At 40.0% G+C, this 72,089-nt stretch overlaps 2 protein-coding genes across 3 annotated transcripts in view; one reads left to right on the forward strand and one right to left on the reverse strand.

Annotated features, from left to right (window-relative positions):
• The window catches only part of ankrd28b (ankyrin repeat domain 28b), a 20,893-nt gene extending 20,718 nt beyond the window's left edge, over positions 1 to 175 (reverse strand). The window contains exon 1 of the mRNA XM_008432484.3: positions 1 to 175. This exon is cut by the window's left edge and continues 105 nt beyond it. The gene's annotated coding sequence lies outside the window, so the exon portion shown is untranslated.
• Positions 176 to 23,699: 23,524 nt separating this feature from the next.
• Positions 23,700 to 48,598, forward strand: hdac9b (histone deacetylase 9b). 2 transcript variants are annotated; one of them, XM_008432479.3, is made up of 11 exons: positions 23,700 to 24,246; positions 32,574 to 32,815; positions 33,131 to 33,320; positions 34,593 to 34,716; positions 34,806 to 34,927; positions 40,838 to 40,969; positions 41,142 to 41,257; positions 42,638 to 42,760; positions 43,262 to 43,439; positions 44,388 to 44,602; positions 46,612 to 48,598. In XM_008432479.3, exons 1-11 carry the CDS (start codon positions 24,138 to 24,140, stop codon positions 46,945 to 46,947), a joined length of 1,887 nt encoding a protein of 628 aa, XP_008430701.1. In that variant the 5' UTR covers positions 23,700 to 24,137; the 3' UTR covers positions 46,948 to 48,598. The 2 variants fall into 2 exon arrangements, with proteins under 2 accessions (XP_008430701.1, XP_081453754.1); XM_081597628.1 differs by lacking the exon at positions 23,700 to 24,246 and adding an exon at positions 24,253 to 24,492.
• The last annotated feature ends 23,491 nt before the right edge of the window (positions 48,599 to 72,089 follow it).

Genomic DNA, 72,089 nt, shown 5'->3' on the forward strand with positions numbered 1-72,089 from the left:
CCTAACTGGACTCTAGCTTAGCTCCTGCGTTAGCGTCCTGTCCTGATGGCATGAAAGCAGAGAGGCAGCGGAAACTCCATAACATTGCCGCCACCGTATTTCACCCCCTCAAAAAGACAGCGTACAATTGGCTAACTGACCGCAACGTATTAGTAAGAGACTTCCTGGTTGGTTGTTGCTAACACTAGCGTTTGACAGACGCAACATTTTATTTGCGTTTCTAGGAACTCTCTCACGGGTGTTCTATAAGAAAGCATTTTAAATAATTTAAAACAGAGTGAAATCTATTTTGTTTCATAGTGTTATGTAACAAGAGCCCATTTTAGCTTCATGTAAAATGCTTTTTTGGGCAGTGAAGTCGTATTTCTTATGTTACTCACATAAGCGTGACTCATCCTTCAGCTTCTATGAAACATAAATACTAGAAAATTATGGACGACTGGAATAGTTTACCTCTTAAATAATAATAATAAAAAAAACATTTCAAGCTAAACAAGACGAGAGATAAGTTAGGTATACATTACATATTGAATATGCAGGGAAAGTGGATTGTTCTGCAAATAAGCACTAAGTGGGGTGTATGCGATTTCCCAATTGAGGAAATCTCGCCCTCTAGTGGCCTACTCTTCAACTACAATCAAGATTTTAATGTACAATATCCATGTCTACAATTATTTTTCAGTCCAGTGGACATTTTGAGAACTTTTCAGAGTTAATCCTGTCATAAATGATAATAAAATGAACTGACCTAAAACAAACTAATAGACTAATATGTTCTCTGTGTGTTGCGATGGATTCTCATTTTGAGAACAGCATAATGTTGCGCAATGATCCCGGATGTCACCATGTGTAATTCAGTACTTAAATCGTTTTTGGATTGTTGCAGCTACAGCAGCAGTAAATAGTTTGTGATTTCCTGTACCCAGTGGAAACAGTGCAGATAGAAAGAACAGGAGGTATGGAAGGGAGCCAAAAAAGCCTGGATACAAATCTCTTTATGGTGCCGTCTGTGACTAAATGTTTCTGTGGCAGGCACACAGTCACAATTCCCAGAAAACTCAATTGCAAACAATGGTATGTGAACATCTGTAGTGACTTAATGAAGACAACTCAAAAAAACTCCTAAGGGTTAATTTAGAAATGATCCCTTAGGTGTAACTGTTACTAATTTTATGCAGAACTTTGCATCTTTCAGTCCAAGTGCCTTGCAGATGTATTCATATTCCTCAATTTTTTTCCCACAACTTTTCAAATTAGAACCATTTCAAATTTCATCATTTTTCAGTACATCTCTTTCTCTTTCTTACTGTTTATTCAATGTCACATGCTGTTTTTATTTTATTTTTTTAATTATGTAAAGCACCTTGAAATGCCTTGCTGCTGAAATGTGCTATACAAATAAAATTTGATTGATTGACTGATTGATTGACTGATTGATTGATTGATTGATTGATTGATTGATTGATTGATTGATTGATTGATTTTTAATGGGACTTTGTGAGCTAGATTAACACAAAGTATTGAACTAATGCAATCCATTGCAACCAACCGGCGTCAGCAGTAACCCCGCTTATTAAATTACTTCTATATGCATGTATTTAATGTCACTATAAATGCAAATGTTCTGTGAAGGCCTCAGAGTTGCAAAGCATCATCACAAGAACAAGAAACACACCAGAAAAATCAGAGATGAGGTAGGTGAAGTGTTTAACGTATGCTTAAGTTTAAAAAAAAAAAAATCTCACAAAGCACAATCCAAGCCATCATCCAAAAATAGAAAGATTGTGGCACAACTGGAATCTTACAAAGATATGACCATTCACCTAAGCTGACAAGCCAGGCAAGGGAGAGCATTATTTACAGAAGCTGCCAAGGGCTCCTTGTTGACTCTAGAGATGCTGCAGAGATTCACCGGACAGGTGAGATAATTGGTTAAAAGAACGACTATAAGTTCTGCACTCCATCAGTGTGGCCTTACTGGCAAAACGTAAACTATGGTTTAAAGAAAGAAATACAAAGTCCTGTTCATAGGTCAACACAAGCCATGTAGGGAACACAACAAGCATCTACAAAAGTTTGATCTGGTCAGATTAGACTAAAATTGACCTTTCTGGCCAAATTTAGGAAGCTGACAGTATTGACCATCCTCACCGTAAAACACGATGAGGACAATGGCGTGCCATTTGAATTCTATTCTACTGCAGCAACAGGAAACCTGGTCAAAGTGGATAGAAACATGAATGGAGCTCAATCGTTGGAACAATGTTCTATTTTGAAAACTGCTTTTGCAGGGTGCTGAGCTTTAAAGTACATCAACAGCTAATTCCCATTTAATAGATGTGGAATTTGGAAATAAAGAATGTTCGCGAAGAAAGGCAGCAGTTAGTGATTATTAAGAGTCAGAAAGAATGTGATAAATGTTCGCCAGCTTCTTTGTGTGGTCTCACGTTTTGTTGTGGTGGATATAACAAAAAAGAAAAGAGGAGGGAAAAGTGTTGCTGGAGTTTTGTGGATAACGTTGATCACACTGATCACCTTTGCTGTAGGTAATCCCCTGGATATGTCACTAAACCCCACAAAAGCCGCGGCAACCCTAGCAGAAATACATCTCACCAGGGGTGGCTGGGATGGAGCTGCGTTCCCGCAAATTAAATTAGGAGGTGGAGGAACAGCGGAGCAAAGGCACAAATGAAGAAAACAGATGCCTAAGTGCATGCCTTTAGTCTTCCCACTCTGGCCCTCTGTTTTCACCAAACTCCAGTTTACAGCTCTAAAAGTGTGAAAGAGGGAGGCAATAGGAGAGAGTAAAAGAGCAAAATGAGCACAGATGAGGACAGAAGTAATGTTCCCAGGTTTTACTAAACAGCAAAACACTGAGAGTCGGATGGCCACAGATTTATCAGGACTAAAACTGCTCGCAGCTTTCTTACCAAAGCAAACACCCTGCTGAAAAATGATACGATCCTTTGTTTCCTGATAACAGCTGTGAAGTCTTGAAGAGACAGCCTCCACAGATGTGCATGAAGGACAGTGCCGTGTGACGCTCTGATGTTTGGCTCTCGCAGACGTCTGTCAGGATGAGAGATAGAACACAGCTGGACAGTCGGGATCCTGGGATGAAAGTGATGTCGCTTTGCCATGTCAGTGCCAGCTGCCGCGGGACGGAGCAAATTTTGAGTTGGCGGTTTCCCATTGCTCTTCCATGAAAATGATGCACAGCCAGATATCACATAATTACCAAGTCCCTGTCGACTTAAGGGTTTGTTGAATATACAGGTGTTATGAAAAAACAACAACAAAAGTATTTGGACAAATTGTTTATCCTCTCTTCTCGTCAGTTCATTTCACACGTTTTCTCGTAATTAGGTCTGGGGCCATTAAAATAAGGTGAGTTTGTGTTTGGTGACGCATTTTCTGTGTTGATTTGCTAATGTGTTTTGTAACAGTAGAGTTGTGACATTAGTTTCTGACAGAGTTCACCAGATTTTTGTATATCATATCTTCTGGTATTTCAAAGAGATGTGTGTTGTCATATTCTACAACAAGGTTTCCACTGCCTTTTGAAGATGAGCATTCCTACAACGTCACAGTACTTTCACCGTACAGTGAATAAAAGGTGCTTTTCCACTTTCATCCTGTGTATCATGTGAAACCCAGCTGGAGTCTTTGTTTTGTAACAGCTCAACCTGAGACTCATCTGATTCAAGCACACAATTTTGATTAAAGACTACATCGTGCAGCAAATTTCACATCTTTACATTTGATATGGTAAAACCCAATATGCTTTTTTCATGAAGCTCCTCCCCAACAAGTAGTTGGTATAGCATATGACCTATGCTTAATTTACATTTATTTTAATTAAGGGATTGTTTGAGGGGGTGCAAAACATTGTGCCACCAGTTCTTGTATTTATAAAAAAAATAATTCTCCAGACCATTTTTCCATCCCACTTGTTAGATTAAAGGTTAGATTTTTCAGAAAATATTTTGGGTGAGGTTATACTACTGGAATAAAAAATGAATTCATCGAGAGGCACTGACACAAAACATTCTATTTTAGTTGACCTTGGTCTCTTGCAGGTTAGTACATTGTCCCTAACCTTGGAGGAAGATGGATGTACCCTTAATAAATACATGGATAAAAGAGACAGCATCTTGTGTTGGGCTGCAGAGGCTAACCTATATAACTAGGGTACAAGAAGAACAATTTGAGGAGATTTAGAAGAACTTGGTGAACTTTCTTGAACATCAGAGCCCAATACTGTGATATTGTGTTGCTGTTTTCGTATGGTTTCAGTTGATTGTTTTGACAAGATTTTAAATTTACAAAAAAACTAACAAATAGTTTCTAATGGATCCGCTTGCGTTAAATATATATTTTTCATTTTATACTGAGACAGTCTGTGTAAAGACTACTAAAAATCAAAGACTGTACTGTATTTCACTGATGAACAGGACAAGCAAATCAGCTTCTCCCATGTGACAATTGCCAGTACAACCATTAGATGGCACTGTTCCCGTTTTAATAGTCTTTTGGAGATGACGTTATTTTTAGAAGGTGCGTCACTGCAGCTGTTCACATTTTGAACTTCAGGTTATGCAACAAAATCAAACAATAGCTTTTTAACCATTAGAACAGTACCGTTTTCATAAACCTAAATCTTCTCATGCAGCAATTTCATATAGCTATGGTGAATCTATCACAGAAAAAGTTTGGAATATAATTTATAGTTCCACTTTAATTATTTAATACGTTTACACACAGTAGAACAATATAGCACTAGTAAAACTTATTGTCATATCTAGTTCAATGTGCTGGACGGGAGAACATAGATTATTCGGGGACCTCGAAGTGAAGAAGACAACACTTTTGTCTGTCAGTGTCTCAACAAGCCTGGGATTTTATAACTGAAGACCAAGGGATGCTATTTATAGCTGCGTCCTCCTCATCCCACTTCAGACAATCATCACATCCAGCCCTCCTCAAGGTACACCGTCAACACTCCACTCGCAGTCCTTTCATTTTTAATGTGACGACAAATTCAACGCGACAGGTGTGCTAAAAGTGTGTTCACAAAAAGACTGGTATGTTTTCTATTGTTAAAGATTGATATGACCTGTAGCTTTTATTGTGCTCGTTCCTCTTATGTTACTAAAGGTAGCGAGATAGACTACTACTATTATCTCTGTTATTATTTTTTTTATCAGAGAATTAGTTGATTCTGCGGACAAACAGGTGGTCGTTTCACTCTGCAGTGTGAGTCCGCCAGAGAAAGTGGACCGGAACAGTCTCTATTTGACTCTCACTGTTCGTGACATCCCTCCCACACCCGCAACACAGGAAATGTCTTTTCTCTCCGATTACTTATTTGCTTCATCATCTCTGCTTTTACAGACTGCTAATGGATGGGGGCTATTGTAGTGCGGGCGCTCGGATCTATAAATAGACCTGCTTGCGAAGTATGATCTCATCACTGGGGAAGTGAGGCGTGAGAGTGCTTATTGGAAAGATTGTCAATTAGCTTGGATGCATCACACAGTTGTCATAAAACTGCAATGACTTTTAGAAAACCATTTATAGTGGTGTGAATCAGTTTGTATCTTTCTTTCTTACAATATGGTTATGGTTATTTACATTTTGTTGGATCCATAAAGTTTTATTGATGAGATAGAACTACACAAAGTGGTGCGTAATTCCACATCGTGTTCCCTCACACCATAAATCTCTTATTTGTTCTTCCTCTAGCTCTCCTGCCTGGTAGGTCCATCATCAGCATCCTTTTTAAATTGAAATCCACTTTAAATTCAGTTGTTTGAGAAGGATTCAGTATCTGAAGAAACTAAACAAGAGCAGCTGTTGTTGGAAAAGTCCTATAGGGAACACAATAAACATGGAAGAAGATGCATTGATTAAATGACGATAAAATTTGGAAGTCTGTGCAAAAGGACATATCTCCTCCATTTGATTCAGGCGCATTGGACCAGAGACACCGCCAAAAGTTAGTGGAGGTGTTAGTGGCCAGTTGCTTTTCCATCAAATCTGAGTGAGCTTTTGTTAAAAATGTTATTCTGTAGGTGTGCAGAACTTTTAATACAACAAAAACAATGAATGTTATGTAGGCATGAGATCATTTTAAAACAACAAAAAAAATATTGAGAGGAGAAACAGCTTTATAAGTAAAATTGTAATGGCAAAGTATTAAGTCAAGAGGGCAGAATACAAATTTACCACACTTTTAGAATACTAAAAAATATGTATCTCTTTATTTCCTCCTCTTCACAGTTATGCAACAGTTTGTGTCGATCTATTACATAAAACAAGATAAAAAAAAAAATCATAAGGGGGTCCTATAACTTGTGAGATTTACTCTGTCCCCTCAAACGTGAGACACACGTTCTCCAGAAGCAAGCAAAAATATTTCCAATCCAGTAGGAATGAGAGGGAGGAGCAATCTTTAATTTTATAGAGATCTTGATCAATATTATTTCTAAAAATTATAAATAATATCTTTTTAGATCACTTATATCACATGTATTAGAGATCACCTTATTGTGCTAAAATGCCATTTAATGTGTTTTAAATTATGTTACTGTTAGGGTCTGGGGTGTTCATTTGGGTTTTGGTGTTATTTATTTCTGTTTCTTTGTTCCTCTTTTATTTAACTCAATCTTGCTTCTGTTTAGCTTTAGTTCAGTTCTTAATGTTTCTAATTATGTTTATTTCTGTTTCTAGTTATTTTTAGTTACTCTAGTTTAATATGTTTCTTTAGTATAGTTATATTCTTTAGAGTTGGACTTATTTCCTCTTCCCCTGTGTACTCTCTCTCGCCCCTGTGCCACTCTCTTTCTCTCCCTCTCCTCAGTCTGCCTCCTGCTCCCTTCACTCTCACCTGCAACCCTCTAACTCATCACCCTAGGTCCTTTGTCTCAGCATGCAACCTCCCAGTATAGCTTCTCATTTTCAGCCACTCCTTGCTGGATCCTCTCGTTTACCTCTGTCACTTTCCCTAGTTCTCCTTGTATCTCCATGCTGGTTTCTTTACTTGGATTTTCTTTTACTCCTGACCTGGTTACCTGTTAGCTTTTTAAGTTTGTTTTCATTAAACCTTTTAATTCATTTGCCACCTCTGTATCTCTGTGTTTGGGTCCAACTTCAACCGACAAAACCTCATGGCGTTATTCTTAGATTTTTTAAAGGTAACCCTGAACAAACGAGAATAAGTGATATCTTTCTTAGAGTTAAATAGTCCTCTGAAAATGGTTTGCTTCTCCACTGAATATCAGTAATGCATTAAAAATTAATCAATATTTTTTTAAAACATCACAAGATGATCTGACTAATTCAAAGAAAAACATAAAGAAGTGAACACTTACCAAACATTCACATCCACAAAACTATAAATATTGTTCTAAACAAAAATAAAAAATGTATTTCATTCTGGATCTAAATAAATTAAATTAAGGGTTGTAGCTGTTGTGATGAATTATGCAGTACAGTGTTTTGACATCTTCCAATTTTGATGGACACTTTGTGATGTCAACAAAAATGTTCCTCACAAATGCAACTCGTTTTCAAATGGCAGCTGGATATTGGCGTCTGGTAACAAGCGCTCTTTCCACAGGTTTTTGCCTTGACAGCTTTTCAGAGCTGCTTCCCAGAGCAGTCATAGAAAAACCCATAAATTCGAGACCTGGCAGTGTACATTTTCATTTAGACAGGGACAGAGGAAAAAAACACAACTCATTCTTGACATGAAGGCTTTTCACTGCAGTTTGTCCAAATGACCCTGCAGCCGTCTTTCCATTTCAGAATATTTTTTGATATTTTTACATTAGGCTTGTTCTTGGCAGGTTGCAGCTCACAGATGTCTACACTGCTCAGATGGCTTGAGGGGGCAGGTACCATCTGAGCTGTGTCATGGAGAGAAAGTCATTTTATCAGCACCTTACACTCAGCCTGACACATAATTTCATAGTACCAAGGAATGTGTTAATGAGACAAAATGTTTTCGAAAGAACAAATTTTGGCAGGCATCTGTGAATTATTCAGGGGACCTGATAAGTCTATTGAACTGGTGAGAAGTGTTCACAGAGCCAGCATGCTGCATGATATCCCTGCTGTCTCATACATGCCAGCTATGGGGCAGGCTGATATTGTTGTCTTAAACTTGGTGTTTGCCATATTCCTAATGATATTACGAAGACCCTGCAGGAAAAAAAATCTGTCCCCTACAGAGATGAGATAAAAAGTGGGACAGAGTAAAGACAGTTAATTTTCTCACAATGTCAGTAATGAAAATGGTAAGCAACACCTCTGTTCCTGTTTTTGACTATAAAGACAGCCTACAACCTAATTATGTCAGAAATCATACTTCCAACAAAAGCTGCTAAATACAAGGAATAATGCAACTGTGCATTATTGTTAATATGTGTTCATATCGGTTTTTCTTTACCTATAATGTTCTCCATGACATTTATTGTCTGAGCCCCTAAAATCAAAGAGGGTATAGTAGCATCAGTAGCAGTGAAAGTCTATCCAATTTAGCAAATGTATTATTTGCATGCTACATGACATACAAAATAAATAAATTAATGAAACATTCTGAACCTCCATATGTTTATAGCAACTTCCATAGTAAATATGTGTGTTAAAGCCTTAAGAAGTCTTGTTTTAATGCACAGGCGTAATCTCCCGCATTATTTAGAAAATGTAGCATTTAATTTGAGTGCACTAATTCAGTTGGGAAAACAATTCAGCATTAGGAAACGATTGTACAAAAAGCAACAGTTCTGCCTTTCTTGGCACCCCTACTGATCATATTTTATGCAACTCGTTTCTTTCCAATTGGACATTTTGGGTTTTCAAATTTTGCAATGATTCACCGGATCCCAACAGAAATGATTCACATCTTCTTGGCCAGAGGCAACTTGTGTATTTCTGTAATATCTAAACAAGTCAGTGAGCTTTGATAAATTGTGCCTTGCACCCTTTTTTAAAAATAAACTCTCTTTTTGTGCCTCATCTCATATTGATAAATGAGTAGCAGTAATCATTTCTTCAGTGGTTCCAGTTTTAGAACTACTAAAATTTTCTTTCTTAAATGTGCATTTCTCCCAGTCCGCTTCTCTGCTTTATATCGGCCATCATTGTTGACACCCTCGAATTGCTTCCATTTTATTCTTTATGTGCTCCATGATCTATTATTGGCTTGGCCTGTAAGTGTTTTCTGTTTCAAAACAAGATGAATCCCTAACATGGCATTAGGTTTCCAGGCAACAGTGCATACTCTGCCGCTTGGGTATAATTTTCTTTGTATAGTTATGATGTTTAATAGTAAGTGACTGCATGGCACTTTTCCAAATTTAACCACAGCGCACAGAGCCTGTAGAGCTTGATGTATGTCAGGAGGCGTGGAGGCTACGAGCTATATTTGGCTGCTGTGTTCCCTTCAAAGCGATGACTTCTAGGTCTGGACTTGACATTTCTCTTAGACTGGAAAAAATGGGTTTGGGTCAGTGAGTTTTTTTGTGGAAGGTGAAGCAGGCCTGGAGGGGGAGGGGCTGATGTTGATGCCCAGAGGACAGACCTGGTCTATGTTTGGCTGTGTCTCACTCTTTGATCCTTACTCTTTGCTGCACTAAAGGTGTCTGAGGGTTTGTTTTAGGTGACTTATGTAGATTCCCATAGCATCGGAGATTACAAAGATGTTGCACGCTGGAGGGAATATTATCATGATTACAAGAAGTTTTGGAACAGGTTTAAGGTTCAAGCAGTACGTTTTCTGGAATGGATAAATGAGAAAATATAAAAAAAGAAATACTGGATTGCAAAGGTATTGACGTCTCTTGAACTTTTTCACATTTTGTCTTTTTACAACCCAAACTTCATTGTGTTTCATTGGCAATTTATTAGCAAAGTAGTGCACAATTGTGAAAGTATAAGGAAAATAACATTGTTTCCAGTTTATTTTACAAATAAATATCTGAAAGTGGGGAGTGCATTTGTATTCAGAATCCTTTACTGTAGAACCTGGAGGCTAAACTTATACTTTTGTCTTAGTATAAGTTAAGCATTAACTAGAAAAGCAGCCAAGAGTCTCAGAAACTCTAGAGGAGCTGGACAACTTGAGTGGGAGAATCTGTTAACAGAGCAACTGTTAGTTTTTTCACTCCACGATTTTAGTCTTTGTGAAGAGACACAAGAATAAGCTATTGTGGACTGAAAGCCATATGAAGTTCCATTATTGGTTCACTACAAACAGTGCGGGGGGCACAACAAACTGTTAACAAAACAATTGTTAAGACAACAATATTTGTTCTGACCAAAAAAGACTAAACCTCTTTTGACCTACATGTAAAAAGAATGTATGGATGCCCCAAAATGAAGTATGGACATTAATCTGAAGAGACCATTGCCCATGGTAAAATGGTAAAAGTACAGTGGCAGCATCATGCTGATTTTCTTCAGCATGGCCTGAAAAGTTGGTTAGAGTTGATAGGAAGATGGATGGAGCCAAATTCACAACAATAATGGAAGAAAAAATGTCAGAGGATGTAAAAGACACTGTAGCCAACCTTGCAGAGGAAAACTTTAAACACACATAGCCAGACTTATCATGTAATGTTTCAAAAAAAAAAAAAAAAAAAAAAAAAAAAAAAAAAAAAATATATATATATATATATATATATATATATATATATATATATATATATATATATATATATATATATATATATGTGTGTGAATGTGTAATTTAGTAAACCATTCTCTCTATTTCACTACGTTGTGGGGTTCTGTTCCATAAAATCATAATACATAACACTTAAGTTTATGGTTGCAAAATCTAACTATCTTTAAGAACATTAATGCATTTGACATGCATTGCACTAGCCTGGTATAAACATGCTCCTTATTCTACGTTATGCACGCAAAGGGGGTCTGAACTGTTGGCTATTGAGAAACAAATGGTTCCTGCCTGCAGGGTCTCTGTAGAAATTTAAAATTGTACCTGATTGCTAATGTTTAGCATTGACATATGTTTGACGCTATGAAGCGTACCGGAAAACAACCATCCCCCACAATGAAGAGAGAAGTGTCGAGCTGAACGGGACGGCTGTTAATGTTAATTAAGTATTTGGAAGCGTGACCTCTCGTTCACTTTCTCTGCTGCCATTGTCAAACTGCAACCATGCCAGAATATAATTATAAACATCTCTTAAAATTGACATAATTATTCAGAACTCCTAATCTGTTCGCTTTCAACTGGAGAAGTTAAACCAAATGGGAGAAATTCCAGATGGGACACTGAAAATAGATGGGAATTGAGCAGAATTGTGTAGGAAGACAATAACCAGGCTAGCGTTGCGCAAAATTGTTATCATAAGGCAGAGTAGCTCCAAATCTCCTACATTGTGCAGTTTTCACAGTTATGTGAAACTCACAAATCCTTTGCCTTTTTTATAACAATACTTCTTCCCTCACATTTTAAAGAATAGCATTTATGCATCACATTTCCCAAAGTCCTGGTTTCTATTAGGCTTCTCTGTGTGCGCTGTATCTTTTTGAGGTTAAACAGAATCACAGAGAGTAGTTCTGGGCTTCATTTTGCAGTCTTAAAAATGAAACAGAGTCTTGTTCACACCTTTATTTATTTTGCTGCTCTTGGCTTGAGCTCCTGCTAAACGCCATGAGTGTTGCTGTACAGCAGACACTGTGCAGACAAACTGCATGTAGCCAAGGTGCAGCAAATCTAACGTAGATGTGTTTTTCCTCTCTTTGTGGTTTCAATCTTATTTGCATTTACCAAATATATTCAGTGCAGCTGCACTGCAGGACATTCAGCTCTCATGAACAGCAAGAAAGAGCTTGATCTTGGATTGGTGGTGAATTGTGTGGGTAGGTAGGTGTATGTGTGAGGAATATTTTAGATAGTGAAAGGGAGAATTGTGGCTTAAGGGGAAGCATCTGGCTGCTTTTGCAGCTGAGACACAGAAACCTTAGTGGGTTTTTATCCTGGTGTTCTCACTGTTGTTCATCCAACCTCACTGTAGACCTCTGGTCTCTCTAGGGGGACCCCACTCGCATTTGTTTTCACTCCCTGTCCAAACTGAGTTGGGAGGATGAATCATTCAAGTCTTTGTGAAGACTCTTGTGTGAATAAAAAAAAGGGGATTTTATGGCTCCAGCCTCGAGTAGATTATAGGAATTTTCTCAGTGTGGTGCTTTTTCCTTTTAGATTCATACATTTGTATTCTTTGTACCAAGTCAGTTATTATTTGGGCTTGCTGCTCCTTCTACTTTATTTTTGGCTTGATCTCATCTTTGCGTGTGTTGGAGCAGTAAGCCTACGCACAGGCACATCTGCTTTGTTTAGATCCGATTCTGTAAAATCTGCAAGGTGAAATCAGTGAAAGCGATATATGTAATGTTGATATGTCAACTGCCTTCTAACTGGGAAAGGGTTTTTTTTTTCTTTTTTTTTTACTTTGATGGCAAAACCAGATAAACCTCAGTCTTCACAAACCCATTAGTTGTCACGCCTCACCCAGACAACCCTGCTGCAGATCTTGCTAAACTCTTTGTTGTTGCCTTTCATCTGAGGGTGTTCGCCTCTCCTCTCGACTCATCTTTTAACTTATGGGACAGCAGGGGGTCATGGCTGCAGCCCCGTCCCGCGCAGCGTGAAATGTGCAGAACAAACGGATCCAGAGACTACACAGAGATTGGACACACTAACTGTATTTCCAAAGGTGGAGTCCACATTAGCCAGATAGGTGTGTAAGGGTTTTACCAGCCAATTTGCTGTCAAAACAGAAAGGAATTTCCATCTGAGGCAAAAGTCTTGGAATTTACTTCAAAAGTTTTTCATCAGAAACAAAAAGATAAAAGGAGTTCTTGTAAAAGATTATTGAGTGAAGTGTTTAATCTTTTTACAAGGGAAAACATGACAGGTACCTTGAAAAGGAAGCTGTATCCACATCCTTTAGATGTATTTTAAAGCACACAATGATGTGAATGAATGTGTTCAGAAGGAGGCCAAAGAAGCAATACAGCATATGGGTATTTTGTCCTTTCTCTCTCTCTTACTCACTATTTTTAAGCTTAAAATGCTGATATAATAGTGGGAATCCCAAAACCTTGTTCAACATCTTTGAGTTTTACACTCATATTCTTGGAGGTCAGACGGTAGTAACAGTTTTAGTTTTTGTGCTGGTGCTTTCCACACCTTTTTAATAAAAAGAGAGAAGAAAGCTCGGTAAGCCCTGTGCAACTGACACTGCAATTAGCTGGGTCTAAACTCGGTTTTATGTGAGAGATCAACAAACTGGTGCATAATTGTTAAGTGGAATGAAAATTATGCATGGTTTTCATTGTGTTTTTAAAAATATATATAGAAACCTACCGTGCATTTGTATTTAATTCCCATGACTAATACTCCTAATTAAAGCTCAATACAATCAGTTTTCATCAAAAGTAACTTAATTAGTAAATACTGACCAACTGTGCACATATTAATCTCAGTATAAATCCATTTTTTTCTGTGAAGGTCTCAAATGTTTGTTAGTGCTCACTAACGAAGAAACAGCATCATGAAAATCAAAGTACACAACAGACAGATTAAGGATTTTTTGGAGGTTGAGGAGAAATTTAAAGCAGGGTTAGGTTATAAAACACTATCATAAGATTTGAATGTCTCACAGAGCATCCAACCCATTATCACCAAGACATTGGGTTTGTCTAAACTCTCAGGCTGGGCAAAGATAGCATTGGTTAGAGAAGTGGCCAAGAACCCCATGGTAACTCTAGAGGACCCGCAGAGACCAGCAGCTAAAATTAGATAATCTCTCAACAGGCTGTTAGCAATGTACTTCATGAATCTGCCGTTTATGTAACAATGCAAGAAGAAAGCCACTGTTGAAAGTAAGCCAACGAATGGAGGCATTTGCAGTTTTCCACAAGCCATGTAGTGGAGACAGCAAACATGTTGATGAAGGTTGAGAGTCTGGTCTGACTAAATTCAAACTTTTGTCCTACATGAAGAGCACTTCAAGCCTGATCTTGAAAGATTCCAAACAAGGAGCACCAAATTATGTGGGCACAAAAAAATTGCAATACTTTTTGTGTCCAAAAGTGGTGCAGATCACCCTGATTTAAGGTATATGTAATCCTCATGTGATAGCATAATCCCACTCTTGGCAGGTTCTGAAAAATGATGTGATATTAATTCCTGACCCAAACACTGCAAGCCACAGTAAGTCTATAATAATTTATTACAACATGAATTTTCTTCATACAAGCCCAAAAGGGAACTTTGACTCCAGGATGGTTTTCTGATCTCTAAACTGAACATATTAAATATTCAGTTTTGTTTATTAAGTAACATGGCACAGTATTTAAGTTTGGTCATGATGTTTTTCGTTTTGGTCTTTTTGGACACATGGTATCAAATTTGCAGTTGTTTTTATTTACGCAAACTTTTTAAGAACAAGCTGTTAGTATAATGGGAAACTGAACACACCATCCCCAGTAGAAAACCTGGTGGTGGTAGCATCATGTTGTGGGGATGTTTTTCTTTAGCAGAGATACAGGAAATGATGAAAGTTGATGGAAAAAGCCCATCAAAGCCCTGGAAGAAAATCTGGTATAGACTACAAGACATTTTGAAGGGTTCCTCTTCTAGATAAACAACAAAACTGACCATACAGTCAGAGTTACAATAAAAGGATCTGGATCAAAGCATAATTGTCTTTGGATGGCCTAATCAAAGTCCAGGGTTAAAAGCAATCAAAAATTGATGCACACAAATGCTCTCTGTCCTATCTGTCCATGATTCAATTTTCTTTCACTTCACAATATTTGTCTACTTTGTGCTAGTCTATTACCTAAAATAAAAATACCAACAAGATATATTTATGTTTGAGGTTCACAAAGTATGAAAGGCATTGTAAATATTTGTGTGTGTAATATTGTAACATCAATGCGTGCTTGCTAAGTGTTCTGCTTTGACTCTACTCCTCTGTGTCATGAGTACCTTTGCAGCATCTTCTCTTGTTTGGATCTTTACACAAAGCTTGCTATTTGCCACGCTATTTGTCTTCCCATGTCTTCCAGCGTGCCAAGCTCTAATCAACCTGTAGGGTGCACTGTTACTTTAAGGGAGCAGTTGGACACCACTTGGACAATGTGCCACAAATCCGTTTTATTTACAGGAACATTTTTCTGGCACATTTGAGCCGATGAAACTCACAGAGCGACAGAACTGATAGTTCGAGCAAGATTTATTATTATAACCCTGTTAATGATACAACCCTCCGTATAGATGTGCCAGCATTCTATTCAGAAAGTAGCAGTAAAATGTGGGAACAAGCAGGACATTTAAAACAGAGGGAGAGTAGGATAGAAATAATTCAGTTATTGAAGCAACTGTAGCGCTACGCTTATTTTCCTTCTAAAAGGGTGAGATGACCCCTGAACTATTTATAGGCAGGAAATGGGGGCTTATGTGGATTAGTTAAAAATAGAACATGTCTTAGCGGTGCATTTCTCAGACTGTGCCTAAGCGCTTAAATATGCTTGTTATAGTGAATTTGTCTCTATCTGCTGGGAAAACATGTCGGGGGTATGATGCCATAAAAAGATCCAGAAAATCAAGGTCACCCCAGCGAAGGGTTTAAAAATACCCTCCAGCTTGTATGCATATGGAGCTGTTCAGACATTAACATTGCAACAGAGGTGGCCAGAGCACTGTGGGACATTTCCCGGCATGCATGAGGCTGCCTTAATAATCAGAGGAAGAGCTATTTTTCAGAAGTATTGTTGCTTCAGAGACCTTTGAGGCACCACAGGAGGAGATCAGTGTTGCTGTTCTGCGGTCGTGGCGTAGGTGGAAGTGGCTCGGACAATAAGCGTCAGTCCGCCCTTCCCATAGCAAACTCGATTTCCTGTCACTCTGCTATTTTCCGAGGTCCGTTTGAATCCATGAATGAAGTTTTGTTTGCATCTTTAAATGTCAATGATGAAGTCAAGAGTAGCTGTAATGTTAGCTGCTTATTTAACAGCATTATTTTTCTTGATAGAAAGTAGTATAACTGCTTAAAATGAACGTTCAAAAAATTTTTTGCTAAAGAAATAAGAAACCCAATCCCTCTATCTTGATAACAAAAATATTTATTCAGTTCTGATTAGTCAGACGGTAGCTTTGAGGCAAGACGATGCTTTATCAACTCATAGTCAAGCTAACTAGCAGAATGTATCAGGAAAATGCCTCTGAACAGAAAACCTTTGTTTATTATTCAATCCATGTGGTATTTTTAAGGTCAGCTAAGTCTGAATTACACTAAAAGTCACATGTGTCTGCTTGGCCTTGTGTTTGTTTGACGCAGTTTCTTCTTTTCGTTTCTTGAGGCTTTTCAGGGATGTCAGTGTATGAGATTTTGCTCTTTACTGTGCAATAAATTATACTGCTATTTCCAATTTCCTCTTTGGCTCCAATTATTAAGCAAAACATTTTGCTTCCTCCAACACTTTTGCAATGCGGAAAACGTGAATGGATGAAATTTGCTAGTATCCGGATGTGATCTAAATGAGTTTTGTCTTCATAAGATAAAGATGGGTTCACACCAAGCAGTTATTAGCCACCAAGACAAAAGCTTTAGTTGTAAAAAGTAGAGGGAGACAATTTATGTTCTTGAGCTCAAATGTGATTCTCAGTGTGACAGACTCATGATTAAAAACAACATATGAAAAACATCAAGTAAATTGGAAAATGTATCCTTTTTTGCTCAATGGGTGCTTTGACAGCTGTCTCCCTTTTCTTTTCTTATTCTCCTCTTCTTCTTTTCAGCATCCATCTCTAGGAACAAGAGCATTAAAACTCCTGACCTCCATTTATTGTTGGACTGATGTCTCTGTCAGCCTTTTCATTTGATTTTGCTCCAATAAAAATAGAACAATTTGACATTTTCATTCACAAAGACATTTTTGTTGAGATTTTATAACACTGAGCTGGCAAAGTATGACATGTTGATACTGTATAATTTTAAGACTTGTAGATGGCTTAAGATTTTTCCCCCTCTATACATTCACTTTGACAATAACAAAACTGTGAAGAGTGAACAATGGACAACTGTTTTACTCAGTGCGACTTCTGGTTTGTTTCTCTTTGATAGACTCATAGTTGCATAAAGTATAAGCCATTTACCTTTTAGATATTATTTTACGAATGTGTCATAGGAGGGACCACCGATTTACTCACCTTCTCATGGGTTGGGGCATATTATCTTATGCAAAGGTTTGGCACACGGCCACTGGGCCATGGAAAGAGATATCAAATGGACACTTCTCTTCAAGATATGACAAGATGTGACCATGACATTTACTGCTCAATCCACACAGTTATGTAGTTTCTGCACCACCAATGCCCTTGAGACATTCAAAGCTTTACTGCCCATAAAAAAAAAAAAAAAGGAAAATAAGGAGGGGATGAAATGACCCAAAAATGAAGAACACCAAAGTCAAAGTGAACAAATGGCAGTTGTATGGGTTTAAACAACTGCCCTTTAAGTTCAGGCCTCAAGCTCCTGGTGTCCTGCAGCTTTTAGATGTGTCCCTGGTCCAACACACCTGAATCAAATGGATCACCTCCTCAGTACGTAGTTCTAAAGAGTCCAGTCCTGCTAGTGACCTAATTATTTGACTCCGGTGTGTTGAAGCAGAAACGGATCTAAAAGTCTGGCCCCTCAACACCTAGAGTTGAAGACCCCTGGACTATGTCCACTGAGTCTGACTGTGTGACACTGTGACTGACAGATGAATGTTCATAATTTTCAATAATAATAATGACTGTACAACTGACTGATAAACACTCAAGCACTCTAGTTTACCTTGGTGTAGAATATACTGATATTTGAACATGTACTTTACAGAAATGTTGCACTAATGTAATGCTGTGGCAAAGTAAATTCAAATAAAGAAACAATGCTCACATATTGTGGTCTTTACTATTTGACAAAAACCACTTTCAGCTCATCTTAGTGAGAGCACCACACAATATGCCACTGGTCACAGTCTTGACCAAAATAACCATAATTATAATGTCTCCCCATTGTCAAGCATCCCTAGTTTCAGGGCAGAAATACTATAAAGTAAAAGCTCACTAACATACTACATTACTACATGATGATAGAACGGTATTTTGAAAGGTCCGACTAATGCAACAACTTCAGTAAAGTAAGAGAAAAGCCTGGGTGATTCCCTTATCAATTATACACAAAGAAGGGCAACATGTACGAATTGGGACATAAGCAGAGTTGTTTATATGCAACCCCATCATTGTGCAACAGGTCCATGGTCAATTTGATACAAACAGTGAATCAATGATTTCCAGCAGAGATGAGGACATTGATCAGTAGAAATACTGAGAGCTGGCCTCTGTTTCCAGTCTGCCTTTGTGCCACACATCTATTTTTAGGAAGCCCATGGCAGCAGATGAAGGCATTTGATCGAGGACCTCAAAGTTAGAAAGCAAACTGACTCAAGGTCAGTTCACAATAAGTGGATGCTTTGAAAATGTTTTTTTTTTTGCCTTTGTCGCACTGTTATTGTTTAACTGTTTATATATGCTGGCTTGCATTGATTTATTTCTGCGCTTTTATGGCACCCTCACCGGAAACACAGAATGCCCTCCACGTCTAACTCTGTTACAAGCTGTTTTGCGAAACCTTGCTGAAAATGTCTCTCGATTAAATTCTGAACGTCACTGCATTTTACAGCGTTTTAATGCTTTTCGTGCCATTTGATCCAACCTGTTAAGTGCAACCCATACCACCCTAAACGTCCAGCAGGAAATTCCACAGGACGCCAGACAGAATAACCCAATAAAAGTAAGAGCACCTAAATCATTAGTGGGGGAAACGCGCTCGCATAACTCACCCAGATGTACAGGCTAATTAGATTTTACCGTCAAAGCCTTTGTGCTTTTATGAGCCCTTACCACAAGGTAAAAGAAGAAAAGGGCCGTTTGAAGTGACGAAGCTTCACTCTGAGCTTTTAACAGGTACACTGGGCTCTGTTTTGTGTGCAGACTATGACTTCACACCACAAACTGATCTAAGATCCTTGCTGCAGCTTACACTGACTCATCAATGGCTGATGTAATTGGTGTAGAAAGGTGATTTCCCCTCTGCACCTGGTTGCCCTCAGAACTGCGAGGCGGCCTCTAGAGAAACTGAACTCGGGGGACGGGGTGGGACTGCTGGAGTGTACGGCGATACGTGGGAAGTTGCAATTATTAAGGATTTTTTATTTTTTTTCCCACTGGGTAGGATGGAGAAATTGGCACCTAAACAGAATCATATCTGCCACTCGTCTCCCAAGGTGGCATGATGAAATCTGCGTAACGACAGCCCTGGAGATGAAAAGCTTTTAAGTTCATTAAGCACAAGACAACAAAACACTCCTGATTCATCCCCTCCCACGCACAGGTCACGCTCTTTTAAAGGGAACAAAATGCTCTCAGGGTCAGATCGAGCATGATAGAAGGCGTGGCGTTTGTTCCCTTCTCATATCTGCTGCAACACTTATACTCTGCTCCCCTCCTTCGTCTGCAGTCTGCCTCCCTGCTGGGTTTCATCATGCACAATGTGTCACAAGGCTGCAGTGCTATGGTGATTAAGCCAGAGAACTTTGGGACTTGATTTGGATCTGGTGCTGTAATTGTTGTGATATGTGTGGGCTCGTTTGGCAGGGGGAAAAAAAACACGGTAAGCCAGGTTATGAGTACAGTTTGTGGAAGTGGCACAAGGGGAAGTGTGTTTTTTTTACGTTTATATATTTATGAGCTGATTAAAGGCAATAGTAACAAAATGACGTTTAAATGCAGTGGTATGAAAGAAAGTATTATCCGTCTTTACAGGGATTTTTTTTAATAAAACGTGAATTATTGCAAGAGAGCTTGAGGTCACAAAATAACCTAGAACAACATCCTATGCTCTGTGGACCTGTCATCTTCCCCCCTCCCAAAACACATTTTTGAAAATATTATGTGGATAAAAGAGACAAAGATTTCTGGTGGTGTTTGGCCTGTTATGTTTGCTGAAAAACTAACACAGCATTTCAGAGGAATATCTTACCAACAGTCAAACATGGTAGTGGCAGTGTCATGGTTTGGGGCTTCTTTGTTGTGTCAGAACTTGCCACGGGTGACAGAATCATACATTTTGTGATCTAGCAAAACACTCTGAAGGTGGATGTCCTCCCACATCAGATTTCGTCTTTAAGCTCAAGCACACTGGACCAATAGCATAAAACACACCAGCAAGCAAGTCCAACAGTGAATTCAATTCTGTGGTTTGATCTTGTGCATGCAGATTCATGGTTAAAACATCTTTACTGTGGTTGACCTAAAAACAATTCTGCAAAGAGGAATGGGTCGTAATTCCTTCTCAGTGATGTAAAACAATAATTTCCAATTGTTACAAATGCTTAAAGGCAACTGATGTTCTAAATAGAAGCACGACCAGTTAGCTCTAGGGGGTATTCAGTCTGTTTTTATACAGGCCCAGGTTGGTTTTCTTTTCATAAAAAGAAATTACCATTAGAAAACTGCTTCTAGTGTCCGCTCTGTTTACCTTTGTTTGATAAACACATTAGCCTGACAACATGAAACATTTAACTGTGACAAATTACATAAAGCAAAAATAAATCTATAGGGGGAAATACTTCTTTAAAGCATTGCACACTGATAGGTTTTTACGTTGGAAGGCTTTAATTGCAGTGGATTTTTGACAAAGTCCCTCATTTTGCTTCGTATCAAATATTGTTCCTTTTAATGCATGCTCATTCACCGTTCTAGTTTGAAGATCAATGTTCATATATGCACGACACTCACACAGACAGAGTTTCTGTTTGATATGAGGGAGGTGATAGACAGTGAAGTCCTGGCCCCTGGAGCGCAGAGCAGAGTGGCTCTCCAGCAGGGATGCTGACGTTCAATGCTTTAATAGGACTAAAGGCAGACAAAGGCCGCCAGTGACGCAGTAGGAGCTATAATGGGCTTGCCACATTGCAGGTTTACTGGACCCTGCTTATTGGGCAGAGCTATTTCCAATCCTGCAATCCCTCATCAGCCTCAGGAAGCTAGTTATAAATAAAAAAAAAGTGTAGGTTAATCACAGCTAAGAGAAGTGTGTTGTTTTTGAGGAACATGCAGTAGGGCAAGGCTGAGGCTTTTCAAGAGTCTACTTAAAGTTGACACTGATAATGAAGTCTTTGTAATTAATGAAAGTTATTTTTGTTTGTGCTCGGGCACATAACAAATAAGTTGCTGGTCTAAAGAAAAAAAAAAAATTTGTGGCAAGTCTTGCAGTTGAGTGGTTAGCAGACAAACCACTTGTAGCTTGCTTACTGCAGTTTTAAAACATTGTTCATAAAAAGAGAGACTCGCAGCCCGCTTTGAGTTACCGTGCAATGACTGTCGGTGGTTTTACTGACAAGAAAAATGTCCAAACTGACAAATTTCTTTTCCTTGTACGTAAGAGAAAGTTGTAGTTGCATATTTTATGCCAGATAACCTACAGTTTATAGGTTTTATTATTCTCTGCTACTAGTATATAGTCTCACAAACATGTGTTGCTCTCTGCTGATTCACTATTCATCTTTAATGGTTTTTTAATGAACTAAGCTGAGATCCAGACAGATACCATAACTTGAGATGCTATGAATAAATAAGAAAATGCTCAGCTCTTCGTAGTTTCATCCGAGGTGGTGCTACCAAGTCACTCCGTGCTCTGCGCAGATGGAGAAAAGTCAGATCACTCTAGCATTTCCTCTGGGCTCTCATTAAGAACTGCAAACCATGACAATGATGAGATGAAATTCTTTGCCGTTTTTAAATTCAAATTCTGTATAAACTTTGTGTGCTGCGATACCTCGCAACATCACAAGAAACCCCCACCTCTGTGCAAAAATTCCTGTCATAGTAATAGTTGCTCATATTGCCCTGACCGTCTTGTGTCTTCTATGGAGCATTTCGGCCTCGGTACATGGGAAGGCCAGCCCAGGGTCAGAGCCGGCCTCCTCTGACAGCTAATGTGACAGATGGAGCTCTGGGTCTTTAGCAATCTTTACCATGGACTTGAGGGCTTGTTATCACTCTCGCCATCCCAGCCAGAATGAGAGCCCAAAGTAAATCATGGAGATCAGGAGTTTGTCAGATCTGTTTAACTGTGATGTGGCTCTTAAATCACAGCCACTACCATGGCTCTGTACATGGTAGTTCATCCCTCCAAAATGTCCATGGTTCTGCACAATAGTCAGGTCTGATATTAAATTATTTAGATTTTTTTTCCCTCATGATTTTATTTAGTAAACAAGCTATGGCGCTTTTCTGAATTTTGCGGTAATCAACATCAATATAGACTGTACATGGTAGTGCTTGTTTTGCAAAACAGCACCAGTCACATCACACATATGCTTTAGCTTCAGGGTTATTCTGTGCCTGTATAGAGCCCTCAAGCTGAGTATTTCCTTCTCGGCTTAATGGCTGTGCAGCGATAAAAGGATTGAGGGGTTAAATGTTTGTCCAGCTGAAACAACACAGTAAAAAACTCCTTCTCTGTGTCTCTCGTATTCCAGTCGTCAGAGCTCCAGACCTAAAAATAGCTGTGCTGGCTCCACGCCCCTGGCAGGGGGACAGGTCAAATTATGAAGGAAGATGAAAAATTTAAAGGCGCAGGCTGCTTGGCCACAAACCCAACCCTGCATCAGTGGTCAGATTGAACATTTGACTTGGCCTTTTAGCGAAGAGAGTCAGATTGTATTAAATGTGGATCTTTGGTTTGTGATATCAATTGAAAAAAAGGGTGGGGGAAACCCTGCAAACGTGTGTGAAAAGCATCAGAACACAAGTTCCGTAAAAGTAGAATATATGTATATATATATATATTACTCCAACATTAATTAGTGTCAAGGATATTTTTGCGGAATAGGATTTCACATCTTAAAGAGGTGCTCTTGACACAGTTTGAGGGGTTTATGTAATTACGATCATGCTGTAATGCCATCTTACACTTGGCTTCTTTGGTGAGCTGAAAGCATGCTTCCTGAGTCGCCGTCCTGCCCTGGATACACACTGAACCTCGTGCATAAACCCGAGCTAGCACAGCGAGTTTGCACGCTGCATCTCAAAGGGACATTTTGTTCATTTGTTGTCTTAACAGATTGTTCAAATTGCCGTGAATTTGTGTTCATCACTCCCCCCCCCTGGAGAATCAGTATCTTTGCGAATCACTTACCTGTGCTCTGACATGCACATGTAAAGGTGCCTTTTTTTTTTTCCTTTGGAAACATCAGGGTGAAAGAGGCTGAGCCTATTCCTGCACCTGAGAGAACAAAACAGAGACATAAATAGAGTGAGAGACACTGGTTCAACAAATCAGAAAGGAGAGATATAGAGAGAGTTTTCAAGCCTCCATCTGCAGAGAGCGAGTCAGGAGACATGCCTTCTGGCAGGAGCTGAAGAAGACAGCTGTGTTTGGTGTGGTATTTTTAAACGCATCAATGCTGCTCCAATCCCTGCGCCTCGCCTGACCTATTTTTAGCCAGGGCTGGCCATTGTTCTATTTCTGTCACCTGTGAGCCCCGCAGTTGTTGATTCACATGCAAATGAAGCTCGCTCCCTCCTCGGCTTGCATTTCTGCCTGTGCGAGGTGCTCAGAGCACACAGCTCTCTCTCTCAGCAGCTCAGCTTTACGTTCTTCTCTCTGCCCCGGACACTTTGCAGGGGAGAGAAGGCAGACACGCAGGAGGGGACACAGGCAGATAAAAGAATCAGAACCCGCTGCCATCTTCCTCCAAACATTGTGTTGATGTTTGGACCAGACTGAAGCAGGACTCCCGGGAGAGTAGCTGCCCTGCCGAGACAGAGAGAGAGAGAAAGAGAGAGAGAGAGAGATAGAGAGTGTGCAGTTTTCGTGTTGGAGCTCTAGAGTCAGAGTAGTTCCTCAGAGGAGGAGGCAGAGGAAGGGAGAGAGTCGCCTGTCGTCGTGGTCTCCACCCCCCCTTACCCTGAGCTTCTGAGGGGTGGCTCTTGGTGACAGGAAACGCAAGGCTGGCGATGAGACCTGAGCGCTGACTGGAGTATGCTGCAGACGATTTACGAGGGCGAGTCAAGTTTCTACACAACAGAGGGGCGCGTCGGACACCAGCAGCTCCTCAACCAGAGCAAGATGCACAACATGAACAACTCAGGTGATCTCACGCTCCGCTGTCTCTGCTCATCCTAAGGAGTCCTCTCTGTCCTCCTGCTTTTCCTCTTGTTTTGCTTTTCCCAAATCCCTTCCGCCCTCCGTGCTTCCCATATGCACATATCCACTCCATCTTTCTGTCTCACTCTCTCAACTCTTGTGCGCTTTTTTTTTTTTTTTTTTTTTTTTTTCCGTGGGAGACATCTCAACCCACTTGGAGCAGAAACTTTTTTCCCCCCTCCGAATCAAGGTATTTTCTCTGACATACGTCTGACATAGGATAGGTGTGTGAATTGCTTTTCTGTGTGGGCTTCTGAAAATAAGTGCTTTTTTCGTCCCTGTTGACTTAAATCAGAAATGCAGTTAACTCTGTTCCGCTTGCTTGTAGCTCACTGAAATGACTCACCGTGAACATGACAGGGATGTTGGGTTTTGCAAGCTTCCATGTCAGCGTGGACTTTTGAGGGAACAGGAAAGGAAAAGTTACAGAGACACTGAAAGCAGGGGGGGTGGGGGGGGGGGGGCATCTAAAAGGTTTCTCTTTGGACATTTACCACCAACTCCGTAGCTGTTCTATTTTGGGCTTGGGACTTGAATTGAAGAGTTCACAGCTGACATCAGAATGAGTAACATTATTTACTGTATTGACTCAAGAGCGACGTGAGTCACACTTCATTTGTTTTTGTTTTTTGTTTTTGTTTCCCTGTGTGACTGCCGAGAAAACTCAAAAGTATCTTTAGAAATTATGACAGAGTTGAAACTGTTGGCTGTGTGAAAATATTACCCTACAGTTGAAATCCAAGAAATAGAGCAACGCAGAAGGGTTTTAACGAGCTTCTGCCTGTACACTTAAATTTTATAGCTACCTTTTAAATTGGCTATAAATGTTTTAGTATTGAAGTGAAAATAGAGTGGATTCGAGATAATTAAGACAAGACGGAGCGATAGAGCGTCAGCTGCCACTGAATGTACCTGAAGCCTTACGGATCTCCTAGAACCACCGGGCTATAGAAGAAGGGATTTCTTCTATTGTCTTGCGGCTTGTGAAACAAACAAGACCCGTAGAGCGCAAGCACTTGAATTCAGGCTCCTTGCTTATTCTGTGGGTCAGCTATTCTTAGGTGAGTTATTTTCAGCTTATGGCATTAGCCTGCTAAGATTAGGCGTCTGTGCGCGTTATCATTCCATCTCGCATGCTCCCGATATAACAGCGCCTCGGAACAGATATTAATAGAGAATTCTGCCGGTTGCCTGTTTTAATTTGTTCTTTCCACTTTAGAATAAACCACATGACGATGACTAACATTATCTGCACAAAATTACGTCTCTGTGTAGAACTGAGTGAGTTTGCTAGGTTCCTCTGGCTGTTTTGTTCACAGTAAGACATAAATAAAAAATGTTCTAATGGTTTTCTGTTTATGTTGTTTTGTCACGAAAGGAGCGTGTGAAGAAGCTCCAGAGTCGGTTAAGTGGCGTATTTGTGATGTGTTAGTCTGAAACACAGTTCTGATCCGTCTTCCTTCCTTTTATCACACTTCAAGTGGATCAGAGAATAAAGGGACTTGATCACAATTTCAGATTAGCATCAGGACCAATAAGGTCCACAGGTGGGTTCTTAGACAGAACAGAGAAACTAATGAGTTGTCCCTTTTGCTGAAAATATCGTACAAATTTCCAAATTTCTCAACTCACCCCCCCCCCCCCCCCCAAAAAAAAAAAAAAAAAAACCTTTTCACAGAAGAACAATGCAAAACCCTTCAAGTCCACTCATCTACGTTACGTCCTGGACCTGTTCAGGTAGTGTGCGTTTGAAGTGTTTACCATAGAAGAGATGGTGCAAAACAACACGCAGAGGACGGGTTTTAGCGTCACCAGAAAACTGCATAATTTAGGAGTAAAAAGATTCCGATGACAAAAGAGCTGCTATAAATACCCTAGACATTTCTAAATTCCTCTTCCTGTCGTAAAATTCATCCTTAGAAGAGCATAGTTCACTACTACCAACGTTAGGGGACCTCTTTTTCCCCGTTGAATAGATCTCTGTGTTTCGTAGAATGCTAAAAATGGAAAGAATGACACATTTTACTAATAAATACATTAAGAATTTACTGATTATGCAGAGTGAAGCAAATGTTGCGTGCATGTAGAGCAGCGGATCTCAAAACTTTTCAGCTTACGGCTTGCAAAAAACATCTGTGGAAGTAACTTGTGACCTAGACTATTGGTTGAGTATGTCAATTTTAAGTCAATTAAGCTGGTATGACTTTTGATATAGCATTTAAAGCCTGAAGAATTTTTACAACTACTATTTTTCTGGTTTAGTTGGATTCCTGACTAGGATTCCAAGTCCGCACACTTGTCAGATTGTGTCCCCAAGCATCGGGGAAAACTGCTGCAGAGTAAAGCGTCCTAAAAATCTTTCGTAAAAAGCATTTCCGAAATGTCAGTCGTCTGCTCGATTCTCTTGTTTTGCTCGTGTTTGTCATACTTTGTATTGTGTGTTATTGTTGTGTAAATAATTAGAGGTAACAGCAGGACAGGAGACAACTGAACGCTTGGCTTCCTTCAGTCAAAGAGCCGTGGTGGCACTGCTTTGCTCTCTTTGTTAGCAGACAGCCTCCCTAACCACAGCTCTGGCTCAGCTGCAAGGACGAGCCTGCAGTCTTAAAAATAAAGACCTGTTTCCTGCTTTAGACATACCAGCTGCTCAAAATAACAAGGCACTTAATGAGAGATCCAGCACCACATTGCAGTCCCAAGCATCGGCTTATTTTATTTTATTTTTTGCCCTCAAACATCTTCTGTATCTCTGTTTCTATTTATACTGGCAGACGGGGGAATTTAGATAAGCAGCCCCTCTCTATTTCAGTTTAAATGCTCACATACATTCATGTTTACAGCATAACCAAGTGTGTTCTTAGTCTCTGTGGCAAAAAAAGCTGAAAATTAGTGCTGCTTCAAGTAGAAAATACCTAAAGATAGATAGGTGAGCTTTACTTTGAACTGATGAAAATGAAGCTGCTTCACAGCATGTGGTATATTTACTTTTACGTAATTCTCTGGCTGCAAATCGATAACATTTCTTTAACAAACTTGCCTTTAACAAACACCAGTTTGAGGCGATGGTGATTTTGTTCAACATGAATGAGATGCTGTCAATCAAACACTGGAATTAGCTTTTTTCTTGGGTGACTAATCAATGATCAGCAGGTCAAATACTAAGAAATCAAATCTTCTTCTTCTTCAGTTTCTTAGATAAATTCAGTCTATAAATTCGTTAGCTACTGCTCTGTTGTCTGTTTTTGTTTTAAACGGAAAAGGAAGATCAGCTCAAGGTTATAATTTCATTCATAAATAGGGACAGTCTTCTAAATCTTTGGCAGTCGTTTTGTTGTGAAATTAAAGAACCTGCTGTATTTTGTATTTCATCCGTCATTTGATGTGATGTAAAAAATGGCATTGGTAAAAAATTAGAATCAGATCTCAAGAATAAGAGAAATCGACATCGACTAAGAAACACTTGAGGAATGCGTCTCTGTTTAATATTAAAATGCCGCTCCATTTAATCTCTGAAATTGTTTTCTCAGAAATATCTGCAGATCCAACCGATGAAACAAGATCCTAATGTAGGCTCAAGAGCTTAAATGATTTTAGCCTGTTTTTTTTGTGTTTTTTTTAGAGGATTTGCTAAGATTCGGTCGTATTCAGGGAGGCATGGTGATGCTTCAGCTACATAAAAACTTGTTAAAGTGAAACGTTGCGTTCCAACCCTCTCACGTGCAGTAGTAGCATAACGTCCCTTGTGATGTGTGTTTCTTTCTTGGATGGGAACCTGCTAATGTGGTCTGAGGCAAAAAAAAAGAAAAAAAAAGGCAGCCATCCAACATCTTAAATTAAGGCTGTGATTGTCACTCTAAGCACCAGCAGGGCTAATGAGAGACAGATTGGTTATAGGAATAAACACGTTGGAGACACTGGTGGTGCAACGCTGCAGTGGGAGTGTGGTCACAGGCAATGAGTCACCCTATATCCCCTTGGCAGGACCTCTGCTGGGAGAGGAATTTGGGCACGGTACAGGGTGCTTGTTGCTCCTCCTGTGCTAAAAACAAATTTGGGAACTGTCATTCATAAATCTCTTGTTTACCAACGCCTACTGGTCCTTCTGTGCACTTTCCACGAATCAAGCGGCACCCAGTGTAAAGTGTTCCCTATAGGGGGGGTCAATGTCACAGACTGCACCGCTGTCCCAGAACGCGCAGACGTTTTTTTTTTTTTTTAATGAGCGACAATTTCAGAAATTAGCTAAAAGTTATGTAAATGTGACACTGCGTTTTATTTTTGCCTGTGTTAAATCGAGCGGGTGGCCTCACAACTGTGACACGCTTTTGCATGTGGTCTATATTAAGACCCTGCTCAGAAAAACATTTAAAATTAGCCTCAGCTTCTGCTAGTTCTGCTTTCTCCTCTGCCTGTAGAGTATTTTTATAATATAGGAACACCAGATTTTCAGTTCAAGTCGCTTAAGACTGCAGTTTGAATTAATAAATAAATAAATGAGATTTTAGTTGGAGGCATTGCAAGTCTAATGTGACGTGTGGTTTGAAAAACGCATCACTAAGCATACCGGTACCCTTGTTTCAGTGTCAGACATGACAAGGGAAGCTAAAAATCACACATATTAAAGATCAAGGCTTTACTGTTGCTATAACAGCGCTTGCTTAAATTTAGGACCTCGTGTTTCCTCATCACTGTTATTATTCAACGTGCTGAACTTTAAGCAGACATATGCATATGAGGCTACCGCAGCTTTCCCATCCTGTTAAGCTAAATGGAGATTTTTCTGGTGGAGGCTGCGCTTGATGTGCCGATCAAAGTGGAGATCCTTAATGCCACTCATAGCCAGGATACAGAATGAAATATGAGATTAATTAGATCTCCCAGCAGGGATTTTATGCCATTTTTTTTCATCTTTCTTTTTTCTCTTTGGGTAGGAGAGCTATATTTGGGTCTATTAGGTAAAAGCAGCACTAAGGCTGTCTGGCTCCCTGAGCCGTGCTGTGGTTCACAGGTTCACAGCACCCACTACAAAAAAGCTCCTTTGTCAAGTACTTACAAGCTAAGATTAATATTCCCTGTCAGGAGAGAAGTGCCTGTTCTACAGGTGCCTGTTCGACGTGTCTGCCATGTTGTTGCCCTTCTCTGTCAACCGATTGAAGTTGTTTTTAGAACACAGAGAGGGAAAATGACAGCGCTGGAGTCCCTTCTGTTTGTCTTCACTTCTTTTGAACACGTTTTAAGTCGCTCTCCCCATTGATTCAGAACCGAGCCGCTGAAGGCTTTTCTAACGTCTCCCCTCATTCTGTCTCCGGCTCGGGACTCCTTTCTTATATAAGAGGCGAAAAAGCTGATATAATAGTCAACATGTCACATCGCACACTGTAGGCAGGAGATGACACGCAGTGAGACTTGATATCTGCAGAACAGGGAGACATAATTACGTCGCCAGCGTTGCCATGGCAGCAGCAAGTTAGGGTGGTGGATACTGGGGAGTGCGTGTATGCTTGCGTGTGTGTGTGTGTGTGTGTGCGTGCGCAGTGAGTGTTTGTCGGAGGGGGTGCGGGGCTGTCACAGACTGGGATTGCGCCACTCGCTTTAATGTTTCTATTTTTAATCGTCACCGGTGCATGCACATGGAAGGGTGGCAGAACTAAAAAAACATGACAAAACAAATGAGCACCAGTGAGCTTTACAACATCAGAGAGCAGAGGGGCACTGGTTTTTTACTCTTTTTTTTTTTTTTTTTGCTCAGGTCTGCTGTGGATTTTGTCGCTTTTTACAACCTCTGTTTAGATTTATTACAGGGCCTTCACGTGGACATATGTGTAACAATGTATGCAGCCTTAGTTCTTCCAGTAACAGGTGAAGTAATAGCACCGCTGATGATCCCTCAGATGTGACCTCTTGAGAAGATTAAGCCAGTGAAAGAACTCAATAAATCTCCATCTAGCCCCTGGAATTTTAAGTAGATTTTAATAATTGTCCAGCTTTGCCATTAAGGAGATAGAACACAGTCCAGATGTGTCTCTGAACATCTCATCGTATTAGGCTAACTAACCTTTATCCGCTAGATTCAATTACCACAGAAACTACGCCGCCTTTGCGAAAGCATTCGCTTGTTACTTTTTAGCCAAAGTACTTTTACATAATAGTCCAACACAAAATAGCTCATAATTATAATGTGGATGGAAAATGAAACATTGTTCTCCACATTAAGAGAAGATTAGAGAGACTGGCCTAAATGCAAAATGATATGCTTGCCAGAAAACGCTACACATCACCCCAAGTTCACTGTCTCCAAGGTGAAACATGGTGGTGGGACAGAGAAGCTGGTCAATGTTTATGGAAAGATGGATGGAGCTAAATTACAGAGCAATCCTGGAAGAGAAACCCTTTGTGCCTGCGGAAGACTTGAGACTGGCGAAATGTGGAGGTGCTTGTGTCATACTTTTCTTCTTCTGCAGGCTGCTGAGGCTTCCTGCATACCTACGACCCCATAGATAGAGTCTGAGCTTGAATGAAATGGTCTATATCATGGCTGTCCAGTTTAAGTCCTCAATGGCTGGAGTCCTGCCAGTCTTTGATATGTCTCTGTTCCGACACAGCTAATTCTAATGGTCCAACTACCTTCACATCACGTCAAAGTTCTGGAGAAGCAAAAAAACAAACAAACAAAAAAAACCCTGAAAAAAATGCAGGATATCAGTCCTTGAGATTTGATTGGCTTTGAACACCTTTATATTAAAATACAACCATGTGCTAGTATGGTCTAGTAAAAGTCCAAACCTAAATACAATTGTGGAACTGTGTAAAGACTTCAAAAGTGCTGTTTAAAAACGACTCCCCATCCAATCTGACTGAGATTGATCTATTTTGTAAAAGAAAAATAAATAAAATTAACAAAAAGTTTCAGCATTTACATGTGAAGATGGCTACAAGTGAAGCAAAAGTTGGATGAACAAGAAAGGGGCAGTGAAAACGACAATAAGAAGCATCACAGTCTTTCTCCTCTGAATTCTGTCAGATCTTCTCTGACAAGTTACTTTAAAATAAACGTACGATTTGGTTCAGTCATATTTTAACTAACATGTCTCTGTGACATTTATTGACACTTTCATTGAAGCAGTCATAGAGATACAGTTCAAACAGTACAAGGAAAAATCCCAGCAACAATATCGGTTTTTAAGAAAAACAAACATCATTAGTTTATTGTTATTAAAAAGGAATAGCAAATCTCTCTCGCTCTCTCAATTCATCCCTTGTACTGTGTTTTGCTTCAGGGGCCTAAATCCAAACTTGTGCTCTGCTTCTCATGTTTGTAAGAAATCCAACCTATGTGCCATTTTCCTTCCTTTGTACTATTATTAATCTCTCTCAAATATATTCAAAATAGTGAAAATTGTATTGTAACGATTCAAGATGTGAAAAGGTTCTACTCCCAAAGACACTGGACATTGTCCTGGCAACATATCTTAAAATGAATTGAAAATCTTCACTCTCCACATAAATGCCAACAGGATCAGCCTGATGAAGGCAGACGGGGCCAATTGTGTGAATTAGATGAAAAAATATAGAGAGGACGTGGAAAATATTGAACAATCACTAATCATTCTCTGTGGAGGAGGACGATGAAGTAAACCCTTGTCTCGCGTTCTTTACTGGCCATTGATTTTTTTTTTTTTACGCAGAACAGGCTATATATGGAGACTGGAGACCAAAAGGGGATGCCCTGTCACTTTGTATCAGGCAATTACCCATAATAGAGAGGCACTTCTTACCAATGTGCATGCTGCATTGTCTGTGCTGAAGCACAGAAATGAGAACACCAGGCAGGTACATGAATTTACAAACTCATGCAGGTTCACGGCCTGTTTTTGTCATACATTATTAACGAGAGGAGGAAATATCTGCAGGATGTTCTGTTGCAGACGGGGAGGAGGACGTTTTTGCAATTATTTATCTATCAGTGGGAAAACAGATTTCATGTAAATACTTTACATGGTTGCTTCAACGTTTTGTGTCACATGTCTGCCGAGTCTCAAAGTGCACACAGCAGCCCCCGGTGGACTCTGAAATGACGTACGTGAGACTGTTTGTTTATACATGCTATTATAATCGCAGGCTTTCTAGGATCACGGGAGAGAAAGATTTTCTTTCTCACAGTGAATGTGCACATTTTTCTTTCTTTAATCTTCCTTGTAACTGTTCATTTAATTACAGCTGAAATATAAAAACGGCACAAATATTACATTTTGTCCCTTTTCTGTGCCGCAGTCGACATTAAGCCAGACGTGCCATTGGCTGTGGAGCCCCTGTCCCCTTTGGACCTACGCACAGACCTGAGGATGCTGGGGCCAGGCTCAGACCCCGGACTGTGGGAGAGGCAGCTCCAGCAGGAGCTGCTCCTCATTCAGAAGCAGCAGCAGATCCAGAAGCAGTTACTGATCAGCGAGTTTCAGAAGCAGCACGAGAAGCTGACCCGTCAGCACCAGGCTCAGCTTCAGGAGCATCTCAAGGTTAGCATTGCACCCAGCAGTAGCATGGAGGTCAGCATGACAGCAGAAACAACAGAACGCAGCACAGCATGACGTAGTGCAGATGCGGTACAAAAATGTGTACCTCAGGACAGCATAAAACGAGTGCAGCAGAAGGAAAACAACTCAGCAGGACTCAAGGTTTTTTGCAGCATATTCTATATAAAAAAAACACATCTTAGCTGGAGCGTCGAGTTTTCCACCGCAGCAAAACAAGAAACAACGGAAGTTTTTAAAAAGCTCCTTTGATTCTACAATTACTTCTGTTCATGCTGATGTGAGCACCGCTTTTCTCAGCTCCAGCAAGAGCTCCAGGCCATGAAGCAGCAGCAGGAACTCGCTGAGAAGGAGCGCCGTCTCGAGCAGCAGCAGCAGCAGCAGCAGCAGCAACAACAACAGAACCAGCAGGAAAAAGAGCTGGAGAGGCATCGACGAGAGCAGCATGTCTCCAGCCTGAGCCTCAGGGGCAAGGAGCGCTCCCGAGAGAGTAAGAGCTCGGCACCGTCATCGTCGCGATTTCCTTTCTGTCAGGGGCAAATGTTTGGCAAAACAAAATTAACCGCCCGTGACAAAAACAATTATAAGGCTGAACCTTTTCCATTATCTTTAATGCGTATCAGTGGGGTTTATGAAAAATGTACATATAAGAGCTGAATGGAATAAATTGGATAAAATGTTCCCTTCAGTTTACCCACTGGAGCAAGCACCACGTTCTGTCATAATCCTAAAATTATGGTATTGTATAGTGTAGTGTTTTTCCTGGTATGTGTGATTGGACAGTGTTCTTTACCTGACACTTTATTTAAAATATTAAATTTTTTTCTCATTATTTCTGTTACCTATTAAATCCAAAATAAATTAGCATCAGCTCACAAAACCCCACCAGATACTGCAAACATGTGAGCTGGTATTTCTTTGCGTTAAATAGTTCATGCTCAGCAGTGACTATGTGAAGGAAAATGCTTATTCATTCCTGTCCTAAATCACTTCTAAACACTATCAGCAAGTAATTTAAGAAAGCAGGGCTCGTGTTAAAGACAGCCTCAATAACATGACTTGATAGTTGCAAGTAAATCACAATTAGATTTGCAATAGCAAGGACTTGAATATGAGCAATAAAGAATTAGACTCATTTTACTGCCATTCATAATGAGGACAGGCTGTTAATTTTTGATGTCTTGCTCTTGGAGGAAAATATTTCTTAACAGCAAATCAAACTGTCTCATGATTCTGGGCTTGGCTTTAGGCCTCTGATAAGTAGTTATGTTGATGATTGGGCGGCACTTGTTCAGCACTGATGACGTCCAGTTCTTCGGTGACCTTTAAAGCTCAAATTTAGAAGAAATGTCTTCCAATAGCGTGATAAAAAATAGTGCCAGGTATAACATTTCATTGCTGTTTTTACCTTATAGTTAATAATAGACAGGATTTATGACTTTGCCATGTCAGGTAATGTGAAACTGTTCTCTGTAACTCTAACCATCTTACGGGGAAGAAACTCACTGCAGAATCACGTATGCAGCAACATTATTGTCCCCTTTGACCACTAGGGGGAGATCTTCCTACATAAGTGGCCTTCTTAGGTGAGGAGAGGATACACGGTTACAGGAGTAATTTTGATATAGTCTTGCTGTTGTTTTTAAATTAGGATGCAGGGAAATTACTTTTGTATCTATATATGTGCATCGAGTGTGAAGATCCAGACATTTACAAGTTAGGGTAACCCCAATCCCTTTGGTTCTGCCTTTTGGTCTCACAGGTGCAGTGGCCAGCACAGAGGTGAAGCAGAAACTCCAAGAGTTTCTGCTGAACAAATCCGCAAAGGATCCAGTCACTAATGGAGCCAGTCATGCTTTCATCCAACATCACAAACTCTGGTACACGTAAGTGACTTATATTACTTTTTGGGGAGAAGTTGAATATTTCTGCACATTTATTTGCCTTTTTGAAACCTTCTTTATTTTTTTAACAGGTCCTCTCACCACGCATCCCTGGACCAAAGCTCTCCACCACTGGGGGGCACATCGCCCACCTGCCAGTACACTCTGCCGTCACCTATCGAGAGCAAGGACGACTTCCCCTTGAGGAAGACAGGTTTGCTAATCTACACATGAACACAGCACCAACGTAAAAATCTTCATACATAAACGTCCTCAACATACACAGTTTTCAGAATTTGTTTCTGGAAAATTAAAAGCTTGAAAGACTCGATATGTTTTTACTGTCAATTCAAGAAAGGTGTTTTTATACTGATGTTGAGGCGTTATTAGGGTCACCATGATGCATGCACCCTCTGTCAAGTTCAGAAAAACATGAATTTGTCATACCTGATTATGTAATAATCACTAATAATAATAATTTGCATTCTCACAGTAGTTATCCTGCGCCATTTTTGTTCCTACATGTTTCCACACAAATAATTTAAAAGTGATGATGACCTTTTTCTAATGCTTCTGTAACCAAGTGTTGTCTATCAGCCTGTTAAGGTGCATTTTATTGTCGACTCTGTCAGGTGAATAGTGCAATCTAAGAGCTACTTCCTTTCATACTTCAAAATAAAAGTCTCAAACTTAGCACAAAACGGTATTAAGCTTAAGGTATGAGCCCATAACAATAGCCTTGACTTATTTCACTAAACAGTTAAACACAGACGGACACATTGGATAGTGTTACGTTAGACAGACTCTGCTTTGGCAAGAAATCTTGTGTCAGGAGATCTTGTTGCGTCTCCAGTCCTGGTGTTAATAAGCTGCCGTGTTAATGTCCCTATCAACCACAGCTCGAAGGTGTTTTGAAGTAGTCCACAGCTAAATTGGATTATTTAGTCAGAATAATGCCTCCTGAGATATGGTGACTCAAAACTATTTTAAAAATGTTAACATAAAGTTTCCACTAGAAAAGAGCTCAAGTTTGTTGGCTTAAAGTTGAAGGGAGTTCTCTGGGGATTAACGCGGAAATAAAGAATGATTCCTTTCGCTCAGTCGCTCGGATTTTTCTTTCATGGGTGTAAAGGTTTGCAGAAGCAAAAGCTTCATAATTTGGCAATAAGGTCACCAAATACAATGTGTTTTTTCATCCTCTGTGGCTTGTCATTTTGCACATGTGCACAATTTGAACATCAAGCAGAGGAATTACGTAAAGTAATGTCGCATCACATCAGAAAAGAATCTGAATAGGTAATTATAAACTTTAAAAGATGACTTCTTTTTTGACCTTTTGTAATATGTCCAAAACACATGAGTTTCTCATCTAAAATACCAATAAATGTCCTTTAAAACTAACTTTGGGATTCACAACACATTTTTCCCCTTCAGCCCCCCAAATAAAAAGGGATGTTGTCTAGTTTTAATTTGATTAGAGTTAAGAGAGAAATCTTAGAATTTAAATGTACATTTATCATCAGAAACTTGGTTTCTCCGACTTAATCCTGTGCACTGACAAAACTCTTTTGACTCTGTGGAAATAGATTCCTGAATCTATATGTGGTCATTTCCTGCTCAGGGCCATCCTCCCCCACTTCCTGTCGATCTTTATTAAAGTCCTCTGAGAGTTTGGCACACGAGAGAGGGGACGCACACAAAGGTAGTTTTGTTCCCTGAACCATTGGTTGTCCCAGATAACTGATTGGCAGGTGTTGCAGACTTAAAGCTTGCACAGGCAGGATGAACCCTGACAGGACTGTTTGTTTAAGAAAAGACAGCTCTCTTAAAACAAAGTAGAGGTGACTCGGAACGCTCCGTGTCAGACTCCCCACTGCTTCACCTCACCAAACTTTTCCTGTATGACTTTGAGATTCACAAAATATGTTATTTGTCCCTAAAGATCTTACAAAACATTTGTGGTTTTTAATGAAGATTTACCTGAAGTCAATTTTATTCTATCTGGTTAGGTGGTATGTTCTGATCTGGTAGCCGATTATTGTTTTAAATTGCATGTGAACCATATGATACTTGTTTTCATCTCTTCTCTTAAGGGCCCCACGTTCTTATAGCCACATTGATCCCTATAAATGCAAAGCGTCACTGACACTCTTGTGTTTCTCTCATGTACCCAAAAAGCAGTTTAAAGACTGCCACATGACTTACATGTTACCTTTGCTTATATCCTCTTTGTTTCAATTCCTGGAATTAGAATAGACTTGGCTGACAGCACGTGATAGTCTGTGGTAAGAATAGTTGTGGCTGAGCAGTAAAAGCTGCATCTCCCCAGCACACCCCACCCTGCTCTACTCTGGTCTTGACCCACTTACCAGAAGTTTGTATTCAGCAGGTGTGGGAAAGATTTTCCAAAATAGTCATGCAAAAGGTAAAACTGCCCACCACAAAGCATTAGACTGTATGTTAAAAATGTATGTTTAATATTTTATACCTTATCTTACACACTTGTATGCATATTTTTGTGTAGACAAACATGTTTTTAAGATGTCGAGAGGTGGGTTAAAGGTGTTTTTGTCACAAATTAGGTACTTGTAGACCAGTAATACTTTTGTAGACTGGTGTCTTCTTGCAAGTTTACAACAACTGATTGAGGACTTAAAAAAACTCCTATTCTCAATGAATTCAGTTGCCAATCATTGTTATTTAAATCTAATATTCGGAGATACTAAGTATTCAAAGTTATTATTTGGTTGGTGAGAACAATATCCTCTGTTTTTTGTTATTGCAATAGACAGAGTATTCTTCGTGTCATCTATTGTTGCTGTATTGACCTGATTGCAGGGCAAGTAACTGGACTGAATAACCTGATTTGATTGAAAAAAGCAAAAATGCAAAGTGTCATCAGCATAGCAGTGAAAATCAATGTTATATTTTTGAAAGGAAGGATGTTAACCACTACCCTTGAATTTATATTCATCTATCTATAATCTATACCTGATTATACTCTCACAGTTCGGTAAAAAGACTAACTTGTGATTTTTTTTGCTGTCAAGCAGAGGCTAAATTAGGAGGAGACGGTTCAGTTTATTCTAACGTATACAAATATATATATATATATATATATATATATATATATATATATATATATATATATATATATATATATATATATATATATATATGTATTGGAAACCAAGATTTGTGTTACTGATACAAATCTTGGTACAGAGTTGGTATCTGTTTGACTGTGAGGATACATACACATATATGTACTAAAAAGAGGTGCATGTGTCTGTCAAACAGCTTCTCTGACAAAGTTCTGCTAGCAACTGATTGCTGATATAAAGATACTTCCTGATCCAGTTTAAACTGGATTCTTGGCTAAGTTGTTTATGTTTAGACATGACACCGGTTCATCCGTTTTTGTAGGTCACATTTAATGGGCTTACTACATAAACAAAGGCCTTCCTAAGTAACTGATTGAAAATACGTTTTTAAACTGTTTTAGGTCTCTCTCAAAATAAAAGGCAAACTTGTTTTCTCTTTGAGGGACTGTGACTTTAGTTATTAAGCTTATGTCTGTAAAAATACAGAGCAGCATTATTTTTAAACTATGCAGCGTTAGTTTAAAAATTGATGTCAGCAAAATGCTCAGCTGGTGTTCTGTTGTACACAAAACCAAATTGTGCAGAGAGCCATCTGCCCAGATCCCAGCTTTAATAAAGAATCACTAATAGAGATGGCGGGGTTATCTATCTGATTAACTACAGATAGGCGGACCATTACACTGATTTATGATCGCAACATATTGTAGCATTTCTTGTGCGAGACGAGGTTTTGTTGCAGAAGTGACCCAGGCGTTCAGCGTACATGCTTTGCCGTAGCCTCCTGTTGCACCCACCGTGCGTCAGTGTATTTTTATTTGATTATTTCTCCATAGAGACATGTAAAAAAGTGTTTGTTCATGCGCTGCTGTCTGCGTTCCCGTGGCGACCAATTGGGATGCGTAGCTTGGTGGCAGCGGCGTGTAAAAATAGAAAGCAATCAAGGCGGCAGGGCGTGAAGCAAATTCATATGACTCCCAACAGCGATTTCTCTCCGTTTATCTCTGCTTCCTCCTTTCTTCCGCCCTCGCGCGCTCTCTTTTTTTTTTTTAATATTATTATTATTATTCTACCTCACACCCACAGGATTAGAGGTCTGTATTAGGGAAGACGGTTTTGCTGCTTTTGACAAAAGCCAAAAATAGCAGCGTGCGACCCACTCTCTTCTCCTTGCCCCCTCTCTCTCTCCCCCGCCATCACCATCACCCTCCCCCACAGTGTTTCCACATCATAGTTGCACTTTCCTATGTGTAACCGTATGATGTACAAAACAAGAAAGGCCTATTTAATTATTGATCAGAGTTAAATAATTGAAACAGGTTGGCTATTGTGTAACAGAAGGGTTTTACATAACTGTAATACATCTCTCTGTTTTGGCTTTCAGTCCCAAAAAAAGCAACTTATCCATTCTGCATGTTGTTTGAGTATGTAAAAGTAGCTTTGGGATTTCATTTGGAAGTCTGCTATTCTTGAGACATAACCGAACGACTAAACAGGAGCATGGTTCACCAGGCGAACACAAACGCTTTCTATTTTTATTTATAAACCAATTAATTCTTGCAAAATTTTAAACTTTGTTTTTATTCAACCTGCAATCACGTCTCTTTCAAATATGACGTTTTTTTTTTTTTGGTTCTAAACTAATAGCAGGTGTAAATGTACATTAAGGTTTGTTTTCCTTCACCAAGGTGAACCTCTGTCCCAATTCCACGTATGCTGCAGCGCTGGTTTTCTTTAGCTACCTACCTCCATCTTCTCATCAACTCGAAAAACTTTTCTGGACGTTTCATGGTTTTGAATGGTCTCTTCAAAGTGATGTGCAGTGTTAGTTCTTTGCAACCCACCATGAGACAATGTACTTTTATTTGATTATTTCCCCATAGAGACATTTGAGAAAGTGATTGTTAAAGCAAAATGAGCAAAACTTTTTGCTCATATGATGTTTCAAAGCTTGAGATAATATTTTATTTCCTAACCCACATTTAAGCTTCTCCACAACTTTTTCCCTGACCTCGGCCTTCGTGAAGCTGTATGTTCCTGGATGTTTGGTGTTCAAAAAAATGAGATGGTTGCACTGGATTGCATTTGGGGGTATCAGTGTAAAGGAAAACTGTTCATTACTTTTCACAGTTACGCACTAAATTGTGTTGGTGTGTCACATAAAATCCCACTTAATACATATTCTTGTTTGTGGTTATAATGTGAGAAAACGTAAAATAGTTTGAGGGGTATGTATGCTTTTATGAAGCACTTCATAAATAGGGTGTCAATTATTGATGAATTTAGGCAAGATCTTATCTGATGCAACTGTTGTTGACTTTATATTAGTAGTTAATAATCATCCATCATGAGAAGGCCAGAAAGTCTGTCTTGGACTGAATTTCTGCTGAAAGAAATTCAACCCTGTTAAATTGAGGTTTTAAAATGATTTGATTATCCTAAGTATGACAACATGCCAATATTCCCTCAAGTTCCCTAAACCCCTCATAAAAACCAGATGGAAACTCTTTACCCAACCTGTCTATTGTGACAGATATTGCATTAACGTTATGACGCGGTCAGCCATGTGTTCGGACTCGATACATTTGGTCCCACCGCTGGTTTGCATTAGGGCGACGGGGGATGTGGAGGAAGCCTGAAACATCTGCCATGTTTTTGTGTTAGTTTAACTGTTGCTACTGTATCAGGCTGTGGTCACCAGGGCGGCAGGTAGCAGACTCTTTCACTTTGAGCCTGCGTGTTGCTCGACCTAATGTAGTCCAGATGATGTGGAAATGGGTCCAATCCTGACTCACTCAAGACGTAGCTGGACACTGAAATGGTAGCATGTCAAAACATGGCAGCATTGCCGTTCTTTCTCCTTTTGTTTTTGGATTGATAACTGTGGGAGGGGAAAGGATCGTACAGTCTGACTCCTGGCATAACGCAGCAAAACAATCATGCTTTACTGGAAGGTTTGATTCTCCTTACAGAGTTGTGTGATTTGGATGCCATACTGAACGCCCGTCCTTTTTGTCTCGCAGCGTCCGAGCCAAATCTGAAGGTACGATCCAGACTGAAGCAGAAGGTGGCAGAGAGGAGAAGCAGTCCAATGCTGAAGAGAAGAGATGGAAACATCATTACTCCGTACAAAAAGAGGGCTTTAGAGCTTATGGGTATGCCTCACTCAGTCACTGAAGCAGCCAATACACAAATATGTTGTTTTTTTTGTGTGTGTGTGTTCTGTGTCATGTTAGATTAACGTTACATTAGTTGTTTTTGTGTACTTGTTTAGATGATTGAACACAGCTCAGAGTGTTGACGATGCAAACTATTGATGTCTCATAGATTCAGCGCCAACTAACAGCGCCCCTGGGTCTGGCCCCAGCTCTCCCATAGGGGCCTCTAGTGCCTTGGGGGCTGAAAACGGACCCTCCTCTCTGCCTACGACGACAAAAACTGAGGTAAGTGTATAAATTGTGCGCACGAAGATTGGTAAATTGTTTTGAACATGGCATAAAACATTCGGTTACTGCAGCCATAAAAGTGGACAGCTGCCCTCTGCTTGTTACACGTCACTGACAATGATCTCCATGACGACATTAAAGAGGCACAACTCGACCCACATGACATATTTCCCCTGTTTACCATCATAAAGTTGATGCTACATGTAAAATTAAACAGTAATGGTTGCAGCTGGTGAAACTTAAATACAGTCCTGACCACATAGGTAACAGAATTAATGATGTTAAAAACATTTAAAAATGACTACGTTTGCACTATTTTTTTCCACTGAAACTGTGCAAAAAAACTACGTTTTAGTTCAATATCTTTTTCAGTGAGAAAAGAAATCCATATTGAACAAACAGTTCTTTAGAAAGTCACCGGTTGCGTTGTCTTTTCATAGGGTTCAGACTGCATTTGCGTGAGCTGTTCTGATTCCTGGCTGAGTTACGGACTTAGACTGAGCTCACAGTACTGGCCGTTATAATATTTGACAGATATGACACATCTCCGAGCGATCCTAACAGAGCAGCTGTGTTTGCCTTCGCATTGCTGTTTATTCTCCAAGGGACCTCCAGTGACACAGACAGAAGGGAGGGACGCCCTGACACACACCAGGTTGAAGGTTGAGGCTTGGGGAGACATTCAAACTGGGGATTTTAATTGATATCCCAGGCGCTGGTAGCCAAAAGACACCCACACGCTAACAACATAAACATGCAGGATTTGCTATTGTATAGGCCTGAGTCGAGGCTCTCATGAAAGTCACTGGTGGACTGCAGGGATCCCCTGTGAACCCCATGCCTGTTGCAAAAGCAAGGAGTGTTTGTGCACCGTTACATTAGGTATCCTTTTTCAGAGGGAAAGAGTCCCTTGGGTCAAATACGGGCCGGATATCCACATACAGGTCACCGAGTACTGGTAGGGGTTGGAAGGATAAACATGGCTGTTCCAGAACCACATGCTGCTCCGCTGCTCTGCTGGGTACAGGAAGTATACCCCAGTGCTGATGTTCTCTGAGAGAGTAGCCTGAAGGTGGGGACTGGGAAGCTGAGAAATTGAAGGACTGCACTTTGGGCTTAGAAACCTGCAGAAACTTTCATTTTTGTGAATCGAGACTGGTTTCATTCTGTGCGGGTCTGAAAAACCTTTGCTGCCATCAAAAAAACAAACAAACCAAAAAATAAAACTTGCAGAAAAATGCACTTTTTCCTGTCATAGCACATTTATATTCATGCCACTTATCTTGTTTCCTTTTGAAAGTGCCTTCAGTGCAATCTTTAGATCTGTCCATCCACTTAAATCTGTCTCTCTCGCTCTCTTCTGCCTGTTTGATGCAGAGGTGGCCTTCCCAGCCAAGACTATTCCGACCCGAGGGCTCCGTGTCCATGCTGAGCTTGTACACATCTCCATCCTTACCCAACATCTCCTTGGGGCTCTCTACTACATCCACACCAATTAGTGTGAGTACGAATACCGCCGACCTTCCTGCATGATATTTCACAGTTGTACGACACAGTGGCCCTTTTTGTGGATGTGAGGTATTCATCTCAGTGTGGGAGCTTCGAAACCTGCCATCAGTGGCTTTCTGGACTCTCTTTATGACCGCAGGGTCACTGACCTGTGGCCCCAAATGATTTTATTGGGCTTAGATAAATATTGTGCTGCAGTGTCTTGTGTCAAGCATGCTCTTATCCTCCCCTGTTACCTCATTAATCACGGCTTTTAAAAAGCCCCGCTGCTCTCAAGTGCAGCTCCCGATAGCTTGACACAAGATATATCATCCTTTGCATAGTGGCACATTCCACAAAATATTTATCAAGTACAGACCAATGTCAGACTTCCGTATTCATTGTTACCTCCATTTTTAATGAAGAGAATTTCTTATTGTCCTTTGTGGAAAATTAGAATGTAGAAAAGGTTAATATTGTTTAAATTCATTTACCTTAACTCTCCGCTTTTAGGCTGCTATGGGCTTAAATGACAGATCGACGGAAATCAAACATGGGTTGCCTGGGCACCTGCTGGGCCCTGTGCCACTTCAGACAGCCCTGGAGTCAAAGGTCAGCCCCAGCCACCAGGCTCTGCTCCAGCACCTCCTCCAGAAGGAGCAAATCAGGCAGCAGAAGATCATCTCTTCTGGTAAGGCTGTTATCTAATTTCAGTGAGCATCTAGTTTCTTCGCACCTTAGAGAAGAACCGAAAAGTGCGTTTGAAGTGCAGTTCCACGAATTAGAATATTATTGAAAGATTCAGAATGTGAGACAAATATTATATAGATTCAATAAAAAAAAAAACATGTTAATATGTTTAAAGCTTTAGCTAATTTTGATGTTGGTCACGTACAGCTAGTGCAGTCCGAGAATGAAGTTCCTCAGAAAATTAGAGAATTAAATAAGACCACAAAAAGAAAAAGTCTTTTTTTCCCCCTGATATAGAGATGTTGGCCTACTGAAAACTATTTTTGTGCGTCTCGAACAGCCTTTGCACTAGTTGGGTCTCCTGTTTCATATACCACTGCATCGGCTGAGGTGTTAAGGAAGCCCAGTTCTCTTTAATACCTTCAACAGACCCGAAACGTCTGACTGCTGTGGCCCCAGAAACTCCATATCCAGCTGCAGTCTACGTCTTGGAATTTTTAACTTAAACTCCCAAATGAGCTTTGCTACATAATCCTCCCGAGGCAACGGTTATCCCTGTTGCTTGTGCAGTTTTTTTCTGGCACACTTTTTCTTTCCTTTCAACTTTCCATTAATGTACTACAATATCGCACTCAGTCAGCTTCATTAACGATGACTTTTGTGGTTGACCCTCCTTGCAAATGGTCTACTGGACAACTATCATGTCATGATTCTGTAGGCCATAGCGTATCTCTATTTTTTTTAAATACAGGTCAAAATTTTTGATTTTTTGAAAGTTGTACATTCATTGATGTCTATAGCCCGTAGATCTGTCCTCACTCGTTTAAAACAAAGCATATTAGGTGCCCTTCAAAATAAAATGCATTATTTACTGCAGACGTTTTGTGCACCTGTAATTGCAGCATGACTTTTGGAAAACTTTACCAAGGTGTTTGTCTTCTCCGGCAAGGTCAAGGCTCCATGTCCTCCCACGCTCAGTCCCCTCTGGTCATGAAGGATCGCCCCTCCAGCAGTCGGCCTAAGCTACCAAAACACAGACCTCTGAACAGAACCCAGTCTGCACCTCTGCCTCAGAACACACTGGCCCAGCTCGTCATCCAGCAGCAGCACCAGCATTTCTTGGAGAAGCAGAAACAGTACCAGCAGCAGGTCCACATAAATAAGGTAAAAACACTGAGTTTCATGATTCCCACAGTGCTCCTCCTGACATTCAGTCCATTTTTTGGTTCTCACGAGGTCGCGGTTTATTGTAGGAAGTTTGGCTTAATCGTTTTAAGGACACAAGCGTGGTTCTATTTTTAGTCATTGTGAGAGAGTAAGTGCAGCTCAACTTTGCGGACCTGGCTCATGGTCTTGTTCCACCCTCAAAATCCTGCTGTTATTTCTGTGAACCGAAGAACTTCTGCCTGACTTCAAATGAGGAAAAAATCCTTCCTCTGCAATAATTTTGTTATCGTAGCTTGTGGCGTCTGTTCTACTCGCATGCTAATGCTGTGAAATTTAATTCATCTTAGTTCCCATGAAAAAAAAATAAAAAATAAAAAAGAAGCCTTGAATGCATTTTGTTCCTCTGTGGCAATATTTGTGTTTCTGCGAGTTGGCCGTAGTGACCTGGCTTTACACAGACTGTCATTATTCTGGTGTGAGGTGGCCGACGGCGTGAAAGGCAGCATTTTGTGAGCTCACAAGCTGATTTGTCCCAGGGTTGGGTCCTGACAGAGCCATGCAACCCACAGAGGAGCTCATACCTAAAAATATTTAAAGAAGCACTTACTGAGCAGCACAATAGAAATTGAACATGTCACAGTTTCTTTGTGCGTTGAAAAAACACGATTAAGAGTGAATTTAAGACGCTCTCTGTGAAGCTGACTCATTTGAAAAACAATAGCGACAGCGTCTTTAGAACCATGTCAACGGGGCCGGCTCTGATCACTCAGGCCAATGAGATTGCAAGTAAATCCTCTTTAAGTGGAGGTTATAAATGGCCACTAATCGGGGATGAGCCCTTAGTGTTTATTGAGAGGCAGCTCTGAAACATTGCCCTAATTAATTTCCGAGCAGTGGCTTTTGTACGGTTGTTTTTAAACATCCCTCAATTGCTTCTATTTTTTCCAACGCTAGCAACGGTGGTGGTGGGAAGGGGAGAGCCGTATTGGAAATTTACAGGAGCTTAGGGATTTTAGGAACAGTTGCGAACGGTTTTCACTAATGCAATGCTAAAGAGGCTAATTCGTATTGATGAAAGGGTATTTATAAAAGGCCTAGATTCTGCAGATAGCAGTGCTGATTGGTTACCGGCTGACAGGAAGAAGACAACCTGGCTTTGGAGCCCTCTTGTGGGTAAATAATCTGCAAAGGCTGAGCTTAATAAAGGCATAATAATAATTTACAAACATTCATTCCTAAGCGATCCTATTTTTAATACAATACAGTCAGATTAATATAGACACATAAAGAAGAATGACATCAAACTCTATTTCTACTTTCTGGTAATATATAAAATACAAAAAAAGAAAAACACAAGCTGATACCTAACAGTTACATTTCTCCCTGTTATTATGGATTGTTTATAGTTATGTGACTTGAACAGTTTTCATAAGGAATTATGTATTAAAACCTATACAAAGGAATAGGTTATTTCCATCCAAGCTGTTATTACTGACGAAGCAAGGCACTGATGCTATTCTACATTTCTGGTCCACAAAGCTGGTATACATATGTACCAAATGGGTAATCAGATCCATTTCTACTGGGACACAGTGTTATTTACCAATTAGGAGACTTCTATAAGCATTTGATTGAGCTGAATTGTCATTAAAAAAAAAGTCAAGAGTAAGGAACGGTCAATCCAAATGGACTCCACCTTACTTTTTTTTTTTTTTAATCTAAGAGGAAAAAGGCTATGTATCATATTTCGTCCTCTTTACTTCAGTGTCTCAATAAAACATCTTAAAGTTTGCGGTTGTAATGTGACCAGACGTGAAAAGGTTCTCTGGATATAAATACTCCATCGTCATCGTATGCTAGACTAGTTCTTTATGTGGTTACAAAGTTTGTGAGGGACTGGATTTCGTTTTCATTTACAAATAGGGCTGCTTTAAAAAGGCTCATTTAACTAATACGCGCATGGACGCAGGATGTCGGTGTTAACGTCAAGCCGATGTGTTTTGCAGCTGTTATCCAAGTCCATTGAGCAGCTACGTCAGCCCAGCACGCACCTGCAGGAATCAGAGGAGGAGCAGGAGGAGCAGCAGCCTAAAGAGGAGACGGAGAGCATGCAGGAGGACAGGCTGCCCCCTGGAGGAGTCATTCGGAAGCACACACTGAGCAGCAGCAGCAGTGGCAGCTCGAGCAGCGAGCTCCCAGACGCTCACTGTGGGGTCATCAAGGTCAAAGAGGAACCGGCTGATAGCGAGGACGAGGCTCTGACCAATCGGCGCCTAGAATCCGAACAGAGCACCTATCTCCACCAGGTCAAAGGGAGACTGGTGATAAGAGCCATGATTTGAGGGGAATGGATGGAGTTGATATCGCCCGCTCACAACGATCACAAACATCCACACTTGCACGCACGCATACACGTCAGACATCGCACGGTAGACCAGCTCTGTCACAACATATGACCTCTTCTCACTCAGCTGCAGCCTCACTCATCCTATACTGCTAAGACTCAGTTTGTGGTCTCTGTGTTTGTGATCGCTGTAAAATATGTATGTTTCCTTGGTTGTAAATATGAAGACACTTTAGATCTTTCTTTTTAAGAGCCGCTTTGGTCACCTGGAGTCGGCTCGACTGGCAAACCTTTATGTACATAATACTGTGGATTTAGCATCAAAGGTGATTTGTAGAGGGAAGCATTAGCAGATGTACAGCTTCGATGAGCCGCCATTCTGTACATTTTTCCATAAAATATTCAAATATTATCAGTCTTTGCTCTTTGTTCTGGAAGCTAAATCTTTTTTCTTTTTATTTTATTTTCATGAAAACCTGTGGCAACATTCACTGTTCAGTGTTTCCCACAACGGAAATGTGGAATACCTTGTCTTAGAGAGAATGAACATTTAAAATAATCCTAACAGGGCAGAAACTCGTATTGCAATTTGAAGGATAAAGCACTAAATCCTGGCTTGGGTGTGCAGGCATCTCCTTCACACGCCCCTGGTCTCCATCCCATCCCACCTTGGAATGATCGCAGAGCCAGAGCCCTGCATTAGGTCGAGTTCTTCTCCTTTTCTCCCTGCCCTCCTCCTCCTTCTCCTCCTCCTCTCTGGGTCCAAAATCAAAGCTTAACGGAGTTCCTGCCCAGCTTTCAGCAGAGGAGTCAGACAGGGAGAAAGGGAGAAAGAGAGAGGGTCGGGCAGGAAATGCCTTCAAGAAGCCAGGAGTTGATTCATGTGTGCAGGAATGCTGAGAGAGGAGGACCTAGTGTCGGAGGAGTCCAAGGGGCCAGGCTCGAGAATTGATTTACTGTCAAGACGAATTACAAAGTGAGTGGGGATATGGTTAAGGGACTCCTTTTTTTTTCTTTTTTTTTTTTTTTAAAGGGAATCGCTTCCTTCATATTCCCCTGCGGCCTGCTTACCTCAACACACAGGGTTGATGTTACTTAAGAAAAAAAAAAAAAAGAACATGGATGGGACCTTTATTTTATTTTCCCCCAGAAAGTGCCCATTGCAACGTGTATAGTCTGTCTTAAAGTGATCTGTCCAATGTATTTCAGAGTCATGAACCTTCCTGTTTTGTTAGTACTACTGTCGACTAAATGTAAAAAAAAAAAAAAAGAAAAGAAAAGAAAAGAAAAAAAATTCCTACTCCAAGGTTCCGTGTTTGGATTCATGTGAGAAATCAAAACTGTCCGTCTTATGCTGCACAGTCAGATTGTCCGGTTTTAATGTTTTTAGTGTAAGTAAACACAATCAGAACAATGCGAGTCTTGTTCTCCCGCTCCTTTGATTTGGTTATAATGAGAGCCCCCCCCCACTACTCCCCTCCTCGCTGCCAGTGGGTGGGTGAACGGAGGTGAATGAGGGTGGAGAGGGGTGGGGGGTTCTGTGGTCTGTTCATAGCAGTTTGCTTTTTTTTTCCCTCTTTGTTGCCTTGCGTGATAAACCTTTTTTTTTTCTAAAAAAAAATAAAAAAATAAAGTTAAATTACCTCTGAGATTCTTGCTGTTTGATTTTTTTTTCTAATGATGATGCTACATGAAGGAACAAAGCAAGCAACCTCCAAACAAGTTCTCTTTAATGAAAAAAAAAACAAAAATTCAAAGTGGCATTCTGGATAAATTCGAATAAACAACTCTGACGGACTGTTTGAATCATCGTATCAACTTGCTGTTCCCACAATACCTTCCACGACCCAGCTGTTTATTTTCAGGAGGATCTAAATGTGACCCTTCAAAGGGAGCTTAAGGGACTTTAAAACATTTCTTTTGATGTGAACGGGCACGGCTTCATGTGAAAGTGTAGCGGCGGAGCAGATAAGGTGAGCTGCGAGCTCGTGATATATGACTTTTGCATGAATACTTTTAAACCAAGCTTAAGCAATTTCACAGTGAGCTCAGTCTGTGAAGCCGGCGTAGTTCAGTCAATATCCAATGTTACTTATGCATACTCCAATCTGGAAACATTTGCTGATGCTGCACAAAGGATTAGAGGTCTGCTCCTGATCGTGTGCAGTTGTTCGGGATTTTATGTTAAGTGCAACAGATATCCAAAACTGGTCAACTGATCTCGAAAACTTTTCGATCAGAGTGCCCAAAGCGTTTTCACAAAGGTGTCGAGTTACCTCACATTAGGAAGTATTTTACTTGAATTAGACACTGACTCTTTCTTAAGTAGGCCCCATCTGTCTTGGACTTCAGGCCCTTGTGATTTTAAATGAGCTGTTACAAAGGCAGAGAAAAAATAACGAAGCCCAAATCCATCTGCACCGCCCCTCCCCTGCTACCCACGGAGCCAGTTGTAAAAGCAAACAAGCACTTTTTAAAAGGTGTAAGGAAATAACAAAGAATTCAGCCAACTTGCTTACTTCCATTACTTGGAGAGATCTGAATTATATCACCTACAGAATCATGAAACAAAAGAGTTATTGTCATGCAGTGTTCACACGTAGGGAGAAAATACAGAATGGTTGGGGGCAGGGAGGCAAAAAAAGCATATTCTTCATAGACAAAAGTTTCTGTCTATGAAAAAAGTGTGTATAAAAAGATGTGGAGGATTTTCTCATTGCGTTTTACGAAAATCAGAATTCTAGATTCATAAACATTATTTTGTCAAAACAATGTGGCAATATCTAACTTAAAGGTTTCAGTTAAACGCAGAAACATCTATTAAGGCAACAACAACATGAGCTGATAGGCCACTCAGCAGGGAAGAAACCATTATTATAAATCAACATAAAAAACAGATTTCACTACACCAACACAGACAAAATGAATATATTATTTGGAGTGAGTGGTGTGGAGAAACTACATTTAAGGGATTTGCTCACAACAATCATCGTGCAATTGAAAGGGGAAAAAAAGAATGTTTTCTGAGCAGGCCACACCAGCCCGACTGATGTACAGCAGTGGCAGCAACATGTTGTGTTGCTGATTTGCTGTAGGAGGAACGGGTGCACTACCCAGCACGCATGGAAAGAAGATTATGTGAAAATTCAGAAGTAACATCTCAGGACATCACAAAGATTATGTGAAAATACAGAAGTAACATCTCAGGACATCACAAAGATTATGTGAAAATACAGAAGTAACATCTCAGGACATCACAAAGATTATGTGAAAATACAGAAGTAACATCTCAGGACATCACAAAGATTATGTGAAAATACAGAAGTAACATCTCAGGACATCACACAGTTAAAGCTTGGAAACGAGCAAGTCTTCTAAATAGACAATGACCCTCGGCATACAGGGTATTCTACTAAATACAAAGAAAATAAGAAAGTATGTTGAAAAATTCAGAAATTTTGCAAATACACTGGCGACTTGGCATTTGCGGGGGTTGGGGACCACAGGTACCTGTGAGTAACTCCTTGTTTTCAATTTTAGACCAGTGACACATCAGAAAAGGTTGAAACAAAAGAACAACACCTGCTGCGGTTCTACTGTGGGATTTTGTCAGCCCACATTCCAAGTCGATTTCCTTCTAAAAGCCTTGCAGAACTGTAGTAATTCATGCATTTTATTGCAAAGTTGACTGTAGTAATTCATGCATTTTATTTTGAAGGGCTCCTAATATGCTTTGTTTTAAACAAGTTAGGATAGGTCTACGGGCTATGCAAAACATGTTTTATTTTTTTACACAAAACCATTCTCAGATATTGAGATTTCACCTGCTCAGTTCTGCTTCTTTTGAGCTCCTTTCAGAATGAGCTGACAAGTTCATGCAAATAAGTTGCTGCTGGCCTCACCGACCTCCGGCTCAGTGTTTACACTGTCGCTTTGTACACATGGCTGCAAACAGATGCGCGGCTGTACAGCGGCACATCTTTGACCTTGAGTCAGACCCAGAAGCAGAAGTAGAGCTTCCTGCACAACCATCAAGGATGCAGCAACAGCAGCAGTTCCTGAATCAACAACAGAGCCCTGGTAAAACCAGTCTGCATGTCGACAAAGTCACATTCACAAACATTCACAAGACACACACTTTGTTTCTCACTCACTGATATTAAATCAGATGGTGTCAGACCACGAGAGAAAAAGGCGAAATGTTTTGCAGTTGCTTAATGTAGAAATCGGGTTTCAGCTCTAGCCTATGTCATGTAAATCCTCGTGGTTCTGAAAACATTGTGTTTCTGTTTAGAATATGTGCAATGACATTACATTTTGAAGTTGAACGAGATTTTCTTTTTGTTTTGTTCACGTGTTCCATTTACCAATAAAAGAAAACACTCTTTCTGGGGCCCAGGTTCTAATTTACATCTTTTCCCCTGCTACCGGTGCGAGCCAAACAGCATGACATTTCTTCTGCCTTACTTTCTCAGACTACTTCAAAAGCTTTAGCAAATCAAGAAGGAAACGTGAAGTATTCTAAATTCAGATCAAAACCACAATTGATAATATATCTGCTCCAGTAGACACAATAAATTCACCAAGCAGCTGTGGTCACCCTGACCCAGCAAAGTTCCCTGTTTACTCAGACCAGCTGTCTAAACCCAGCGCGGCTCAGTCAGGTGGGAACGTAAAGCACCTGTCGATGGAGTTGCTGACCGAGAAAAGCTGAGATGATTTGCATTTTTTTTTGTTTCTAAGCTTGATCTCAATTTTTTTTTTTTTTAAGCTACAGATAGTTTCAGGTCCAAGCAAGGGAACATGCCAAAGGTTTCAGAAGGGCTTGGCCAGCAGTGGGACGGATGGAGTTGGTCAGGAACTAATAGCCCTGGTTGGACACGCCAAAACCAAATGTAATAAGTGAATTTTACTTCAGTATGCTGCTTTGGCAAAACTTGAAATTCAGGTTGAATAACAAAAAATGTCCTGGTAGGTTTAAACAAAAATAAAAAAAACCCCACAATGGTCTGTTAGTTAATATTTGCAATTATTTAAATATAAAGACTAATCAGATTTCATACGTGAGAAAGTCGATGGTTCAAATCCCATTCCCGACTGTTTTTGGGTGAACTTTGCATTTTCTCCAAGTGCATGTGTGGGCTCTCTCTGGGTACTCTGACTTTTTCCCACAGACCAGAAACATGAGTGTGAAGGTAATTAGTCTCTCTAAATTGGAGTGTGTATGCGTGTGTGTGTGTGTGTGTGTGTGTGTGTGTGTGTGTGTGTGTGTGTGTGTGTGTGTGTGTGCGTGCGTGTGTGTGCATGATTGTTCTGACCGCTGGAGATGGGCTGTGAACCCCAAAACCTACCATATGGTAAAAATATTTGACTTCCTGCTTTTCAACCTCTTTAATAACAGAAGTAATTTATAGGTTTATTTGTTTCATGCGTCACATGCTTTTACCCATTTTCAGTTCATCTGGAAGGACTGGGCAGTTTTATGAATCCTGTGGAGCTAATTTGAAGGGATTAACCCAATTTTAGCACATCCATGTGGTTCAACCTGTCATCGTCTTGCTTATGTTGGAGTGTGACACGCATAAATGTGCATGTACCTCACTATTTAAGGAAAACGAGGAAGTCATTTGTCAGGTGAAAATTTTTGAGTGTCGCCCACCAAGGTTGAGTACGACAGAGAACATGGAGGAAAACGTCCAGCTCTCTTTTGGTGCCTGTCAGGATTCACAAAGTCTGGCATCTAGCTGCAGAACTCTGTGTTTTTCTTTCCGTGTGCTAACCTTAATCGAGGTGTGGGATTGTGCGGCTCTGGTAGTAAAATGGGACACCATTTTGTGCGTGCTTTAGTTTAAATGTGCGCCTGTGAAAAATAATGTGGGAAAAAAGCTGGATGTCAGTTTAAATTGGGGAAATGGGTCTTTGCTTAATATTATTTATTTATATTTTTTTTATCTTTGTTTTTTGAAGACCAAGTTTCTTTCTTTCATGTCTATCACTTACATTTGATGATAAAGCATTAATCAGAAAACTGTGCTGTGTGTTTGTTTTGAGCCTCATTGAGTAAATGTAACTTTTTTTTAACCTCCCTTTGTGCTACTGGAGTATGTATGTCTCTGCCAACTTTTTACATTAAACACAAACATTTTTGTCCATCTCCATCAATCTAACTGGTTTGTGTCAAACAATAAATGAGGCTTCTTATGTTTTTTTTTTAAATCAATGCCTTTTTTTTCTTTTTTTTTACATAGAACTTCCCTAAATGCCAAATAAATGCCCAAACATTTGCTTTAAAGGATAATGAATCATTTTTATCAATTTGTTAAATAATTGTCATGTAAGTCAATTTAACCCCCAAACCTGAAAAAATAAAGGGCACATTTTGAACACAGCACTGTAGAGAGCTTAGCTTTTCCAGGATTAATATCCTTTTCAAGTTTAATGAGATAAGAGACCCAGGGGAGATTTCTGCCTGCTGTGCTCAAAGCTTTCAACTTAAACAGTTGCTTTATCTCAGCCACTGATTGACTTGACTGATAGGTGATACTGAGGAAACACAGCGACTCTTAAGTCACTGAGGGACAAGTCCAATTCAAAGGGCTCTGCCTCACCAGAATCTCTTCTTCAGTATCTGTAACCTGACTTTTTTTTAATTTTTTTTTTATGCGTCTTCCTCCTGCACACTGCCTAATAGAAGAGCCAATAAGACTCTAGTCTGACACTCTGCAGCTAGTTGGACTGGATGTGTGTGTGTAATTGTTGCTCCACTGCAACATAAGGCAAAATGACACCCCGAAGGCTCGTTATTTGTTTTTTTTTTTTCTTTAAGTTCACATTGAAAGACCCTTTCAAGCTCAAGCTCAGATCTTCTAAAATGTTGCAATTAGTGGTTTATGACTGCGGACCACTGAGGTTAGTCTTATGGCAAAACAGGGCAGAAACTTGGGAAGCAGTCATAAGGGAAACACAAAGAGGCAGCAGTAATGGCTCAAGCGAGACACCTTGTAACCTTAGTATTTAAAAACTAATCAAAACTCAAACAAGTTATAACCTCTGAATAACAATTTTTGACAAATCACTGAACAAATCCGTACTGGTCTAAGTGTGGTGATGAAACACAGCCTAAAGAAAAAAAAAATGAAACAGCCCAATATTTTCTAAAGAAAACGTAAAAATCAACTCATTATCACTTTATAGTGAGAAAATAAAAACGAGGGGCCTCCTGAAAAGGCCCTTGGGAGCCATCTTTGCTAAAAGGGGATCACTGTCTGTTGTACTACATGCCGTATCACGGGATAATCCCAGAGGAAAACATCTGTGTGGGGATCAGGACATGTGGTGGGGCAACTGAGCAGCGGGTCAGAGTGGGTTGCAAAAGCATTAAAAAAAAGAAAGAAATCTCGAGGTCATGTTTCCTCTTCTGCACTTTCCAAATAACCTCTTCATTCAATTACAGTGCAAAAGTACAACAACAGTATTTACACCCTTTCAACCTATTTAAGCTTTAATTCATTTAGAAGATGGTTTTATGTTATAGACTAACAAAACAGTGCATAGTTACGAAGTGAACAGAAAATAATATGCTCTTTTAGACATTAAAAAAAAAAAAAATCTAGAAAGTGTGACTTGCATTTATGTTTGTCACAGCATGCGATGAAGCCCGCGGTTTAGCGAATCATAATCATGATGTTATGGTTTGTACGAAGACCTAATGTGTGGCAGAAAAGAAAAACTAGCACTGACATTCAACTGACCACAATAACTATACTGTGAAATATGGTGGTGGAAGAATCATCCTGTGTGGATTCCTTTCTTTAGATGTTAATTATATCCTTTTATCCCGTCTGTTTCACAGACACTGCGACACTGCTTTGTGTTGCTCAATCAAATAAAATATCGGACCCGTATGTGGAAGCTTGTGGTTGCAATGTGAGAACTTCACGGACATTTATTGCATTTTTTTGGCACTGTCCACTGAACTGAGACTGTACTACATGTCAAAACATGAAATCAACTGCTTTGATTTAAATATAATGCTTCAAGATTTTATTTTATTTTTTTGGAACATTAAAAACTGAGTTTGCATTCAGTAGACCATATAAACTTAGTGTTGTTTTGAATTAAGTGGTATGGCTGAAGGGATCCATTTGAAGATAAATCAGAATAACATATCCCAATATCTCATTTCAGACTGTGTCTTGTTGAAGATGTGTAGTATGAGACTGCTGTGACGCACTTTTTCTCATATCTGAGGTTTGAAAAAGTTTTAGAAGTCAGCGGGGTCAGAAAGAGGCCTGGAGAGTTACAGTATAATTCACAGAATTTGTAATAAGCAAATGAGCTGCACAGTTTCATGTTGTGTGACTGGTTTGGGTCCAGGCCAGGGTGTGAAACAGCTCTGTGACAGATCCGTGGTGCGACATCACGGTTTTAGCAGAACAGCACAGCGTAGGCATGCTGTTGCCTGAACATGACACAAACCACTAATGCAGTGTAAGAATTTCTTACCCAACCAGATGGGATTTTATTTATTTATTTATTTTTTTTGTGCCCACGCTGGTGCTGAACATCGTGACCAGGCATTTCTATGGACAAGGTGGGAAATCACCATTTTACACAGAGGGATCATGTGATTTAAATGCACGGGATGCCACAAACTGCACGAACGGCATTGACCCCCACTCTTGTTTTGAAGTTCAGCTGGCAGTGCCACCTCATATGTCCTGGTGTTAATCTGCCATGAACAAGCCTGCATTATGCCAAGAGTGCAGCAGAAGTGAGTGAGAAACAGGTGGCTCACAGACTTTCTCTCATTCCTGTTTCGAATGCTGGTTTCCGCAAGTAGGACAGCTTACGATGTTTCTCTTTTTTTTTGTACACTGCTGCATACATTGCTTCAAGTCGCATGCGAAACTGCTAAAGCAAGTATCCATCCATCCATCCATCCATCCATCCATCCATCCATCCATCCATCCATCCATCCATCCATCCATCCATCCATCCATCCATCCATCCATCCATCCATCCATCCATCCATCCATCCATCCATCCATCCATCCATCCATCCATCCATCCATCCATCCATCCATCCATCCATCCATCCATCATTCCATTTTCTTTACACCCTTGTCCCTTAGTGGGGTCAGGAGGGTTGCTGGTGCCTACATCCAGATAAGGTTCCGGGCTATAGGCGTCGTTCACCCTGGACAGGTTGCCAGTCTGTCGCAGGCAAGTATCTATAGTCAAAATTATTTTCACATCTAAAAAAAAGCAACAACACTTCCTTTACTGTCTTTCTTCTAAATCAGCCAACTGAGATTGAGATATTGCCCTGGCTACTACAAAATTAATAACAAACTAATGTTGTGGTGTGATTTATTTAAACACCCAAACTAAGTTGATATGGAGATAGCTGAACATAAACCAAAGTTTGTTAAAGACTGAGGATGTTGTACTAGAGATGTAGGCCCAGAGGCAAACACAACCGATGAAAGGTTTCCCACAGTTGAAACAGAACGGAGAAGCTTTCTGAATGGGCACAGAGGTTGGTGTGTTGTGGACTGTTTAAAATGTATGAAATTGAGTATAGTAAATTAGAAAAGTGCAGAAATGGGTAGAGTTCCCACAAATTGTAATCAAGGCCCAGTAGCACCACTTCAACATATTTTACTCAAGTAGGATAAAAAAAAGTAACTGTCTAGGAAATGACTCAAGAAACAGCAAAAACAAAAATCTTCATTTTTTTGATGTTACCAAAATAAATAATAGAATGTAAAAACTCATTTGCTGTCACAGTGCATGTGATGTCAAAATGTTCTCCCCCATAAGGTTTACTGTGGTTGTTTTTGTTCTGCTTTCTCCAATCTGGACTATGTCTTTTTACTCCAAATTCAGTTTGGTTGGGTGTGTGTGTGTGCGTGTGTGTGTTTGGCGTGAGTTGGGGCTCCAGGGTGCGAGAGCTAGTTAGTAGAAGAAGAGAATAGCTGGAGCATATTTCAACGCCCTCTGTAGCTGAATACCGAGGACGTCATACTTAAATGGTTTCATGACTTCAAGAAGATGTTATTTGGTTGATTTTAGTAAAGTCAAAGCAGGAAGGCTTATCTTATCTTTCTCATCCTTTTCTTCAAACTGGCTTCATATTGTACTGGTGCATCCAGCCTTTAAATGTTTAAAATGACTTTTGATTTGTTTTCTTAATGTAACAACATGGATCAGATTTTCTAACTGTGAGAAATGTTCATGTTTCCAGTTCTCCATCTCATTTATTTCTCCACCCATTTTAAATGTGCATAAACATATTAAAGGTATTAAACTTAGTTCATTCACCAATTCACTACAATAGTTGTTTCAAGGCACATTAAAGGGACAAACAGGTTCCATTAATATCCAACTGAATATTTAATCTAATCCATGGGACAATTCAACCCATTCAACCCAATTTATTTGGCCAAAAGCAGGTTGTCTACTCAAAAAAATTACCTGAACGAAGCACTAAAATTGATTGATTTGTTTTTATTTTTTGCATGTTTAGTTTCCATTTTGTTTGTTTAATACTTCTGGTGGATTGGGGGAAATGCCAAGGTTGATTTAAAACTTTTTTACATTTTAATGCACAGCACCTATTTTCTGTGCATGAGTGAAGAAAGAAAAATTAAAATGCTCACTTCCAAGACGCCTCTCTTTGCAGCTTTGTGTCGAAGCTACAAAAGAGCTAGTTAAAGCAACGCGTCTTTGGGCTGCGCTGACTGCCGTAACTCTTTATGGGAGAAAGATGCTTGACGGCATTTCATCATCTCGACACGTCAGCACGTAGATTCATAAATAAAATGTGAAGTGCAGCGAAGATAAAAGGAGAACATAAATATTGTTGTCCATAAATTACTCCATCTATGCCCACATTGGATCTTCAAAAGGGGTTGACTCTCTGTTATCATATACATCTTGGCTGCAGCAGAGAGCTCAATCTCGTGGGTTTTCAGAAACAGACATCAGACTCTCTGGAGTTGGTGACATTGCATTGTCCCTATATTGTCTATTAAATGTCATCTTCCTTTTGATGTAAGGTAAAGATCGGAGTCTCTAATAACATATTTTGATTGGTTGTTGAATGAAATGAATCCTGTCTAATCGTCAGAAATAAATAAATCAATGATGACTACCGAAACAATTGGCCGTGCACTCCCGTCCAACCAACCTGATTTTTGTATAGGTGTCATTTTTATGTGGTGCAACTTGAACTTTTCCCTCTAATAGACTTAGTGAGGTGTCAGTCAATGTTTCCCAGATCCAAGATCCGAAGCAAAGCTTGGATTAAGATGAGAGAGCAAGAAGGAGGTCTGCTTTCCATAAAAGTTCTGGTATCCTGTGAGGCAGCTTCACTTCATGATCATAAATCGTCTGGCTGGAAACTGAGGGTTCCGTCATAACCCGACATAACAAAGAAATTTCAAATCAAGAGAAGAGCTGGCGTTCCTCGTGACAGCTTAACATCAAAAGAAAAAAAAAGCTTTCAGAATTCCCAGGGTTTCTGTTCAGTTTCTTGGAGGCTTTGCAATCGGAAAAGGCAACCACAGAATGGCTGAAGGTCAACAACAGTTGAGCTGGTCCAAAGAGAAAAGCTCAGGTTTACCCTGGAGATAAGCGTTGGTGCTTAAAGGGCATATATCATAGTGTTCTAGAGCCAGAAAAACTCAAAATCTTGAAAGCAGGGATTTTATTCTTTTAAACAAACCATAATCTCCATTGGTTTGAAATCCAAATAATTTCAAACCAATGTTCCTAAAACAAAAAAGAGGCTTTTAGAGATACTAAACTATCAGGACAATGTCATGTACGGATGATGACGCAGTGTCTGTAGTTGCAGCGTTTGGAAATTATTTATGTTAATCGCAGAATGGATTGTTGTCTTGATACAAAAATATCTTTCGAATGGGAATATGATGAACAGATGTGTGGCTGCTTGTTGAAAAAAGGAAATTGAAGGCAATGCCGCCAGATCTTCTGTGCAAGAAATGTGGGTGAACTTCATGGAAACAAACAGAGAGAAAACATTTCTTCTCAACTGATTTTAAAACATTTTTTTATCTTGGATTTATGAGAAAAATCAGTCAATCTGAAGGATTGACATTGTATTCATCACTGAGTTATGATCAGATAAACTTTCACTTTACAGAATCAAATCTGCAGGAGACTCTGCTATTGCTACGTTTGTATTATGTGGACATTTGTAGACGTATTAGTTGCAGAGTTTGTGACTCCAGATTTATTTTCACCTCATCTTTTCCAACTTTTGGCTAGGGTAATAAAATTAATCGAGTTTGTATTCCAGTTTTGGATTCAACTCAAAACAATCACAAAAAACAAAAACAAAAAAAAAACATTGTTTTATTTTGCCAGATTGCCCTTTCAACACAATGATATGAAAAGTAGGATGTAGTGTTCCACTTAAGAACTTAAATATTTTATCATTTTTTATGATTCGGATGGGAACTTAAGAATGTGTGTTTTTCTTAAACTGGGTGATTGTCCACATTTTACAAAGCCCTTTGCACTGAAAGAGCAGTGATGGAGAGACCGGCTTGGTAACTGCAGCTTCTCGTCTACGCTTTAACTTTAATTCCTGCAATGTACTTCCAAACTCTATGAATAAATGCGACTAAAACAAGGCTGATTTCAATCAACATCAAAATTAATTATGATTGAGAATTTTGTCTAGTACTTAGCAGCCTCACTTTCTTTTTAACATATTTCTCAATTGGAGACATAAAAAATTCCTGTAACTGTTGAAGAAGAAAAAAAAAGAAAATCTTATTAGAAATTATGAGCTCTGCATTTAAAATGACTGTTTTTTGATTTGGGGCTATTTGCCACAATGTGACAGACCAAACCCCGTGTCTGGACCAGAGGTGGTGCAGCACTGAGGTGCCTGGCCCTCTCCTTGCTTGTGCTGAGTCCAGTTCCAGTCCATGCGTGTAATGCTGTTTGTAATGAGAAATCTAAACAGAGAACAGCAGTGAGGCATGACAGGAATGTGTTTCCATTGGATGGGTATCCGTGCAAAAAAACAGAAGAAAGAAGAATAATACGAAGAGACAGAGACGAGTCCAGAAGGAGAACTCACTTGGGCCAAAGCGGAAGACTAATGTTATTGTACATTTTCTGTCACTCTGCCAGTCCTCCCTCACCACTTGGTTCTTGGTCTTCCTACCAGCTCCTCCCCCCCGCCCTCTCTCTCCCACTGCTTCTCCACACTCTGTTTGCTCAGGTGGACAGTGACACAGTTTAGAGGGAGCTCCAGTCACCCCCGCCTCCTCCTCCTGGCTGTGTCATCAGCTCAGAGTCTGAAGTCGGATCTCCAGCCAGGTTCCCCCAAGGATGGGAGCGAGCAGGAAGTAGAGCGACAAACACCAGGAGGTCAAAAAACAAACAAAGAGCACGGAGCACAAACGCAAAGAAATGAGCAGAATAAATAAGATTAAGAGAGGGCGAACAAGAAGACGACGGCAAGATGAAGGGAAATCCAGACCACCCATTTTGAAAATTAGAGAGTGGTTGTGGTCTCTCGAAGCCGTTTTGGTTTATGGTCCACGAAGGATGCCTTGAAACGGCTCTGTTTGTAGTTTATTTTATCATGCCACACCGTCTCAGGGCTTTCTGTCAGGAATCTCATTCTGCAAAGACTAATTACAGAGTAAACACTGCATTAAAGTGTGTAGGCCACTCCACTTCACTATTTACCTTTTCTTCCAAACAACTCTGACATCCTCTCATGGATTGATTTTCTTCACAGAAACCTCCTCGGCTGATGTTTATTTGTTTTGAAACTGGCATGCACTTCATGCTGAAAAATATGGATCCTGGCTTCAAGGAGAAAAGAAAAACAAAGCTTGGTTCGAAAGACAGAAGGTTTGGTCCCACCTGCACGTTGCAAATCGTATTTCAATCCACAGCCGAGAAAAACCAGGTCTCCGAAAGAATGTAAAAAAAAAAAAAAAAAAAAAAAGCAAACAATGACAATGGTTTAAAAAGTAAGCACTGAAAAGCGCTCAAGGGAGACAACTAGGTGAAAAACTAGAGTCAGTTCTCTCATAAAAGAGACATCCAGGAAACTCTGGTTCATTAGCACATGCACTGGTGCTGAGGAGTGGTCACCCAGTGTCAGTCACCTGCATGGCCAAGCCAAGGAACCTAATTGTTACCACATGGCCCCAAAGGCCCGGAAGAGAATAGTTTTTAAGGCCAAACAAGAGTTATGGCCTCCCAGATCTTTTAGCATATAAAATAAACAAGAGAACTGCTACTGCAGGCAAGTTTATGTGAAATGTGTCACTGTTTGCATCCTCTATATGCTTCGAGTTTATAACACAGAGCCAGTATGTTGCAGGACATAGTTGGGATGTTCTGAAAAATCAGAATTCATACATTTCTGAATTTTCCTTATAGTTCATTAATGTGCTTGCATGCATGTTTTCACAGGAATTGTAATTATTTGACAGGTAGTTTATGTGGGTGTTCAAATGCTGTTATATGTACATAAAGGTTTTTTTTTATACTCGTCGAATTGGTGGCCAAACGGCTTTATTTAAAAAAGTAAGACCAAACAAGTTAGAATTTTGGGTGTCTGAAATACTGGGGGATATATAAACTTTGGAATACTACATTAAACCTTAGATGCACCGATTCAGACTTTTCTGTAATAACTGAGAACTTGAGATAATGTGACAACTACACTTGCAATATTTCTTTTTTAGCTTTGATTTTGTAAGTGGTCTATTATTAATATAAGAAAAACAGGTGACAATACGTGAGAGAGGATTGAAGAACCGGATTTTCCACGGTGCCTGACTGGAACCAGGTTTCAGTTACCTTGTTCTTCTGGTGAAAACATGTGACACTGGTTCAAAATCACTTTTGGGAACTGGAACAGTGAACAGCCTCAGTGAAAAAAAGCCCTCTGTGTGTTTTTCCTTAGAGAAAAGTAGATCCAAAGTAGGTCCAGAATGAGCTACGGCAGAGGGTGAAGAATCACACAAGAATAACACAGAGAAACAGCGTCGAATGCCACGAAAGGTTTCACAGTTTTACAATTATTACGGTCAGCTACTTTGATAGCAGCACATTGTTAAAAGTCCTTTGGTGTTCCTCGGGTTTTCTCTTTAAAAAGATTAGACTGGGGCGTCTGCGTTTTGTTTAATTCTCGTGCTGACACCTGAGGAGTGTTGACACTCAGGCCGGGGCCGGTGTGCCCGGCAGCTGCCTGGGAGGTGTAATAGGTTGTCTTACAGAGCACAGACAGGAAATGAACCCTGGTATCTAGCTTGAATCAACCACATCTGGACTCAATTATTCATCCGAGTTGTTTTTGGCTGGTGATAAATGATTTAGTCGTACAGCTGACACCATTTCTCATGTGCAAATATAACTATGGTATAGCTCAACTTAAAAAAAAAAAAAAGTTAAAATAAATTGTATTATTACAGCAATGTATTGATGTAGTGATGATGCAATCGTGTAAATATTTAAGGTTTTTACCCCTCGCTTTTTTTTTTTCTCTACATTTATTGTCTTTATTGTGATAAACTGTGGTCATGGTCCATAAATCCGCACAATCCCTTCTGTGCTTTCAAAACAAAGCAAACACATTATTATTCTTATCTGGACGCAACGATCTGAGGCTGAAAGTGAAGTATTTTGCTGCACTTGTACACAGGGCGGAGAAGGGCAAAAAACATTTAGAGTCCAACTCAAACACTGGCATTTTCGGCGTGACCACAGGAGAGCGGTTAATGGCTCCTTGGAGGCCATGAACTGTTGACAGTTAATAAGTCATAAAATTTCCCCTTGACGAGGATGCTAGATTCCATCGGCAGGGCACACACAACAAAGAACCGGAAAGAAAACATCTCTGCGATAGATGTGGGCTGGGATCCCTCAGTGGCTTCAGTCGAGAGTCTCTGGAGCGTGTCCTGATTTCAGGAGTGATTTCTCTCTAGAGTAAATTAACCTTTTCCTACTTTTGGAGAAAATGGAACCTTGAGAACGGAGACAGATCGCTGCAGAAGACTGACCTTCATGTGAATACCTTATATTATTGTATTCGTCATCTGTTTTGCTTAGCCTATGGGTTGTTTGCCATTGTAACGGCCCACAGCAGGGCGGCTGTGCTGACCCATGCTGTCCTCTGCATTTCCAGGCTCTGCTGTGATGAAGGGGAAGTCTTTGCCTGTGTGATCCCTAACCCCTGATGAGGAGGGTTCTCAATTACAGCTCCAGGGTCCTCCGAAGGGCCCCTCTCTGCTCTTTTACTATCACCACCATTAAACCCCTGCAAAGGATATCTTCCCTTAAAATTAACAGCTATTTTCTGAGCCAAACTCTGCCAGACTACCTAATAACGTCCCTCTGTTTTCTTAAAATATACTAAGGCACAACTGTTCTGAAGGAGACTTATGCCTGATATTTCTTTGTTAACAAATGGATTGTATAAACTTAGCTACTTACGTCTTAGCTAAAACATTGGGAACATTGCTGCGTCGTGGTGCGTCTCTACGGACAGATATTGCTCTTCTCTCATGTGTAGGGATCTCCTAACTTTTGATAGGATGTATCACTTACAACTACATTTTTTCAACATACATTTCGTGCTGAAATACGCTACAGCTGCTATTGCTAGTACTTTTTAGCAGGGCTTGACAAGAGCCAAAGGCTTTGGTCTTCTGTCTGGTAAGAGTCAGGATGAATTGTTGGAACCATATCCTTCTTCAACTTTGAATCAAATTACCTGCATCATGCTGTCTTACCGTCATCATCCTCAGAGTTTATTTTTTACATAGCACACTACAGGGAGTAGCATGCTGGAAATCTCTGTATATCATTTGGACAAACCGCTCCAACTTCCTCTGGAGCAAAGGGTTTTCAGAAACAAGTGGAGCAACAGCAAAGCCACGGTTGAGAGAATATTCAGTTTAGATGATTAGAGCAGGGACATTCAGTTTAAATTAACATATAAATAAACAACTAAAGAAAGCATTAGTTCTCCATATTTTTGCTTAATGTGTTTCTTGTTTTTAATTTCTCTGGCTTTGTGGAGCACTTTGGGGTCTATGTTATGTCTCTGAAAAGTGCCACACAGATAACATTTTACTTACTCAATTTCACAATGCTTTTATGTACAAAGTACCAAAGTTAATGTTTTTCATTCAGCCCCAGAGAACTGCTGAATGACGCCAGGATTAATTGCATTCACATAGAGTTTTTCATGTTACAAACAGCATTGTTTGGTCCAAATAAGAGAAAATAAAAATTTGTGGAACAATTAGTCCTGTGACATTAGCTAGTGTTGCATTTGAAGCACTCCTACCATTGGCATAAGGGGTGCAGCTTTCACACTGCTCAGCATCATGAAAGTACAGTATGTTGCCTTTGCTACGTTGTTGAATTCATTTTTGTCAGGTGAATGTGTCAACCGGGTTGTCTATGACACCCAGACATTTTAATGCTCTGGGTGTTCAGATAACTGTTTACAAAAACAATGGAGTGGTTTGTTTGTTAAAATACTAATGCTAACGAACTTGGTAATGTGGCTAAGATACTTGGCTTTACTTGCTGCTGTAAAAACAAATCTACTCCGACTATGGAGGATTGTTGTGAGTGCAGACCAGTGTGGATATTTTTTTGCAAGAGCACTTTGAGTCTTACATGTGTGGGTTTCCATTTTATGATACTTTTTCCTTGCATTGCTATGTTTGCATTCTAGAGTTGCCTTTTAGAGCAGACTCATTCACAGGCAGCTCATCATTCTAATGTTAATCTACAACAAAATGTACTTTGAATTAATTTTGTTGAAATTCGGATGGGTAATTTAAAGAAGAGAGTAATACTATGTCATCTCGTAACAGAGTGAATATGTCTGTCGTCTTCTCTCTCAGGTGATTAATATACTGTAAATTCATAGTGGTGTCTTTTCTCCAGCTTCAAAACAAATGAAAGGATGTAAAATATTTGCTCCTCTAAATCTATCCGGACAGACTTTACGCATGTTTTCTCAAACCACACTTTATCATGAACAACACCTCAGAGAACTGCTTTCATTTTGACATGATGTTTTCATGTTCCTCGGTAAAGAATAGACCGCTGCAGCATGGCGTTGACAGGTGCCTGCGCTGCGTTTCGGGACACGAGATTGAACCAAGTTGACCGGACTTTGCAATAACCCGGCTCCGTGTCAGTGATAAAGTGCAGCTTATATGTTGAGAAACGAGCAAAGGCGAACTCACGCAGCTCCACCTGAGAGCAAAGCCAACAAAGTTTCGGCTGACTCCTCATCATCGCTGGACATCCACAGAAGAAAAGTTGTGTTTTTTGTGTCCTGTGGGGTTGAAAGACGAAAATCTATTTACAAAAGCATGAAAATATTTTATCACTAGCAGCAGGGGCAGGAGTGTTTTAATGACCTGATCCACAGGCCTCTGGCTGGCTGTGGGCTTTCCCAAACTGCACCGAGCTCAGTGATCTGCCTGCCAACCCTTGGGGCAGCATTGAGATGAAACAGATAAGATAATTGTCTCTAATGAAACCCAGATTTCTGTGTATGTCTGGACCAGAACTAACTGGGCTGTTTCTTCCTCCGTTTTCAGATATTTTTTATTTTTTTGGAAGGCAGGGGACGTAGGGGTGGGGGGGCAGGAGTGGACGGGGGTATTCCATATTGATCTCGAATTCGAAGAGAGACGCTGTAAGTCAGTCGGTAATTCAAACCAGAGCCCATGTACCAGCCCGTGGAGCTTTGATACCGTTTGAAGTTCTGCAAGCGAACGCGGCTCCATCAGCCCGCCGGACCCTGTTGTCATGACAACTCTAATTATCTTCCTTTACGGGCCTGGTTTTTACACAGGAAGGGAGCCATTATGTTCTTTGGGCATTTGCATCTCTCTGGGGCAAGTGTTAAAGGTCAGGAAAATGCACCAAAGTAAGAGTACAAGAGAGCAAAGCAGTGCAATGGGAAAAAAGGTGACTCATTGAAACACATCCAATCCAAAGCTTTGGCCAGATTTCTTTTTTTTTTCTTTTTTTTTTTGGTGGAAACATTTCTTGAATTACTCACTGAAACATTTGTTTCCAAGGACAGTAGAAAAGATCCAGCTTTCTGTAGATTACAAAAAAAGTCTCCCAACCAGAGGGAGTTGACTTTTTTATGATGTCCACCATTTCAAATAATGCTTCAATAACATTTTTTAAGCCTAAAGTCATCAAATAAAGCTCTACAGCTACAAAAAAAATAAATATTTTCATCAAACAAAATTCGTACAAATGTGAAATCAATTGCACTATGAAGCAGTCAGTGACTCTTTTGAATCAGTATGTAATTTTATTATTGCCTCAGTTTTGCCCCACAGCAACATGTATCAAATAACAATGCATTATTTATTCTTTTAACGTGATAACACACTTGCAATGCAAAGCAAACACAGGACTATTTTTCCTGACGGGTTTCCAGTTTTGGTCAGTTGTCTTCAGGGGAAAGGGACGTGCATTTCTTTGGAAAATGTTTCTGTAGCACCAGACTGACTGAGAAACAGCAGAACAAGGCTGGAAACTGGACTGCTGCTGTCACATCACAGATGAAAGGTGCTTTTGATGCCTTTGTCATAGCTATGATTATATATAAATATATTTTTACAAAACAGAACAGAGACAGCGTTTCAACATGAGAATTTGGTGCAGGAACACATGTTTAATTTTGTTCTTTCATACACTTTATAAATATCAACCAACCTAATCTGGCATAAGCCTAAAAGTGATGTGGTTATTGAAGCCTTGAGGTCTTCACACAGTGCCTTCAAAACTATTCATACCTCCGAACTTTAATAAATGCTGGTATGTCAGAAAACACGAATGTCAATGCGGGTTATTTGGATTATGTGACAGACCAACGCAAAGTTAGCTGTGAAATGGAAGAATTCTGAATTTTTGTTACATAAAAGATGTGATGGAAGTATATTTGCGCTCAAGTGAATACTTTTTTAAAAATAGCTTTTTGCTGCAATTACAGCTGTAAGATTTTTTTGCCCATCTAGAAACTGAAACTTCAGTTCAATCTCAAGCTCCATCAGGTTGGATGTAGGGCAATGTAGCATCAGCTAGGTTTTCAAGTATATTCTTTATCAGTTGGGTCCGCACTTTCTTTCTAAAAAAAAAAAAAATGCTTTTATATCTAAACCACTTGATTATATTCCGGCTGTATGTTTTGGTTACGTGTTGTGTGTGAAGGTTAATCTCCACCCTAGTGTCAAATCATTATCTGCCTGTTTTTTCACATAAACTCTGTCCAGCTTTTCTGACCCTGCTGATCAGGGCAGAAGTGCATCCCAGCCAGCCCGTCACTTACGGCAGAGCTGTCTGTGTTGTTCAATACAAGAGATATTGTGTTTAAATCTAACCAATCATGTGTTAAACTTCTCCTCAACTCTATCCCTGATATGTTGTGTTTCTTCGGTCTTCTTGATGCTGTTGCTGATGGTCCCTAACAAACATCTGGGGCCTTCGCAGAGCAACTGTATTCGTACGGAAATCAAATTACACACAGCTGGAGTTTGTTGGGTAAGTAAAATTATGCACAGGTTCTCGATCTATAACACAGAGTCAGAGTGAAATACATTGAAATGCCTGGATGTACTTATGAAAGGGTATGAATACTTTTGAAAGTCGCTACATGTGAACATTCAGTAAATACTACAGCTGGAAAATCAGCGGCTGAAAGTAAAGTGAAGTGAGTTCCGGTGCTGATTTTATCAGTGAGCGTTGTGCCTGAATGAAGAGCCTTAAGTGGTGCCGCTCCGCCACGGGGGTCACAGATAGCTGCGAATCAAAGAGGGAGCCAGAGGTTGACCAAACAAATGGTTCTGCCCCTGCCCCTCATGTAAAACTATCTGCCAAACACCAGTGGTCCTCTTTGAACTTGATTTAGCACTAAGGTCACAAACAGCCGGTCATGTGCTGAGGAGGACGAGGCCAGCAGCCTGACAGCATGCAGATAGAGGAGATAAATCGCACAGGCTTCTCAACGGGAGTGTCCTGCTTCAGCACTGAGCTGCTGTTTTAAACATTTTTAAATTGATCTTCATTTTGTGTAATCAATAATACAAGCATGCTCATTTACAATCACATACAGTCATGAAGTAACAGCAAAAAAAAGGGAAGAAAGCTGTTTTCAAAAAGACATTTGCAATCACAATCGCCTTGATTAATTAGCAATGACAGCAATAAAAATCAGTACAGTGGACATTTGTCACTGTGGACATTGGTCAGCAGATTTTTTTGCAATGCATTCGCTGCACACAGGAGTTGGTGACGTGCTTGTCATATTTTTTTTTTTTTGGTCGCCTGACCTGGAAGTGTTGCGGTCAGCGGAGTCGGGGGTCTCCATCCAGCACCAAAAACTCCTCCTTGGATGAGAGAAAAAATATTAAATGAATCAGATCTCATGCACACAATTAAAGCCAGGGGACATACTGTATTATTTAAAACATGCACATCATCTGTTGGTTACAACTCTGTGTTAAGGAAAATGATGTTGTTAAAGAATTCTGAATGCACCAAAAGGAGAATAAGTGCGTCAAATGCAATATGCAACTTTTTACTTTGCAGCTTGAGCTGGAATCTGATGTGTTGTGCAGTTAAGTCAGTAAAGTTAGCTGTTTCACAGGGTGAATTCTTTAACAAACAACTAAATATTATTAATATCATTATTTTTATGTAATGTTTTTGGTGTATCTTTTTATCGAGCAGATTTATCATCCAGTGTTCTGCTGTGTGTTCATTGATACCCGAACATCAACATGGACGGGGAACAAAGTTCTCCACTGATATCCAGTTGGATTTTCCCCGCCTCCCCATGATCCCACTTCCCTGCTAAGAGCCTAATTATCTGAATGAGAGTAAAGTTAAAATGACACGAGGGGAATAAGGAGATCTTTGTAACTCTAGGTAACAACACATCAATTATGAGCATGAGATTAGACTCCTGGCTCTCAGGGCTGCCGGGGCCGGTGGGCCAGCAGGTTAATGAAGGCAATGGGATTAATACCCAGGGAGTTGAACGCCTTTAGGGACAGGAGCAGGGATGCTGCATCATTAGAGGCCTGCTATACACCCCGGGGGCAATATGCAAGGACCGCACATTTCACTCCATTGCCTCAATAAGGGGCAAATTGTGCTCTGCCTAAATTCACGTGATAGAGAAGACCGGTTAGTTTAAAAAACCCACGCAGGCTCTGTGTTGCTAATTTATTTTGAGGTAATAATCTAGCAAATTTAGAGCCCCTTTAATTGTATTCATCAGAATCATTTTTATGTGAAAACCTGTCAAGAATCAGTCCTGACTTTACCTGTTACAGCGAATGTTTCAGTCAGTAAAGAAGGAACAAAGAGATTTTGTATTATATTTTTAACAAAAATAAAAATATATTTTCAAACTGAAAAAAAAAAACACACTCTCAAAGACTATCATTGTCAACAGGCTTTCTGAGACTCATATTCTACTAATTTATTTAAGGGCAAAGTAAAACATAGAGTCGAACACTCCTTTGGCAGTCCACTGAGAAAACTCTTCCCACTAAATGGGAAGGGCGCTCTCATTCAAACATTATCAAAGCTAACTTTATTCAAACTTTTTTGACCTCTCTCTGGGATTTTCGTAATGGTTGTGGCCTGTTAGTGAGCTATGGTATCAAACTGTAGCTTGGCATGGAAGGTTTGGAAGAACACTGGACCAAAGCATGGAGGAGTTCAAAGCGTTCAGGCGCCTGAGAACGTCGGTTTCTCAGGCCAGAAACCCGACTCATCAAATCAATCAGAACACCTTAATGTGGCCCAGACTTTTTGTGTCACCTATTTTGGCAACCACACTGGGTCTCCTAGCTGTCCACATCTCAGCCAACAAAGTAGACTCAGCACCAAGCAGTGTTGGTGTTGTGGCAAGAATGAGCAGCTGCCCTCACCAGCTCAGGCTGTAACGTTTTTAGAAAGTGTTCAACTTTGGATTGCTCTGGAAACAAATGAAAAAAAACAAAACAAAACAAAGAATCTGTTCTGAAACAAAGTGACTGAGGGATGAATGAAGATCATATCAATGATAATATAAAAATATGAGTAAAACTTGGCAGAAACTTTGTACAAAAATTAGACAAAGGTAAGAAAAGCGTACGATGCCGGAATCTTGAGAAGTTCTGGACGAGATCTTTTTGTGGCGCTGATTCATTTCATGTCTAATCCCGAATCTAAGAAATCAGCTGCTCTCAGGCAGATCTGAGTAGCCAATCGGATGGAATTTGCAAAGCGTGTGACCATGTCGCATGATTGAATACATTATTATGTTACGCCACTTGTTTGGACTCATAGAAAGAAGAAATATGTAAACATTAGTTGTATTTCTATTAAAAACGTGCACACATCTTTTTTCTGTTTTCTTCTAATGTCGATAAAACACATCTTTGAGATTGCAGTGTTTCTACTGAATAAGACACTGCATGAGCTTAAGTTTGTGCACTAGTCATTAAAAATCTTGGCAACAATGGAGGTGAACAATTAGATGTATCCATAATTCAGCCATGATGAGATGTCAGCGTCTTATTCAGGTGTTAGAGCAACAAGTCCCTTAAACCTTGGACTGGCTACATGTGCATCGTTTTGGGGAAATTGTAGTCTGCAATTTTTCAGAAGAGCTATGGAGTCAAAACATTCAAATAACACAACTTTTTATGAACTGTGTGATGCTTTAAGAGCTCTGGTGGTTGAAAGAACAAAACAAAACCATTCTCATCCTACGACTTCATGTGGTTTATGCCTTTAGTAACATCTGGCTGTTAACCACGTGATGCAAAGAATATGCTTTCATTGCAGTTTTGCGAAATACATCTATTTCGATATGGCTGAAGAGACCGCCTCAACCTAGAGCAAAACTTTTTTTTATCAAAAAATGTGAGTTTATTTCTAAATTAGAATGTGTTCTATTGAGCAAATTTATTTTCGCAATTTGATTTTGGGCAATTTTATGGTTAATGGAAGTCCAACTAATCATTGTTGTATATACAACTTTGTTACTAGCTATTCTCCTCTTTAAAGCTTGCACACACACAGATGTTCTGCTGAACAAAAAGACTCACAGTATTCATTGTTTAAAATTTTGGCTAATCACAACTTTATTTTTGGGTTATTTTAAAAATCTATTGAATTAATAAAAAAATAGTGCAGATGTGTGTGAGACACATTTGCAAACATTCAAATACACCTCATGGTCATAAAAGCTTTCAAACAAAAGTTTGCTGTGGCTAACTGTAAGAAAAAAAGGCCACATCTGACGTGTTTGTGGCCGCAACAATAATCTAGAATTTAAGAGGCTTTTGAATAACACAGAATGTTTCACATTTTTATGAGTCTGTGCATTTAATACAAGGACTCATGCTTATATTTTATGACTTTTATGAGATGCACAGCTCAGCTTCCAACCCTCCCTTCTTCTCTCAGGAAACAATACTTTGTGTTTCATGCTAAGACCAAGGCTACAGTTCCACCCTGTCCTGATTGAACATAAACAGAGCCGTTTGAAATCACTGCTTTGGACTCCACTTCATCTGTATGTTTATACTTCCTGTAAGAGGCCCTCTATTTATGGACAACTGAGGAGCACAAATAATCATCGCTCTCAAGTGAAAGATCTGCTTTTATTATCTGCAAAGTTTTGCAATGCCTTTGTGTATGCTCACGCTGCCTTCTGATTGCCTGTTTATTATTCCAACGTATCTGCTGAGCCAATTGGGAGGAGGGATCTGGCCAATTCTTAAAGGTGCCAAAACCTTTTTCCAGCCCCTTTCCTGTTTCGTGACATCATTGTGTATACCTCTGAAATACACCGATCCGTGTCTGTTCTGCAGCCTGGGTGGCGCACATCGCGCGAAACAAAGGTTAAGCACAAGGTGCACACTCTGTGACTGTCATTTTGACGTGCTGGACTCAGTTAGATCACATACCAGAATCCCGGTGTCACAGTTTTTATGGCCTGTGTGCTGCTTTCTGTGACTCGGTGCAGTTACAGATGAAATCACTCATTTATTCAGAGCAGCTTGTGGTGGCAAGGCTAAAAGC

The sequence above is a fragment of the Poecilia reticulata genome, chromosome 16 (assembly GCF_904066995.2).
Source record: "Poecilia reticulata chromosome 16, P_reticulata-male-v2, whole genome shotgun sequence".
Taxonomy (NCBI): Eukaryota; Metazoa; Chordata; class Actinopteri; order Cyprinodontiformes; family Poeciliidae; genus Poecilia; species Poecilia reticulata.

Bases quoted from the DNA above. Each gene is read 5' to 3' on its own strand.
- hdac9b (XM_081597628.1), top strand. From the start codon at position 24,357: ATGCACATATCCACTCCATCTTTCTGTCTCACTCTCTCAACTCTTGTG. The intron at 34,717-34,805 runs GTAAGTGACTTA...TTTTTTTAACAG, and splicing joins CATCACAAACTCTGGTACAC to GTCCTCTCACCACGCATCCC. The intron at 41,258-42,637 runs GTAAGTGTATAA...TGTTTGATGCAG, and splicing joins CTACGACGACAAAAACTGAG to AGGTGGCCTTCCCAGCCAAG.